At 41.1% G+C, this 62,755-nt stretch overlaps 1 protein-coding gene across 1 annotated transcript; it reads left to right on the top strand.

Annotated features, from left to right (window-relative positions):
* Positions 1-15,456: 15,456 nt before the first annotated feature.
* On the top strand, positions 15,457-60,661 carry SAMD3 (sterile alpha motif domain containing 3). The gene is given in 12 exon segments (XM_049695365.1): positions 15,457-15,714; positions 16,389-16,569; positions 19,459-19,566; positions 35,400-35,585; positions 35,840-35,924; positions 41,233-41,400; positions 52,752-52,952; positions 59,310-59,481; positions 59,995-60,077; positions 60,309-60,339; positions 60,342-60,440; positions 60,443-60,661. Coding segments are annotated over 12 exon segments (1,542 nt in total). The 5' UTR covers positions 15,457-15,635; the 3' UTR covers positions 60,592-60,661.
* Positions 60,662-62,755: the final 2,094 nt, after the last annotated feature.

Genomic DNA, 62,755 nt, shown 5'->3' on the forward strand with positions numbered 1-62,755 from the left:
CTCTCTCTCACACACACACCTCACACACAATTCAAGCACACACACTCAGACTAGCCAGTCAACTATAGACTACCAATTGGTACCATTTTGTCTTTTTCGGCCAATTTTTTAGGAAGAGTAGCTTGGTATCGGCAAAATGTTTGAACATTCCAGCCTGTCTTCGGAGAAACCCAGGGGTGACATAAGCATGAGTGTTGGTCTCTCAACCTGTATAAATCTTGTAGGAGAGCTACAGAGTCCTGTGCCTTTTTCATCCCCACACCTCCCACCTGTGGTTGCAGTGACAACGCATTAAGAAGACCCTCCACCTTGTGTCCTCTTCCTCCAGAAGGGACCTAAAAAGTCAGACCAATGCTTGGTGTGACAGATCAAGAGAGCCCAGCTTGGCTCTACCAGCTAAACCTTCTAGGAGGCTGCAGAAATCAACTGTCACGTGCTCTAACAGATGAGTGGCTCCGAAGAAACAGTTTAATAACTGTAATGTTTTAATAGCATCAGTTCTTGCTACCATACAGAGTTATAAGGTAAGCAGTTCTCACCTATACTATTGCATACACATTGAGCTACGTAAGAAGAATTACAGTAAGCCAGGGTCTATGATCAATAAAGTGCCTTTTACTTCAAGAGTATAGTTACCAGGAAACAAAAGCCCCAACATACCAGGGCTTCCTGAAGCACAAAGCTTTGAGTCCTTGTCTTTGATTCAAGGCCTAAATTCTAATATATGTATTATCATCTCCGCCTTAAGTTTGCTGTGACACATGTTTTTCTGATAGGTATTATTTCTTCTAGGACTTAACAAAAAGTTAATTAAGAACTAAGTGTATTCAAAGATAACTATTGTGCACATATATGTATACACATACATATATATATACATGTATATATAGGTATTTATCACTCTTCTCAAAACCTTTGTCCTTCAAGAGCTGACAGTCATTAGCTTTCCGAGATCCAGCCTGTTTCAAACTTGCTATATGCTTCCTATACCCTACACCTCCTCAGAGAGTGTCTTACTCTTCTTTCAAGGGAGCAGCCTCTACCCAAATTCTTGCCGTTCAGAAATATGAACTCAGTGTTGCAAGAACATCTGATTTTTCAAAAGAAACTAAGATTCTAGATTTATAGGTGAAATCTTCCATTTTTAAAGTGGAATAAAGGAACCAAAACCACTTCGATGGGCTGCATCTGATCCAGTGCTCTCTCTTTTAATTTTCTGGTGTAGAACAGATGGACTGAGGCCTCTCCAGCAATGATCTATAAATATCACTTTTTACCTTTTATCTTTAAAACCCTAACTTTCCTGAAAATAACAGTAACATTCTTTAATGGGAACGATTTTTTTTTTTTTTTTTTTTTTGAATATTCATTTATTTTTAATGACTTATTGGAACAAATACCTATAGATATCATTATATATATGATATATAAATTAATTATACAATATATCATGTATTAATTATTAAAACATACTCTGGTAAATATTATATATTCAATATGAAACAGGAGGAAAGGGGGCAGGGCACAACCTTTAAAAGAATTACATAGCCCGAGGACACAACATAAACTGATTAGAACAAAATAGGTCCAAGATGGCGGACGAGTCTACTTCCACTAGACCTTGAGCCTCAGTATACACTCATTGTAACACATCAGCAAGCTAAGCGACACACCCACAGGTGCCACGACAGTTCCAAGGATGACCATAAAGGTCAAAAAGTGGGCGGTGGCTCAATTCCTAGAAATCCCCACCCCTTCCCCAAAATAGCTGGAATACTCCTCCCACTCATCAGCGTATGAAATTACTCACCCCTATAAAACTAACAACCCCATACCCTGGTGCTGCCCTCGCCTTCTTTTTTTTTTTTTTTATTTTTTTTTTTTTTTATTTTTTTTTTTTTTATAGGTATACCTGGATTTAATTCTCACTTCTACCGCTTGGTAGCTGGATAGCCTTAGGCAAGTTTCATACCTCCCTGAAATTTACTTAATTCAGTCTGTAAAATGGCATAATAACTTATTATAGCATCCTTTTAGGAATTTTAAATCAGTTCTTGAAATAAAAGTACACAATATATAGACAAGTATGGATTCCTCAATAGATGTTTGACCTTTCATTTCTCCAGTATCCCACCCGCATCAAATAAAGAAAAAGACTTTTTAAAATTCACGAATATTTCATTGTTGTAAAGTTAAAGCCATAAAAATAATCAAATGGCCTACTATCATACCGTTAGAAGAAAAAAAAAAAAAAGGTGTTCATGAGAGTTCCATATTAGAATACAAGTTTTCCTTAGGCACCTGTTTATGTATGCTATTCTGCTCTTTACAATAAATAATTAAATTTAAAAGACTTAATTCCTCACTTTTAAGACCTTATTAGTTTACAAATTACATATTGACCTATGCTAAATTTTATACCGACCCATGCTAATGAATTCAGTACAGAAAACAAAAAACACTGCACTCAAGCAAACTACATATATATATATATATATATATATATATAACTTATATGAGAATTGCTACTCCAGCTTTCTTTTGGTTTCCATTTGCATGAAATACCTTTTTCCATCCCCTTACTTTCAGTCTGTATGTGTCTCTAGGTCTGAAGTGGGTCTCTTGTAGACAGCAAATATATGGGTCTTGTTTTTGTATCCATTCAGCCAATCTGTGTCTTTTGGTGGGAGCATTTAGTCCATTTACATTTAAGGTAATTATCGATATGTGTGTTCCCATTCCCATTTTCTTAATTGTTTGGGGTTTGTTATTGTAGGTCTTTTCCTTCTTTTGTGTTTCTTGCCTAGAGAAGTTCCTTTAGCAGTTGTTGTAGAGCTGGTTTGGTGGTGCTGAACTCTCTCAGCTTTTGCTTGTCTGTAAAGGTTTTAATTTCTCCATCAAATCTGAATGAGATCCTTGCTGGGTAGAGTAATCTTGGTTGCAGGTTTTTCTCCTTCAACACTTTCAATATGTCCTGCCACTCCCTTCTGGCTTGCAGAGTTTCTGCTGAAAGATCAGCTGTTAACCTTATGGGGATTCCCTTGTGTGTTATTTGTTGTTTTTCCCTTGCTGCTTTTAATATGCTTTCTTTGTATTTAATTTTTGACAGTTTGATTAATATGTGTCTTGGCATATTTCTCCTTGGATTTATCCTGTATGGGACTCTCTGTGCTTCCTGGACTTGATTAACTATTTCCTTTCCCATATTAGGGAAGTTTTCAACTATAATCTCTTCAAATATTTTCTCAGTCCCTTTCTTTTTCTCTTCTTCTTCTGGAACCCCTATAATTCAAATGTTAGTGCGTTTAATGTTGTCCCAGAGGTCTCTGAGACTGTCCTCAGTTCTTTTCATTCTTTTTTCTTTATTCTGCTCTGCAGTAGTTATTTCCACTATTTTATCTTCCAGGTCACTTATCCGTTCTTCTGCCTCAGTTATTCTGCTATTGATCCCATCTAGAGTACTTTTAATTTCATTTATTGTGTTGTTCATCGTTGCTTGTTTCATCTTTAGTTCTTCTAGGTCCTTGTTAACTGATTCTTGCATTTTGTCCATTCTATTGTCCATTCTATCTCCAAGATTTCGGATCAACCTTACTATCATTATTCTGAATTCTTTTTCCGGTAGACTGCCTATTTCCTCTTCATTTGTTAGGTCTGGTGGGTTTTTATCTTGCTCCTTCATCTGCTGTGTGTTTTTCTGTCTTTTCATTTTGCTTATCTTACTGTGTTTGTGGTCTCCTTTTTTGCAGGCTGAAGGTTCGTAGTTCCTGTTGTTTTTTGTGTCTGTCCCCAGTGGCTAAGGTTGGTTCAGTGGGTTGTGTCGGCTTCCTGGTGGAGGGTACTAGTGCCTGTGTTCTGGTGGATGAGGCTGGATCTTGTCTTTCTGGTGGGCAGGTCCACGTCTGGTGGTGTGTTTTGGGGTGTCTGTAGACTTATTATGATTTTGGGCAGCCTCTCTGCTAATGGGTGGGGTTGTGTTCCTGTCTTGCTAGTTGTTTGGCATAGGATGTCCAGCACTGTAGCTTGCTGGTCGTTGAGTGAAGCTGGGTGCTGGCATTGAGATGGAGATCTCTCGGAGATTTTTGCTGTTTGATATTATGTGCAGCTGGGAGGCCTCTTGTGGACCAGTGTCCTGAAGTTGGCTCTCCCACCTCAGAGGCACAGCACTGACTCCTGGCTGCAGCACCAAGAGCCTTTCATCCACAGGGCTCCTTAATTTGGGATGATTCGTTGACTATTCAGGTATTCCACAGATGCAGGGTATATCAAGTTGATTGTGGAGCTTTAATCCGCTGCTTCTGAGGCTGCTGGGAGAGATTTCCCTTTCTCTTCTTTGTTCTCACAGCTCCCAGGGGCTCAGCTTTGGATTTGGCCCCGCCTGTGCGTGTAGGTCGCCGGAGGGCGTCTGTTCTTTGCTCAGACAGGACGGGGTTAAAGGAGCCGCTGATTCGGAGGCTCTGGCTCACTCAGGCCGGGGGGTAGGGAGGGTCACGGAGTGTGGAGCGGGCCTGCAGCGGCAGAGGCCGGCGTGACGTTGCAGCCTGAGGCGCGCCGTGCGATCTCCCGGGCGAGTTGTCCCTGGATCCCGGGACCCTGGCAGTGGCGGGCTGCACAGGCTCCCCGGAAGGGCGTGTGGCTAGTGACCTGTGTTCGCACACAGGCCTCCTGGTGGCGGCAGCAGCGGCCTTAGCGTCTCATGTCTGTCTCTGGGCTCCGCACTTTTAGCCGCGGCTCGCGCCCGTCCCTGGAGCTCTCTCAAGCAGCGTTCTTAATCCCCTCTCCTCGTGCACCAGGAAACAAAGAGGGACGTAAAAGTCTCTTGCCTCTTCGGCAGGTCCAGACTTTTCCCCGGACTCTCTCCCGGCTAGCCGCGGTGCACTAACGCCCTGCAGGCTGTGTTCACGCCGCCAACCTCAGTCCTCTCCCGGCGCTCCGACAAAAGCCGGAGCCTCAGCTCCCAGTCCCGCCCGCTCCGGCGGGCGAGCAGACAAGCCTCTCGGCTGGTGAGTGCCGGTCGGCCCGATCCTCTGCGCTGGAATCTCTCCGCTTTGCCCTCCGCACCCCTGTTGCTGTGCTCTCCTCCGCGGCTCCCAAGCTCCCCCACTCCGCCTCCCGAAGTCTCCGCCCGCGAAGGGGCTTCCTAGTGTGTGGACACTTTTCCTCCTTCACAGCTCTCTCCCGCTGGTGCAGGACCCGTCCCTATCCTTTTGTGTCTGTTTAGTTTTTTCTTTTGCCCTAACCAGGTACGTGGGGGGTTCCTTGCCTTTTGGGAGGTCTGAGGTCTTCTGCCAGCGTTCAGTAGGTGCTCCGTAGGAGTTGTTCCACGCGTAGATGTATTTCTGGTGTATCTGTCAATGGGAACGATTTTGAGAGTAGCAAATCAAAAAATAAAATACATTGATTCCACCAAAATGGAAGAATCACTTCTACCCATGGGTATGTTTTCCCAGTCTTTGTGGTACCTTTGTGTGTTATTCTATTTTTATTTTATTTTTTGTACAAGTTGAATCATACTATTTTAAACCTATTTTCACTTATATATATTTCACAACTATTTCTCTAAAACACAGTCTTTAATCACTACATATTCCGTCTTAAATATAAATGACCACAATTTATTGGTCAGTTCCTATTGCTGAAACTTTGTCTGATTTCTTTGCAAATCTAACTATTGCTTTGGCAAACATCTTTGTGCTCATTCTGTTAATATCCTCAGGGTAAATTCTTAGAAATGTTATTTTGGGGTCAAAGCGTTAGAGTATTTTGAAGATTTTTGATGTATATTAGTGGCCTTTAAAGTTGGATATTTTGGGGTTCAAATCTACTCTTCCCCTCACCATCTATGAGGTCTTAGGTGAATTACTTCTGTAAACTTCAAGGTTTTCATCTATAAAATGAGAATAATACGTCAGAATAAATTGTACCAGTTTATACTTCCCTTAGCAATGTGTAAGAGAATGTTAGACCTCTTGCTAATCTTTTTTTTTTCTTCTTCTTCTTTTTTTCTTTTTTTTGCGGTACTCGGGCCTCTCACTGTTGCGGCCTCTCCCATTGCGGAGCACAGGCTCCGGACGCGCAGGCTCAGCGGCCATGGCTCACGGGCCCAGCCGCTCTGCGGCATGTGGGATCTTCCTGGACCGGGGCACGAACCCGTATACCCTGCATCGGCAGGCGAACTCTCAACCACTGCGCCACCAGGGAAGCCCTTGCTAATCTTTTTTTCCACCTTTTCCAGTAGAATAAATAAGAATGATATTTAATTTAATTATTTCATTTCAAACAACGTGGCACATTTTTAGATATTTAATTACTTAAAATTTTGTTCATGAATTGCCTGTTCCTATTTTTCTATTGGTATATTTATCTTTTTGTTGGTTTTAAGGAATTATTATAGCCTCTACAATTTTATATGACATATGTATATATACACTTTTTCATTTTTTGTGGTCAAATATATCAATCTTTTATTTTTATTTTATAAACTTATTTCAGATTCATTTAATTTTTAAATTTAATTTTTCATATTTAATTATTTAACTCATCCAAGTAATTTATTTTATAGGTGATATAAGGTAGTGTCCCAACAAAATTTGTTGAATGATCCCTTCTTTCACCACCAACTTGAGAAAACATCTTAATACTTCCATATATTTCTGTTTTCAGGTTTCTATTCTGTTTCAATAATCTGTCCTCTTTTGCTCCAATAGCATGCTTTTATATTTATTATAATTTTATACTTTTGAACATCTGGGAGTGCAAGTCCTTTTGCCAGGCATTTCTAGCTCTTTCTATTTATCCAGTACCACTACTATAGTAAGTAACAGGATATAAACACATTTAAATATTAATTGGAATTTATAGATTAATTCTAGAAGACTTTTCTCAGTTACAGATTCAGGTTTTGATAAAATTGACAGCACAGCTCACAGTTACCCTCTCTGGCAAGAACCCAGAGGATGTAGTTCATGTTGCTGATCCATGAGCTTTGACAGTCAACTAGGAAGAAGCAAGGATGCCAGAGAAGTCTGACTCAAAAGCCAAAAGACCTGGGTGTTTGTGACTCAAAAGTCCCAAAAGACCTGAAACTCTGATTCATTGTTATTTTTGTTCATTAATTTAATTAAACCTCTCAGATAGATTGCTGTTTATTTTCTTTATAAGTGTAAAAACAAAAAAATATAAATGACTATTATTGTGCTCCCCACTTCTCCTCTCCCTCAAATTTTGGAGGTGGTGTGAATTACAGAGACCTCTGATAAGATTTGCTGAACAAAAGGAACCAACCAAGATTAGTAGTTTTCAGAAAATCAAGATTCAATCAATAAGTTCAACTATAAGAAATTACTGATCTTAGACTCTTGTATGTACAAAAATGTCAATTTCATGTGGCTTAGCTTAATGTATACTGACAGTTCCTTTTGGTGTGTTTCACTTGCTTGGTATCAGCTAGCTTTGTACATCTCACTCTTTTTGCCCACGATGTATGAAAAAAATTAAAACTTTTACTTCCAAATTTTTTGGAAAGACTAATATAAATATCTATCTTTCTAAAATGAAGAAAAATTGGTCCATATGGGAATGTTTAGTAAAAGTTAAACTGTTCCTTCTCATATGCAATTTACTTCAAGAAAGAACACCCTTTCCTGTAATTTATCTGGCTCAGCTGCATAAATAATCTTTCTAAAACATGGTGTATATGATCAGCTCAATGACTTTTTTCTCAAAGCTTAAGTATATCTATAAACTCTGAACTCAGTATTCCAAGCTCTCCAGCAATCTTTCTGACCCTCTCTGCTGTCACTCCCTACTCACCATTCTCTGCCATGTGCTCACCATTCTCTGCAGTGTGGTCCATTTTCAGGTCCCAAAACATAACTTGCTTATTTCTGATCTTTTACCTGTAGTTCATTCTATTGATCCCATTTCTTCTGGCTCTTTCACTACCTAAACTGTATCTTTTGTTCAGATTCCAAATCAAGATGCATTCCTTTCCAGGAGAGTGGGAAAATTCAGCCCCTAGAGTTATTTACAGCACCCATTATAATTGACTCTATGTTTATATTCTGCTTATGTACATGTCTTATCTTCTTGGTAAGGCTTCTAACTTCTTTGGTGTATCACCATTCACCTAGCTCTGAGCTATCTAGGCAGTAAACCTTTTGATGACTAAGGTATGCAAGGTATTCTAGTTGACTATTCCAGTTTTCATTCCTCCTGGTCTGGTGATAGTTGGAATGAACAACTGCCCAAAGCAGATGAGATGTTATGCTCCAGTGGAGTTCAATGATATTGCTTCATGTCAAAGCAAGGCTGCTACCCAACAGAACTGTCTGGACATCGTTCCATGCGACAGCCACATCCCTATTTTTGTCCCTCGATTTTCCTTCTTTTTCACCAACGGTACCTGATTTTTGCTAGGTGTCTGGTTCCTTCAAGTACAGCCATGGCAGGAGATGTCCTTTCCCAGAGCAGGACGATGAATTGATCCAAGAGAGTTAGCGCTTTTAAAGATCTTTTTGTTTTGTCTCAGCTTTTGAACTCTGGGAAAATAAAAGTGCAAACAAAAAGGAAAGAGACAAAATATTTTTACATTTTCTTAAAAAGTGTTTATTTGTGGCTGATGTTGTTTTATGTTACATTGCTCTTGAAGATTATAAACCACATCCACAACAGTTTGCATTATCATCTTCCTTTGGAGTTTTAACAAACTTATTAAATAAGACTTGCCCACATTCAGGTTGCTTTAGGTAAAGTCTTGCCTCTCCTGGCTTTAATTAGATGAGATCCTTTAATATTTAATACCAATTTATTTAATTGAAATATAATTTAATCAAATAATAATACTGGGGCTTCCCTGGTGGCACAGTGGTTGAGAGTCCGCCTGCTGATGCAGGGTACACGGGTTTGTGCCCCGGTCCGGGAAGATCCCACATGCCGCGGAGCGGCTGGGCCTGTGAGCCAAGGCCGCTGAGCCTGCGAGTCCGGAGCCTGTGCTCCGCAACGGGAGAGGCCACAACAGTGAGAGGCCCGCATACCGCAAAAAAATAAAAATAAAAAAATAAAAATAATAATAAGACTGGTTTGGCTGGAGTATCCCAACAGAATACTATTATTAATTATCTTTATTCTTTTTTTATTATTGTGTCTTAAAATATTTAGTGATCATACTTGCCCTCACATTTCAAAATCTTCAGATGTTTCTGAAACTGCTTGATACGCAGTAAAGCTGCTGGATACAATTTTCCACATTTGCATCTTTTATTCCTTTATGATGTATAAGATCATAAATAATACATCCATTATTTATGTGAGAGGAAGTTTTAATGTTGGTACTTAAAGATGTTACATTGCCTAGGCCGTGATATTTTATTTTATGCAATATTCAGAAAAACAAATGGGTTATACTATACTTATTTTTATTATTTTGTATGAGGTTATAATTTGATAACTGTTTTGTTTTACCCAGAAGTAGATTTTGTAGAAATCTGGGAATTAAAAAATCCAAAAGGTTTCCAAGGATTCATTTTCAAATTTCCTTTCATCCATCGATGGCTGTAGGGTAGTATCTTCTGCTCTGCATACCTTTTAATCTTGAAGTTTAGAAAATTGTTGTTTTTTTGTTCTCCCTCTTCTATTTTTTTTCTAAGTCCCACTCTTTGCAAGGAAGCCAGAAGTGTGACAGGAAAGTGTGATTTTTAATTTACACCAGAGTCTCGCAAATAATGACTTTTCACACCCTGCTCTTGCTGCTTAGCCTAGGGGAGGAGTGTTGAGGCTACTGTCGTAGCAAATTAAACCACTGCTGTAATTTGGGGTGACGTTTGTCTACATTTAACCCTGTTCTCAATTTTGCAACTTAGTGTTTGTGAATACTTATGAGAATGTGTCTTATTACTTTGAAGTGTCCTTGTTTTTTAGGAAATTTTTTTTTTTTAGGAAATGATTTTTGAAGTCTGTTTTTTCAGATTGTCAAGAATGAAAGGTAAACAGGTTCTCCCTTTCCACCATTCTAACTGTTGGAAATTGTGACATTCAAACACACAAAAGTGAAAAATACAATATTTGAGAACTTCTAGCAATAAAATTTAAATATATGATTTAATAAGTGTTTTTAGCTTTCCTTATGATTCCATTTCTCTAAGAGTAGCTTTTCCCTCTGTCTTTATGGGAGAGTTAGTATCTTACTGTACAAGTAAATCTATATCATTTAGTTTGAAAGATGAAATTGAAAGTAATGTTAAAAAGATTTAAATGTTTTAAGTTTTTTCAGTTTCTCCCCAGTCCACTGAAAGTCATTTGGATTGAACTGTAAAACACAGGGATGAGCTACCTAAGGGAAATTAGAAAAATTATTGTAATTGGCATATTGTTTTAAGCTTTCTAAGTGGTAGAGACGAATAGGGGCATACAAACATAAGTGCATAGTTAAAGAATATATCTTGCAAATATATACTGTAAGGAACGGCACCAAGGAACTGAGGAGAGCTTAAACAAGCTTTATTTGGGAACGCTCCCGGGCGAGCTTCACTGGTCCGAGAGAAAGGGGCCAGAGAAGTCGCGCCCGGGCGAGGGTTTGGGCAGAATTTATAGGGGAAGAAGGGAAAGGGGTGTGGTGAATCCGGGAGGTCGCAGGTTATTCATTATTTGGTGGTCTCTTCGGGTATCATGGCAATATCTGGTGCCGGTTGCATCAGTCTTGGGACCGTTAGTCCCGCCCCTCGAAAGGCGGGAAGGCTGGGCCGGGTGGAAAGTCCCCAGGTCAGTTCCTGGACCTGGGTGATCCGGAAAGTCTCCAGGTCAGTTTCTGGAACGGGGTGGTCCGGAAAGTTTCGGTCTGATGCAACCTGTGAGTCTGATTGCGTTCCCCTGCCTCGGGCCAGTTGGCCTTACATCCCGACATCTTTGGTGTAATGGGGCGGCGTTCTGATTTCTGGCTACTTCTTGCTGAATGGGGGTGTCGAAAGGGGAGTCGGGCGACCAGAGGTCCGAGGCTTAAGGGAGACCAGTGGGGGGTTCTGTAGGAAGCAAGGTGTAAGGGCCGAGGAGCATTTGGTTTGTGGCCACCCAAGACTTCCTCCATGCGCCTGCGAAGGAACCTAAGAAAACAGGGAGCAAGCATGCTACGAAGAGGGTGCGGTCCGGGTTTGAGAGATGTCAAAGAGTCCCTCTCTCGGCGGGCGGAGGGCCTCTACGACTTGTGGGCAGGAGTGGGAAGGGGAGGTCCCGATATCGGAGATAGGCAAGAGGGAGGCCGGGTTTAGGCGGGGGAAGAGGTCGAGGGAGATAGCAGGGTTTTCAGTGAACAGTAGGTGGAACTCCTGGATGCGGGAGGGGCCCAAGAGGGAGAGAGACTTGTGGCCTGGAAGGTCGACCAGCTGGTGGAGGGAGAGAGACTTGTGGCCTTTCCACCGGAGGAAAACACGGTCAGTGCGTGGGCCAGAGTCAGTTGAGTGTTGGTCAGTTCGGCTGCCGCTGCTAGGGCCCAAAGGCATGGTTGCCATCCCCGAATGGCTGGGTCTAGCTGTTTGGAGAGGTAAGCCACGGGGCGGTAGGAAGGCCCTACAGGCTGGGCAAGGAGTCCAGTGGCTATTCCGGCCCGTCCATCCACGAAAAGGTGAAAAGGTCGGTTTGGGTTGGGCAGAGAAGGGGAGGAGAAGATATCAGTGTTACGGAGGGTGAGAAAGGCCTGTCAAACGGCGGAAGGAGAGGTGAGGGGTCCTTTAGGTGGATGAGGACGGGGGAATGGTGTGTTGCTATTATGGGCTTAGAAGTATCCCAGACTTGGGGATTGATTGGGTTCGGTGTGATTGGAAGAGGGGGATAGGAGGGGGAGGGTTCTAGAGACAGGCCGAGAAGAGGAAGCAGGAGTTGGGAGGAGGGGACCTTAGGGTCAAGTCTATCCAGCTGGAGAGAGGCCCCTAAGTGGAAAAGGACATCTTGGCCTAGCAAGGGAACTGGGCAGGATGGTATGACTAAGAAGGAATGAGTAAAAGGGAGTCCTTTGATATGACATGGGAGTGGACCGGTCTGGAGTGGGAAGGATGGTTTGCCATCAATACCCATGACCGAGATCTGGGAAGGAGAAACTGGCCCGGAATAGGTAGGCAGGACCGAATAGGCAGCCCCCGTGTCCACCAGAAATGAGATGGACTTACCGGCTACCCGTAGCGTTACCCTGGGCTCGGCGAGGGCGATGGCGGTCTTCGAGTCCGGGCACCGTCAGTCGTCAGCCAATCCCAGCAGTTCGAGTGGTAATGCCGTTGGGTCGGCCTGCCCCCAGCGTGGAGACGCTGAGGGAGGGCCAGTCGTAGGGCAGTCACTCTTCCAGTGGCCCGTTAGCCCGCAGCTGGGACAGGCCTTAGAAGGAGGTTGGGGACTGGGACATTGGCTAGCCCAGTGGCCTTCTTTTCCGCATTTGAAGCAGGGCCCTGGCGGGGTTGCCTTTTGCGGATCCCGCGGATGCTGTGATCCATGGGAGATGTACGGCCTTAGGGCGGCTACAAGAGCTTGGGTCTGGAGGGCCACCTTTTGGTGCATCCGAGCCTGTCGGCTGGATTCTGCCAAATCCTCACGGCCATTATAGACTTTAAAGGCCATCTTTACCAGATCTCGAATAGGGGTTTGAGGGCCGTCTTCTGCCCCTTTTAATTTCTTTCGGATGTCCGGGGCTGATTGGGTGATAAAATGGGTGGCTAGGACTGCTGCCCCCGCCGGGGTGTCGGGATCCAGCCGGGTGTAAAGAGTTAAGGCCTCTGTAAGGCGATTGAGAAAGATAGCTGGATTTTCGTTAGGTTCTTGGGTTATCTCTTTTAGTTTTTCAAAACTGACTACCTTATGAGCGGCAGCCTGCATGCCAGCCAGGAGGCATTGGATCATGAGGTCGCGTTTACGACGGCCATCTTGGTAAGTCCAGCCTGGATCGGTGCCAGGTACGGCAGTCGCTCCGACAGACATGGAGTTGTCAGTAAGGTGAACCTGATCTGCATGGTTTCGGGCAGCAGTTTGAATTCTTTCCCTCTCGTCAGGGGTCAGAGTAGAAGATAGGATCACAAAGATATCGTGCCAGGTTAGATCGTAAGTTTGAGAGAGAGAGCGAAATTCTTTGATGTAGCGGGAAGAGTCGGCAGAAAAGGAGCCTAATCGCTTTTCTATATCAGAGAGATCTTGGAGGGAAAAGGGAACATGAACTCTAACTAATCCTTCCGCTCCTGCTACCTCCCTCGGAGGGCAGAGGAGATTTGGATCTTGGGAGTCGTGAGAGCGTGTATGTGCACTAATTGGAGAAGCAAGGGGTGTGGGAGGAGAAACCGTTGAGGGAGGCGGGGGAGCGGTGGGAGGGGCTGGAGCGGGTTCGGGAGGAGGAGTGACCGCTTCAGTGTAGGGTGGAGGTTGGAGAGGAGCTCTGGAGGGGGGAGAGGCGAGAGATTCGGGTGGGTCGGCTAGTGGAGAGGGGTCATCGTCAAAGGAAACTAGGAGCTTGGATGTAGGAGATGTCTGTTTGGCAAGAAGGATCTGGGAAGTGGAACAATGGACGCAGAGGGAAGGGCGGGAGCGTAAATGCCAGAAGGCCTGGACATAGGGGACCTCGAACCATTTGCCCGTCCTGCGGCAGTAATTATCTAGATCACGGAGGATGTTAAAATCGAAAGTCCCTTCAGGAGGCCATTTGGATTGATTGTCTAGAGGATACCGTGGCCAGGCCTCAGTGGAATAGAATATGAGCCGTCGGCGACGGAGATCTTGGGAGAAACCGAGGGCTGTAAAATTGGCTAGGAGACACCCCAGGGGCGTCTTAGGATTTGGTTTCGATTGTGAGGTTCCCATGACTCCCAGTCTGTCTCTGAGTGAATGGAGAGCGAGAGAGGCGTCCCTGGTCTCAGTCTCCAATTCACGGCGGGTCGGAGGGCGGTCAGGCGATTGGAACGTCTCCACAATCACCCGAGGCCCGGCGGGTCGGAGAGCGGTTAGGCGATTGGGACGTCTCCACAGTTGCCCGAGGCCCGGAGAGAGGACGGAGAAGTCCCTGACGCTGCCGCGATTAGGGACAGGGAGTCCGGTGGGCAGGGATTCTGGGGGTCGGAGGAAACAAGGGAGGGGGACTTACCCCGTTTTCTGCCGGATCGGGTGGATGAGTAGAGGTTCCTGGGTTGTCTCCTGGGGGAGGGGAGGAGCGGCCCACGCGGTAACCCGCGGGGCTTGGTACCCTTCCCGGGTTTCGGCACCAAATGTAAGGAACGGCACCAAGAAACGGAGGAGAGCTTAAACAAGCTTTGTTTGGGAATGCTCCCGGGCGAGGTTCACTGGTCCGAGAGAAAGGGGCCAGAGAAGTCGCGCCCGGGCGAGGGCTTGGGCAGAATTTATAGGGGAAGAAGGGAAAGGGGTGTGGTGAATCTGGGAGGGCGCAGGGTATTCCTTATTTGGTGGTCTCTTCGGGTATCGTGGCAATATCCGGTGCCGGTTGCATCAGTCTTGGGACCGTTAGTCCCGCCCCTCGAAAGGCGGGAAGGCTGGGCGGAAAGGCGGGAAGGCTAGGCGGGGTGGAAAGTCTCCAGGTCAGTTTCTGGACCTGGGTGGTCCGGAAAGTCTCCAGGTCAGTTTCTGGAACTGGGTGGTCCGGAAAGTTTCGGTCTGATGCAACCTGTGAGTCTGATTGCGTTCCCCTGCCTCGGGCCAGTTGGCCTTACATATACTAGTTGCTTTGTATACTTCTAGTATCTTTGTATACTATTTTCACAGGCTCCGGACGCGCAGGCTCTGGACGCGCAGGCTCAGCGGCCCAGCCGCTCCACATGTGGGATCCTCCCGGACCGGGGCACGAACCCGTGTCCCCTGCATCGGCAGGCGGACTGTCAACCACTGCGCCACCAGGGAAGCCCTGTCTTCACATTTTGAATCTACGGACTAATGGTTTTAATCAACTTGTTAGGTTGTACTAGTTATTTTACCAATCATAATGGTGTTCAATAAAGTTCTAGAACTGAATAGAATATGTAAGAATATTATTGAAAGGAAGGAGAGAAACAGATTCTCCTGAGAATTTGGCTCCTACTTCCTAAGCTTGTTAAAGCAAAGCAATCAGAAGCAGCTGCGAGCTGTCTCTCCTCCATGGGGAGCAGCAAGGGGTTAAACCAGTCTTGGTTTACTAAGTATCTGTCAGGCTTTTATCTGATCCTTCCTCCCTTCCTCCCCTGCCCACCCCTTTTGTAAATGTCAACAACTTCCTGATGAGCCTGGTAGAGGTGAATTTCACACCTTCCTTTTCTTTGTGAAGAAACTTGGGTGTTAATGGTACAGGATTGGGTACCATTGTATGACTCTGTGGCTGTCTGTGAGTAAAGCTGAGGGATGCCTGTGGAAAAAAAGTAGGAGAAGGTGAAGACATTTGAGAAATGAGACGAGGAAATAGGTTCAAATTGGTCTCATCTTTAAAAAGAGTGTTTGTTTTATTAGCAACTTTTAAATGTGTATTGGGAAAAGAATAATTTTAAAGAAGCTTAGTATTGAGAGTCTGGCAAAGAAAGGGCTGAGATTAGAGAGCTGATTGGTAAAAATAAAGAAATAAATAGAACAACAGTCAGAAAGAAAAACTGAAGACTCCTGTTTTTATTCTACAGGTGTGTTTACAGGCTACAGCAATGGAAACTTGGTCAGTTGGTCAGGTCTGCAGTTGGTTGGTGGAGAAAAACTTAGGAGAGCTAGTTCATAGGTTTCAAGGTGAGTTGTTTACTTTCAAAAATGTTAATTGAGCAGCCTAGATATTGAGTGTCCTGTGTTATTGATTTTTTTTTTTCCTAATGCATATGAACATTGATGTGGAGTTGCTGCAGTGGGAAACTCATTTCTCTACTGACTGTAGCAGAGTTTGCATTTGACCTGGTATCCACGAGAGAATCTAGTATTTCAAAAAGATCTCAAATAAGATAAATCTTGAGTAACTTAAAATCATATTTGATATATGCATTTGATACTGCTTTTGTCTTTAAATATGCAGCTTGTGCATTTTTTTGTGCAGTTTTGCGTAGTGTTGGATTTACAAGTACGGAATGTTACCTGGTAGGTACCATGAAGAATACTTTTCCGAAAATATTTTTTCCTTATCAAAACAGTGTCTGTTAGAAAGAATCGGGAGAGGGGAGGCATTAATGTGGAAGTAAAAAGTTTTTATTGTGACTCTAGGTTGTGGTACTTTCTTAGGAGCAAACATGTATTTGGAATTATGCAATATTAGTGTTCTATTTTTGTCAAAAACACAGATAATTTTATAACTGCAAAGCACAAGTTTAGATGCATCTTTTAATACCGGAGATAATTCTGCCTGCGCAGAGTGCTGTGTTTTACAGTGCTTTACCCAGCAGACAGGTAGAGACATTTTTTTTTCTTTTTCCCAGAGGAAGAAGTAAGTGGGGCCGCTCTTCTAGCGCTTAATGATCGGATGGTTCAGCAACTAGTAAAGAAAATTGGGCACCAGGCTGTTCTAATGGATTTAATTAAAAAATATAAGCAGAAGAGTCAAGAACTGAAGTCCCCTGGAGAAACAGCCCCGGTCACGCAAGCAGAAGCACCGCCAGAGTAAGTGTTCAGGAATGGCTTTATTTTTGCTGTGCTTTCCTGTTGATGGCTGTAGCGTGACATCTGGGGTTTAAACCTCTTTGAAAATTGTGGCCATTTGCAGATTGTGTGTGCAGTGTAACTTTTTGCAAAGTTTTATGAGTCAAGATACTTTTATTTTTAAATGCACCAGTTTTTTAAACACTTACTCCGTTTGTTAAGGAAGACCTGTAAGCCCAGAGTTCCTACATAGAAAGCTCTATAACAAGCAGTTAAACTGTACATATAACACCAGCAGAAATGAACTCCTGCAGCTTAGGTCTTAAAATTAGTGTTTGAGAAAGGCATCTTTTTCTGCTCCTTTGCTTTTCCCAAAGCTATTTGTGTATTTATTTATTTGCCAAGGATTCCTTATAGTAACTAATTTATATTCTCCTCTAGAGGCCTTCATAATATAATTTGCTAAAGACTCTTGCTGCAATGGATTTTTAAATTTCTCAAGAGTATTCTTGGAGTACTGAATGCTATGATAGCATCCCACAAAAGTCATGTAGAAAAATTTGTGATGGCTTTGAGGCTTAGTGATGTTTCTGTTTGTTTTTTATCACTGACTTCTGAAATAAAAAGGAATAATAACAGGAATTATAAAATTAAAAATTGGACTTTGCAATTCTATGCCCCAGGATCATCTCCGGCATTCTGTTTTGGTTTTTCCGTATTTGAGACTTTTTGCAAGGTTTCTAAGTTTAAATAATTACTGCAGACCAATTATTAACTTTTAAAGTAAGATTATGATGTTTGGTGAAATTCATTTTAAGTTTTTACTTTAAGTTTTTCAGGTTCTATCTGTCAAACTATATATTTCTGTCTTGCTCTTTTATAAGCAATACAATGTTAGAGTGACCCGGCTTAAGTAATTTGACTTCTAGAATATTTGGATATTTGGGACAAGGAGGGGGATGGGTAGACTTGAAGGAATGGTCCACAGTTGGTCTGGAGGTTCTACCACTTGATTTATTTGAAGGATTTCTTCTAAACATTGTTTTGACATATCTATGTAAAAGATACGTGACTTTTGTTGAAGTGCACATTGTATGCTTTTACTCCTTTCCAGCAAAGGGAGGGTGTAAACCTCAAATAGAGCTCAAAGTAATTTCCCAGCATTCTTGGATGAGTTGGACTTTTGAGCTGGAAGTTCTCCTCAGTTGACTGGAATCTTGATATTGCCTTAGGCAGAGCTTGGAAGAAAACAGACACCCTTGTTTCCACTGCGAATCAGTTTATAATGTTCTCTAGTAAATGAGAACTAACTGGTCTGCCAGGAAACCCGGGCATCATTCCTGGTTCCACCACTGACTTGGATTGATTATGTTAAATGTTGACACTCCTGTTGCTTCATCTGTAGGTTGTGAAAAGTAATACAGTACTTAACTCCCTGTTAATTCACACTGATTTTAGGAGTATCACAGTCTTTGAGAAAACCTCTCCTCCTTCTCCCAGACCAAAATAGTCTTTTGCTAAATATTAAGCTTTGTTAACCTGGTTAAGAAAGCCATTTTCAAATGTAACCAAGACTTGGAACACTGGTTTTCCAGGGACCGAGTGGGGGCTTTTCACCCAGTAAATAGTTGACTCTAAGGTTTGTGTTGTCTTGCATTCAAATTAAATTCTTCTGGTGCAAAATCACAATTGCAGGTGGGTTTATAGGTTATAGTTTGTTAAAATGTTTATTGGCTATATTTGCTTATTGTCAAATATATAGTCACTTGACAAATGTATTGTCCTATGGGAATCATGATAATAGAAAAAGGTATGAGAATATGCTATTTATTTAATATGCTACTTAATTAAACCCTTTTAGGAAGTGCTTAATAAAGGTAGGAAACTTGGCGTAGTAAAAAGAACCCTGAAGCTAGGTATTAAAACACTTGATTTTAAATCCCTGTTCTGATATTAGCTACTCATCTAAACTTGGAGATTTGCTTGACTTTTCTTAGTTTTAACTGTAAAATGAAGTGAGTAGAATAAATGATGCTTAAGACTCCTCCTTCTAAATGGTTTATAGAATGGCATTCTAGATCAGAGACTGCAGACGGGTTTCAACTTGCATGTAAATTTCATTTAATGGCTAATGGCCGCCTGGTATGTTATTTCGAAAAAAACTTTACAGGGCACATCTGGACAGGCTATTTGGCGTCCTGTTCAGACTTAGGCAAACGATAGGGATACGTAATAGGTAGGAGTATCTGCAGTTGCTTTTCGGTGTCATTCTTGTTGAAGCTGGTAGAAAAATCACTGGACAGGAAGTTGGAAAGTTGGAAGTTGGAAAACTGAGCTCAACTGGTGCTGCTACTGCGTAGCTTGCAGTGGTGAGCAAGTTGTTTTCCTTTCAGGGCTTTAGTCGTATCACTTAGAAAATGAGGGTGTTCGTGAAGTGTGGTTCAAAGATCATGAAATTTTACAGATAATAAAATGTCCCCCAAAATGACAGGGAATAGAGAAAGGATCTGACATAGAGTTCAGTTTTTTCTCTTTTTTTTTTTTGCGAGATAAGAATATTAACCAATAAAAGTACATTCTGTCATCACTATTATTTCATAAAGGAAAGGATTATCGTAACACCATTTATAAATGTGATGGATTGGTGAAAACAGCACTGTGAACTGGCATTGTCTCTCTCCTGGCATGTATGAACTGAGTGAGATGACCTCAGGGGATTTCTCTTTCAGTTCTCTTAGTCAGGACTCTAAAGTGGAGCTTAAAAGTGGACACACACACACACACACACACAAAAAGAAAAGTGGACACAGATCATAGTGTTTCTACAGGCTGACTCCTGCTCTCTGTGAGAGCAGTAGTTGTGACTCCTGTTGAATAGCCCCTGACCCACCTTTTCTTTCTTGGTGACAGGGATGAACAGTCCTCCAGTCCAGCCAGTCGTGGGGAGCAGATGCCATCTTTCTATCCAGTTGAAAACCATAATAATGATCTGATTGACCAAAGAGTACTGAAACAGAGGTGGGATTGACAACTTCTAAACATTTGAAATCCAAATGATAATATTTGCCTATATTTTTACGAGGTTTCGTGTGTTTAAATGTATTTCTGAGTGGAAGCTATTTGTTTTTCTGGAAGGGATTTTTGTAAATCAAGTGATGAAGATATTTGGTAAGAGATGAAAGTTAAACTTTTTGATCTTCACATTGAAAAAGTAAAGTTTTGAGATGATATCATGCATCTTTCAATTACACGTTGTTAAGGAAAAAGATGATTTCTCTGCCCTACACTGTCCAGGGTGATTGGCAGTAGCCACAAAGATGGAATTTATTCAGTAACTAGTGTCCTATAGAATATGCCTTTTGTGGAGTCTGTTTCGGATTTGAGTTTTGTAGTTGGTGTCTTAACTCGACGGCTCCTGATGGAAGCACTGCTTTGGTAAACATTTCCTCATATTCCTACACTGGGATTTTGGGCTGTAGTATTTCAATATACGGGCTATGCTGGAACAGAGGAAAACTATAGACCTAGACAACCAGACCCAGAAATGTAGCGCTCAGACAAAGTTCTGAGGGGGACTGTAGGTAAGATACGGTCCGAGAGTCATGGTGGCCTATACAGCATTTTCCAGCCACCTGGCCTGTGCAGTTCATGCATCACTCGTGATACCTATTGTTTGCAGCAGCTGATGAGCAAATGCTTTTTGCTAAATGTACTGTCACTGAAAGGAGAGATGTCAGCTGCCGTAGAAGAATAGTCAGGCAACAGTCAAGCCAGGGTGTGGTCCTTTATAGTTTATCATTTTGTTTAGCCCACGCAGAAGTCCTGCAAGGTGGGCAATATTCTCTTTTATGTGAATGAGTTAAACTGAGATTTAGAGAAGTCAAGGGGCCTCTAGCTAGGTTTCCCAAATGGGCTGTTCTCACCTCAGCACAGAATCTACCGCCATCAGTGTGGGAGCTCAGGGGACCAAAGGCGGCAGCAGCCTCAGCCCCTGGCTGCCTGCCCCCAGAGGCCCCGTGAGTGCAGGAAACACCGCACCTTTGATCAGGAGCTCTTGCAAATGGGCTTCAGCTCTGGGCGTCCTCTCTGTTCTCTTTCTCTCTCCACCACCTTCAACCTCGCACTCTCACCCCCGGGCTCAAAGTCTCCAGCTGCCCAAGATGTCCCAGTGTTAGGGTCCATCTTCCTCCGTGCCGTTGGTTCCATTTGGGGTGGTGAGCAAGGAGGTAGAGGGCGATGTCCTACGTGGTCTTCCTGGTCTGAACTATGGTTCAGAAGATGTAAATACATTTCAGTGGTGGCTTCATTCACCTCCTTTCTACTCATGGCTGCTTGCTGGTCCCAAGTGCTGTCTTTGACGTGGATCCAGGTGTGCAGAGTCAGCCACGTGTCCTCAGCGACCCCTTCAGGAAGCTGTCCAAAGCAGCCGGGCCTTCTCTGACTGTCCTGCAGAGACGGGAGGAGTGATGATTCGTCCCAGTGGTCCAGCCCTAACACCGCTGTGAATCAGCATCCAAACAGCAAAACAGGAATCGTGAACACAGTGCATGCCTCATGGTGCTTCTGTGAGGACCATTACCTAAAAACAGATAATACCTGCTCGGTGCTAAGCACAGTGGGAGCACCTGGAAAGCACTGTGTACCGCCATCTACACAGCACTCCTCCAGGCAGTAATCCCACTTGCCTGAGGACTTATTTCCTCTCCCTGCTGCTGCCTGTGGGAAATGAGGATGCCACCTTCTACAAGTTCTCTAGGTCGTTTCTCTTCCTCAGCCCTCTGATGGTGTTCCATTCTCATACGGTCCTGCGATGCTGGCCAGGCAGGGTTATTATTCCCCTTTTTTTCACGAGGCTGATCAAAGACACAGTCTGTGCTTCAGGGTATTTCTCATTCTTTATAGTGTCTGGCATGGAAAAAAACAGAATTGGGTTAGAAATGGAGAGAAGTAAGAGGGTTTGGAAACCAGAGCCAATACTCTGGGATCTTTCTTCTAATCATAAAGTCTCTCCTAATCTATATGACCACCTTCTACCCATCACTATCCACAAGCACCGCAGAGTTAAACATGCCCAGAAATGAGCTCATGTCCCTTGCCTTAGCATATATATATAGGCGTAAGAAATACAAATGTACGCAAACCCAGTGCCCTGGGTACAGAAGCACTGGGGCGAGAAAGCTGGGGGTGAAGCTGTCCCGCCTCTCATGGATCCACACGATGGCTGTCTCCGTCTCTCTTCTGCCTTCCTCATCTGCTTCAGTCCCTTGCTTCTTCCTGTGAGGATGGGTTATCCTACTACTCATGGCTGCTCTGCCCCGTTCAGACTGGCTGGCCATAACACTGCCTCCAGAGGAAGTTCTCCCTGAAAACAGCGCAGGTCGTTCCAGCCAACAGACTCAGCCTTTCAGTGTTGCTTAGTTCAGCATCTGGGGAAGAGGACCTGAGGGGTCTGTTGTGGATCAGATGTCCCCTCCTGGGCAATCAGCTATGTGTGGACAGATGAGGACAAGGCAGGGGAACCTGTTTTAAATATTTTCACTGCGGTCCTGCCCTTTGTCCAGGGCTATGGAATGGAGCGGGACAGAAGATTCTCTCCCTTCCCAAGTCCTATCTCACACAGTGGCTCCATCATCCAGCCGTGTGAGTTAAAAATCACTGGAGTCGAGCTTCCCTGGTGGCGCAGTGGTTGAGAGTCCGCCTGCCGATGCAGGGGACACGGGTTCGTGCCCCGGTCCGGGAAGATCCCACGTGTCGCAGAGCGGCTGGGCCCGTGCGCCATGTGGCCGCTGAGCCTGCGCGTCCGGAGCCTGTGCTCCGCAACGGGAGAGGCCACAACAGTGAGAGGCCCGCGTACCACAAAAAAAAAAAAAAAAAAAAAATCACTGGAGCCTCCCTTGATCCCCTCGTCCTGCCCTTCTGCCTAGGGTGCTATTCATTCAACAGGTGTTGATTAAGAGCCTATTGCATGGCTCCTGGGTCAGGCTGTGTTGTTCCCTTCCCTACCCTACCTGCTCATTTTTGAAGACTCTGCACAAAATCCCTCTTTTGGAAGGAAGCCCCTCCATTGATATTCCAGGTCAGGCAAGGAGCCCTTCTATCCTCTACGTTTCTCTTGCTTCCCTTGTAAAACTAGATAATGGAACTGATCACTTTAAAGTTTGTATTCCTTCCTTAGAAGCACCTCCTGGGCAAAGACCATACCCTTTTGTCCTTGTAAACACAGCATTTGGCATAGTTCCTGACACACAGGGGCTAAATAGGAGTTTTTAATTGAAATGAGGATGCATGTTCCAGTGAAAGACTGAATGTATCTTCATGGGACAGGATAAATATTTGAATAGCATCAATTTCTTTTTAGACCTTTCTGATACAATTCCTGCTGAATATGCTAATTTTTTTAACAGAATTAAACTCCAGAAGTTTATGCGCCACTCACACATAACAGGCTAGAAAGCTGATGGTTGGCTACTGCTTGCGCGAGGTAGGGAGGGATGGTGGACCAAGTGCCAGCTTTGGGGTCTCACACAGCTGGGTGGGAATTCCGACTCTTCACTCTTCTCCAGGTGGTCTCTGAATAGTGTGTGATGGGGACACCCACCTGCTCGTGAGATGACAATTAAGGTACCTGGCAGCTGTTATCACACCTTACAAGGTGGCCGTCATCATTCTTGTGATATTTTTTCCCAAGTTCCCTAAAATGAACATGTGTTTTCCATCCAGATTATTTGCAGACAAGAAGTCAAAGAAGGCTCTAGAGGCAGGACATTCACGTGACTTTGGCCCTTGAAAAGGTGTGTGTGTCCCAGTGGATGAATTCCAAGTCCCAAGGAAACACTAGGGTGCTGGGACATAGTGCCGTTTTCTTTGGTGATAGGTGATCCCGTGCTCTTTACTGAATTGCTTAAATGCCCTTTCTTGATGGAAGGCTTATAAGGTCCCATCCTCAGCATGTGTTGGCAGTCCTTTAGAAGGACTTTCTTTCCATGCTATGCTTCATTTTTCCTCTACACTATTTGAAACTGTTTGCTCCCCTTTTAGTACCTAGTAAGGCATGAAATCAGATAAATGTAGAGGTAGAGGTTTCCTAAATGTCACTTTAAAAACACTTGGCTTGAACTTTAAATACATGCATGCAGAGATTTTGCTTCAGCCTTTGGGTGTAATTACAAATAAGTCACAGTTTCACTCATATTTAAACATTATTTTAACGATGATTTTTTTCTGGGTCTGGCTACTGCTGTAAGATGCTGTAGAGTGATTTTACCCGTCCGCCTATGCTCGGGAGGGAAAATGTCAGTGGGTCCGCATTTAATGTATTGTTTGCAGTCACTGCCACACACACAGCTCAGATAAGGGGCAGCATGTCTTCTCCAGCACGTGGTAACAAAGGGAGGTTCAGTGAATTGCACCAAAGACAACATAGGTGATAAATTGTCACATTTAGATGCTGAATCCCAGGTCAGTGAAACAACAAGGATCCCTCAGAGTGAAGTGCAGGATCCCACATCCCCTACCCCACAGGTGTATAGAACACCCCACACCTAAGGGTTGTGTGTTTGGAAGTGTTATATTGTAACTCTAGTCCTTGATTGGAGATTCCCAGTGTACATTAACATAGTAAATGCTATGAGGAGTCCTACAGTAAGAAAACCCCTTTCACTGTGTCTGGTCCAGAATTCTTTATTTGTGTAACAACTATTAGCATTACAGGAAACACCTTAGGAAATACCGACTTAAAGCTGTCTTACTTAAGTCAGGATTCATTCATTCATTCCATAGTAGATACTTACTGAGTGCTTACTCTGTGCCAGGCAGTGGTAGACACAGAGGGTACAGGGGTGAGCGGAGCAGACCAAGCCTCCCAGCTCACAGAGTTCACGTTCACGTTCTAATGGTGGGGGGAATAACAAATACATATGATATTGCATTGTAAATATGTTTAAGTGCTATGAAGGCCGATAATGCCAAGAAAAAAGGGGGGGGGGATAGAGAGTGATCAGTGTGTGTTTGTGCATATGTGTGTGTTAGCTACAGGAGGGTTCTATTTCAGATGGGGTTTTCAGTTAAGTCCTTCAACTTTGACTAAGTAATGCTTGAGCAGAGACTCAAATGAAATGAGCTAGAACCGAAATTTCCTTCAGTGGAAGATATCTGTGGACCCAGCCAAACAGGAATTACAAAATCAGGGACAGTTGGGCTGACATGACTGTTAAATAACTCTCTGACTGCTGCCCATTCCCATTAAATCTAATGGGACGTCTTCGGAGAGATCAAAATAAGCTGGATTTCTAGTCTCTTTTTCCCTTTCGTTCAGTCCAAAAGTTACTAAATATATCCCATGAGCTAGGTATTACATAGACAGTGGGTGAAGCGGGGGCAATTTTATCCTTGCCTAGGGGAACTCAGAGTCTGACAAGAAAGATACATAAGTTAATAACTGCGATATTGAGAAAGAGATGCAGAAATAGATATGCACAGGGTACAGAAAAAGCACAGAAGAAGGATAAATAAGACTTTCAGGGAAGTGAGTATGGAGAAGGCCCCTGGGGGAAGTCTGCACAAAAACTGAGGGAGGATTTTGAAACATGATTAGAATTGCATCTGAAGGAAGATGGAGCAAGATAAGCAAAGGACATTCACAGCAAAGCAAACAGGATGTGCAAAGGTACAGGCACCTGAAACGGAATAGGGCATTCTATTTGGAATAAGTATTTTTGGAATGTGAGAGACAGAGGCAGAGGAAATGGACTTTCTGGGAATGATGAGAGGTGCTGTTAGGGAGGTAAGGATCCTCTGTGCTGTGTCAATGGACAAGACAGTGCTTTTTAACCGTGACTGTACATTAGATTCTCCTGGAGGACTTAAACAAAATATAGCAGGGCCCTAGACCAGTGTTCCTCAAACTCAAAGGTAATTAAAGGCCACCCAGGAATCTTATTAAAATGCAGATTCTAATTTAGTAGGTCGGGGTGGGCCTCAAGATTCAGCATTTCTAACAGACCCCCTAAGAAATGCCAAGCTGTCCTAGGACTACCCTGTGTAGTAGTAGCAAGTCATTTCTGGAGGTGTACAATAGACTGGATGCTTGTGTCCCTCCAAAATTCTTATGTTGAAACCCTAATCCCAATATGATGATATTTGGAGGGAGAGGACTTCTGGGAGGTAATTAGGTCATGAAAGTGGACCCCTCTTGGATGGGATTAGTGTCATTATAAGAAGAGTCCAGAAAACTAGCTAGCTCTCTTTCTGGCACATGAGGACACAGCAAGAAGACAGCCTTCTGTAAACCTGGAAGAGGGCATTTATCAAGAACCCAACTTTGCTGTCACCCTCATCTGGAGCATCCAGCCTCCATAACTGTGGGAAATAAATGGTTTAAGCCGCCCAGTTTAATGGTAATCTGGTATAAATCAAGTTACTTGAATCCTTACAAATAGGAAACTTTTATTTTTATGATGCTACATAGTGGAGGAACTGGCAAGCCACAGCCTAGGTGACACACAGTTGGGAGAAGACTGTCAGTCTTTTTTTTTTTTTTTTTTCCATGAGGCACATAAAACTCTGGGCCAGATTTGAGAAGTGAATTTTACACCTCCATCTCCGTTTAGAAGATGCTCTGAGGATATATGCTGTTCACTGTGAGGTCAGGATTCAAAATCTAGTAGTATACAGGTGGATTAATAAAAAGCTGCCCTAGATCCATTCAACCCTGAACTACCAGATTTTGATAAATCCGAACTACAAAATAGTAGTACTCAACCATTTTGCAACAACTGTGTAGGTAGTGTCTCATTAATTTTTCTTTTGTATGAATGAGGAATTAAAAAGAAAGAGGGACTCAGACATGATAGCTCCATGAGATCTGTTTTTGTGACTCTGATGCTAATAAGTGTAAATATTGAGGGTAAAGGCCAGAAGTTTCTGGGTCTTTGTCCATCTCTCAATACCAAGAAGAATTGGGGAATAGGAAGAAATAAAAGATTTATGTATTTTATGCTTCTTTGCTTGATTAGTCAGGGCCCCAAAAGTTCCTGGGGTCTTGAATCTCGCACTGGCAAGCAGGGACCGGGAGGATTTGAGAGGTGCCTGTTTGTGCCACAGCAGAGTGCCTGATGCCATCCACATCTTTACCTCTACTTTGTGCCTGATTATGTGTTCACACATGCCTTTCAGAAACTAAATTCTTCTGGAAGTCTCATAGATTAAATAGCAGCTGTGATAGCCCAGAGCTGTAAAACATAAATTAAAAGCAATCATCAAAATGCTGGGAATGTGGAACATTGTTTGAAGTAGTGGTCGTTACCATCAGTTGCAGCAAGAAAGCAGCATTTCCTTCATGGTCCTTGCATGTCTTGCAGTGACATTGTTCACTATTTTCAGAGATGGCGTCTCACCCTGCTCATTGGCATGTATCTCTTTATTGGGCTTTTCAGAACTTCTTGTTTACTTTGTTTCCTTAGCAGTGGAAAGTCTTGCCTAGGTAAAGCAAAGCAGGTAATTCTCAGAGTACTGGCATCAGAACACAGAAGCAATATTTCTGTTTAACTTTGTAGTTTGGTGAAATTTGGTCCCTCTTTTGAAGATATGTATGATGAGGTCCTTTTCCGTCCTATGGTAAGATGATAGCAAGTTCTTTAAACAAATGTCTAAGCCTCCTGTAGCTTCCTTTCTCTTCTTCTATGTTCCAAAAACACTGAAACTTTTAGATGTTGCTGTGGTTACATGCCATTTAGTTCCAGAGTTGATAATATAAAAACTGGGCATCCCAATATATACCATTTTCAGTGTATAAAGTCTGCAAGCTTGGGTGTGGAAAAGAATAAAATGAATGTAGGCTTGTGGAACACGGTCTTTCAGTTAGGTCCCTGGAGAGCATGGTATTTGTCACTGCTTTCTCTTCCGGGGGTGGGAATACTACTGCTGATGGTAGTGGTACTTTAGATGTGAAGACTCAGACCAGTAGCAAGAAAGGCTGTTCTTCACAGCAAAGTCCTCACTTGTCTCTTGCCCTTCTTCCTTGAGGACCAGAAAGCAATGCCATTTTACAAGACTAGAAAAGCATCACAATCCCTCAAGATAGCAGATTATCTCCAAGCTGGGGCCGCTAGAAAAAGGTGTCATTTGTTATCTAAATTCTAGGAAAGCAGGCATGATTCATAACGACTCCAAAAGTCAACCAGAAGTCAGTTGAGTGTGATGTGAACTCTGCCCTTTGTTCTGTAAAGAATCCACATGCGATGCAGCTGAAGCCTGGTGAGAAACTGAGAAAACATCTTTGGGACGTTTTCTTCGGTGGTGTTTGATCATTTTGTAATTCTCAACAGCCACAGTCTAATTCCTAGGTACGCTTTGTATGTACAGAGGACTCTACTCCAACCCCCAGATCTGCCTCTCTTGCATTTGGGTCCCACTGTTTTTCACATCTCAAACTTCTGGACTTGGTGATGTTAAATGTTACATTTAATGTTTTATATCTCTCTCAAATGTTCCTAAAACTTTCTACAGCATTTTTGTTACAAACTGTTCCACTCAACAATGACACAGGGAAATCAAAACAGATAAGGAGCCGAGACATAAGATGACTACTCACAGGGCCAGTGTTGGACCAGGCCCTGTGGGAGATTCAGACAAGAAAGACCACCCAAGAGGCAGGAGAGTGGGGAAGAGAATCCACCTGGGGACGGGGCTAAGACGAGCCTAGAAGATCGAGGGAAACTTAGGGCATTGGGGTGAGAGAAACAGCTGCTAACACATGCATAGTGTGGCCTGGAGACTTAGTAGGCTTGAACCTTGGCTGGATCTGAGAATTCACATTGGATACTAGCTGATAATAAAATGGCACACAAAATTGGACCATATTATGAATTGTCCTAATTATTAAGTAAGTTATGAAACTGGAGATAAAACAAGTAATCCCTACCCTCATGTATGTCTCTTCTGCTCCCTGCCATGGCTCAACATCTGCCTTCCGTACATTGAGATTTTTTCTTAGGAGAGCTGGAGTTCCATTGGCCCTGTTCTGCATAGGGCCATCTTCTTTATCCTAGGCGAGCCCCATATTGTCTGTTCCTTGCGAGTAAAATAATTAGGTGAATTTTCTTGCTTATTAAGGTTAAAGAAAGTTTTTCTAGTCAATGACTTTTTTTTTTTTTAACATCTATATTGGAGTATAATTGCTTTACAGTGTTGTGTTAGTTTCTGCTGTACAACAAATTGATTCAGCTAAATGAATGCGTATATCCCCATATCCCCACCCTACTGCATCTCCCTCCCACCCTCCCCATCCCACCCCTCCAGGTGTTCGCAAAGCACCGAGCTGATCTCCCTATGCTATATGGCTGCTTCCCACTAACCATCTATTTTACATTTGGTAGTGTATATAAGTCCATGCCACTCCCTCACTTCGTCCCAGCTTACCCTTCCCCCTCCCCGTGTCCTCAAGTCCATTCTCTATGTCTGCATCTTTATTTCTGTCCTGCCCCTAGGTTCTTCAGAACCAATTTTTTTTTTTGAGATTCCATATGTAGGTTACCATAAAGTATTTGTTTTTCTCTTTCTGACTTACTTCACTTTGTATGACAGACTCTAAGTCCATCTATCTCACTACAAACAACTCAATTTCATTTCCTTTTATGGCTGAGTAATATTCCATTGTATATATGTGCCACATCTTCTTTATCCATTCATCTGTCGATGGACACTTAGGTTGCTTCCATGTCCTGGCTATTGTAAATGGAGCTGCAGTGAACATTGTGGTACATGACTCTTTTTGAATTATGGTTTTCTCAGGGTATATGCCCAGTAGTGGGATTGCTGCATCGTATGGTAGTTCTATTTTTTATTTTTGTTTGTTTTTTTTTTGCGGTAGGCGGGCCTCTCACTGTTGTGGCCTCTCCTGTTGCAGAGCACAGGCTCCGGAGGCGCAGGCTCAGTGGCCATGGCTCACGGGCCCAGCCGCTCCGCGGCATGTGGGATCTTCCCGGACCGGGGCACGAACCCGTGTCCCCTGCATCGGCAGGCAGATTCTCAACCACTGCGCCACCAGGGGAGCCCTATTTTTAGTTTTTTAAGGAACCTCCATACTGTTCTCCATAGTGGCTATGTCAATTTACATTCCCACAAACAGTGCAAGAGGGTTCCCTTTTCTCACACCCTCTACAGCATTTATTGTTTGTAGAGTTTTTGATGATGGCCATTCTGACTGGTGTGAGGTGACACCTCATTGTAGATTTGATTTGCATTTCTCTAATGATTAGTGATGTTGAGCGTCCTTTCATGTGTTTGTTGGCAATCTGTATATCTTCTATGGAGAAATGTCTATTTAGGTCTTCTGCCCATTTTAGGATTGGGTTGTTTGTTTTTTTGATATTGAGATGCATGAGCTGCTTGTAAATTTTGGAGATTAATCCTTTGTCAGTTGCTTCATTTGAAAATATTTTCTCCCATTCTGAGAGTTGTCTTTTCGTCTTGTTTATGGTTTCCTTTGCTGTGCAAAAGCTTTTAAGTTTCATTAGGTCCCATTTGTTTATTTTTGTTTTTATTTCCATTTCTCTAGGAGGTGAGTCAAAAAGGATCTTGCTGTGATTTATGTCATAGTGTGTTCTGCCTATGTTTTCCTCTAAGAGTTTTATGGTATCTGGCCTTACATTTAAGTCTTTAGTCCATTTTGAGTTTATTTTTGTGTATGATGTTAGGGAGTGATCTATTTCCATTCTTTTACATGTAGCTGTCCAGTTTTCCCAGCACCACTTATTGAAGAGGCTGTCTTTTCTCCATTGTATATTCTTACCTCTATATCAAATATAAGGTGACCATATGTGCATGGGTTTATCTCTGGGCTTTCTCTCCTGTTCCATTGATCTATATTTCTGTTTTTGTGCCAGTACCATACTGTCTTGATTACTGTAGCTTTGCAGTATAGTCTGAAGTCAGGGAGCCTAATTCCTCAGGCTCTGTTTTTCTTTCTCAAGATTGCTTTGGCTATTCGGGGTCTTTTGTGTTTCCATACAAATTGTGAATTTTTTTGTTCTAGTTCTGTGAAAAATGCCATTGGTAATTTGATAGGGATTGCGTTGAAGGTGTAGATTGCTTTGGGTAGTATAGTCATTTTCACAATGTTGATTCTTCCAATCCAAGAACATGGTATATCTCTTCATGTGTTTGTATCATCTTTAATTTCTTTCATCCGTGTCTTATAGTTTTCTGCATACAGGTCTTTTGTCTCACTAGGTAGGTTTATTCCTAGGTATTTTATTCTTTTTGTTGCAGTGGTAAATTGGAGTGTTTCCTTAATTTCTCTTTCACATTTTTCATTAGTAGCGTATAGGAATGCAAGAGATTTCTGTGCAATTAATTTTGTATCCTGCTACTTTACCAATTTCATTGATTAGCTCTAGTAGTTTTCTGGTAGAGTCTTTAGGATTCTCTATGTGTAGTATCATGTCATCTACAGTGACAGTTTTACTTCTTTTCCGATTTGGATTCCTTTTATTTCTTTTACTTCTCTGATCGCTGTGGGTAAAACTTCCAAAACTATGTTGAATAATAGTGGTGAGAGTGGGCAACCTTGTCATGTTCCTGGTCTAGTGGAAATGGTTTCAGTTTTTCACCATTGAGAATGATGTTGGCTGTGGGTTTGTCACATATGGCCTTTATTATTTTGAGGTAAGTTCCCTCTATGCCTACTTTCTGGAGGGTTTTTATCATAAATGGGTGTTAAATTTTGTCAAAAGCTTTTTCTGCATCTATTGAGATGATCGTATGGTTTTTATCCTTCAATTTGTTAATATGGTGTATCACATTGATTGATTTACATATATTGAAGAATCCTTACATTCCTGAGATAACCCCACTTGCTCATGGTGTATGATCCTTTTAATGTGCTGTTGGATTCTGTTTGCTAGTATTTTGTTGAGGATTTTTGCATCTATGTTCATCAGTGACATAGGCCTGTAGTTTTCTTTCTTTGTGACATCTTTGTCTGGTTTTGGTATCAGGGTGATGGTGGCCTCGTAGAATGAGCTTGGGAGTGTTCCTCCCTCTGCCATATTTTGGGAAGAGTTTGAGAAGGATAGGTGTTAGCTCTTCTCTAAATGTTGGATAGAATTCTTCTGTGAAGCCATCTGGTCCTGAGCTTTTGTTTGTTGGAAGATTTTTAATCACAGTTTCAATTTCACTGCTTGTGATTGGTCTGTTTATATTTTCTATTTCTTCCTGGTTCAGTCTCAGAAGGTTGTGCTTTTCTAATAATTTGTCCATTTTTTCCAGGTTGTCCATTTGATTGGCATATAGCTGCTTGTAGTTATCTCTCATGATCCTTGTATTTCTGCAGTGTCAGTTGTACTTCTTTTTCATTTCTAATTCTGTTGATTTGAGTCTTCTCCCTTTTTTTCTTGATAAGTCTGGCTAATGGTTTATCAATTTTGTTTATTGTCTCAAAGAACGAGTTTTCAGTTTGTTTCTTTCATTTCTTTTTCATTTATTTCTGATCTGATCTTTATGATATCTTTCCTTCTGCTAACTTTGGGGTTTTTTTGTTCTTCTTTCTGTAATTGCTTTAGGTGTAAGGTTAGGTTGTTTATTTGAGGTGTTTCTTGTTTCTTGAGGTAGGATTGTATTGTTATAAAGTTCCCTCTTAGAACTGCTTTTGCTGCATCCCATAGGTTTTGGGTCATCGTGTTTTCACTGTCCTTTGTTTCTAGGTATTTTTTGATTTCCTCTTTGATTTCTTCGGTGATCTCTTGGTTATTTAGTAGTGCATTGTTTAGCCTCCATGTATTTGTATTTTTTACAGTTTTTTTCCTTTAATTGATATCTAGTCTCATAGCGTTGTGGTCGGAAAGGATGATTGATATGATTTCAATTTTCTTAAATTTACCAAGGCTTGATTTGTGACCCAAGATATGATCTATCCTGGAAAATGTTCCATGAACACTTGAGAAGAAAGTGTATTCTGTTGTTTTTGGATGGAATGTCCTATAAATATCAATTAAGTCCATCTTCTTTAATGTGTCATTTAAAGCTTGTGTTTCCTTATTTATTTTCATTTTGGATGATGTGTCCATTGGTGAAAGTGGGGTGTTAAAGTCCCCTACTATTATTGTGTTACTGTCAGTTTCCCCTTTTATGGCTGTTAGTATTTGCCTTATGTACTGAGGTGCTCCTATGTTGGGTGCATAAATATTGACAATTGTTATATCTTCCTCTTGATCCCTTGATCATCATGTAGTGTCCTTCTTTGTCTCTTGTAATAGTCTTTACTTTAAAGTCTATTTTGTCTGATATGAGAATTGCTACTCCAGCTTTCTTTTGATTTCCATTTGCATGGAATATCTTTTTCCATCGCCTCCCTTTCAGTCTGTATGTGTCCCTAGGTGTGAAGTGGGTCTCTTGTAGACAGCATATGTACGGGTCTTGTTTTTGTATCCATTCAGCCAGTCTATGTCTTTTGATTGGAACATTTAATCCATTTACGTTTAAGTTAATTCTCGATATATATGTTCCTATTACCATTTTCTTGTTTTGGGTTTGTTATTGCAGGTCTTTTCCTTCTCTTGTGTTTCTGGCCTGGAGAAATTCCTTTAGCATTTGTTGTAAAGCTGGTTTGGTGGTGCTGAATTCTCTTAACTTTTGCTTGTCTGTAAAGCTTTTGATTTCTCTGTCAAATCTGAATGAGATCCTTGCTGGGTAGAGTAATCTTGGTTGTAGGTTTTTATGTTTCATCACTTTAAATAGGTCCTGCCACTCCCTTCTGGCTTGCAGAGCTTCTGCTGAAAGATCAGCTGTTAACCTTATGGGGATTCCCTTGTATGGTATTTGTTGTTTTTCCCTTGCTGCTTTCAATATTTTTCTTTGTATTTAATTTTTGATAGTTTGATTAATATGTGTCTTGTCTTGTTTCTCTTTGGGTTTATCCTGTATGGTACTCTCTGTGCTTCCTGGACTTGGTTGACAATTTCCTTTCCCATGTTAGGGAGGTTTTCGACTATAATCTCTTCAAATATTTTCTCAGACCCTTTCTTTTACTCTTCTTCTGGGACCCCATAATTCGAATGTTAGTGCGTTTAATGTTGTCCCAGAGTCTCTGAGACTGTCCTCCATTCTTTTTATTCTTTTCTCTTTATTCTTCACCCTGGCAGTTATTTCCACCATTTTATCTTCCAGCTCACTTATGCATTCTTCTGTCTCAGTTATTGTATTATTGATACCTTCTAGAGTATTTTTAATTTCAGTAATTGTGTTGTTCCTCACTGTTTGCTCTTCAGTTGTTCTAGATCCTTGTTAAATGTTTCCTGTATTTTCTCCATTCTGTTTCCATGATTTTGGATCATCTTTATTATCATTACTCTGAATTCTTTTGCAGGTAGGTTGCCTATTTTGTCTTCATTTATTTGGTCTTGTAGGTTTTTACCTTGCTCCTTCATCTGTTACAAATTTTTTTGTCATTTCATTTTTTTTTTTTTTGATGGGTGGTACTGTATTCCTTTCTTACTGCTTGTTTGGCCTGAGACATCCAGCACTGGAGTTTGCAGGCAGTTGGATAGAGCCGGGTCTTGGTGCTGAGATGAGGACCTCCATGAGGCCTCACTCTGATATTACCTGGGGTCTGAGTTTCTCTGTTAGTCCAGCAGTTTGGACTCGGAGCTCCCACCACAGGAGCTCGGGCCCAACCTCTGGCCTGGGAACCAAGATCCTGCAAGCTTCCTGGCATGGTTAAAAAAAAAAAAAAAAAGGAAGAATGAAAGAAAAAAAGGACCAGTGCAATATCAAAGAATAAAAATAAAATAAAATTAGAAAGATAAAAGATATATCAGGAAAAATAAAACTATAATTGAAACAACTACAACAAGGTAAAATAAAACCACAACAGAAAAAAGGAAAAAAAAAATAAAAAAAGGTGTGTGTGGGGGGGTGGGGAACAAGCCAAAAGGAGAGAGCACTAACAAAGTAAAAAGAATAAAATAAAATTAGAAAAATAAGAGATTTATTAGGAAAAATAAAAACATAAAAGTATCAACAACAATGAATCAACAAGGTAAAACAGAACCTTATTGAGGTATAATTTTCATAACATAAAATTCACCCATTAAAGTATACAGCTCAGTTAATTTTAGCAGATTTATGCGGGTGTGCAGCCATTGTCACAATCCATTTTGGAATGCTTTCATCACCCTAAAAATTCCCTGGTGTCCTTTTTTCAGTCAATCTTCACTCCATTCCCAGCCCCAGGCAACCATGGATTGCAAAATGATCTGCTTTCTGGAGCTATCATTTTCTATAGCCTTTTGTAGCAACTTATTCTGAATGGATCAGAATATCTGATACTTATTTTAAATTTAGAGACCAAGTTTACCTTATTAAAATAGCCAAGAACAACTAAATTAAGTGACTCTTGTATTTCACTACAAACAGAAGCCAAATAAGTTAATTGGAAGAATTTTCTGAATCAGGTGCTAAGACTTTATCGTATGCCTCATTTGCTTTGCTGAATTGCAATTTACTCTTTTAGTTAGATACCTTGTTTAGTTTTGAGCTATGCATTGCATATTAACTCTTTAAGATATATGGATCAATATTCTTTCCAACTTCAGACTTTATTCTATAGTCTATACTGTTATGACATTTTTCTCCAGGATGACAAGTATTCGTGTGTGTGCAAAGGGAAAGAAAACAGAGCTACCCGATGAGGCCTCAAACATTTGCAGGTAGATGATTGGATGGAAGATGGATTGATGACTTCCATATATTTAGGTCTCAAGAAAGTGGTTTCTATCATAAGTTCTCAGGGTGTAGAGAATAAGTTGCATATATTTGAAGCAGAATTTCACTCTTTGTGTGTTTTTATTTAACAGAAGGAATGTGAAACAGGTTCTAACAGGGAATAAAGCCTTACAATGGACTAAGTCCTATGTTTTACCAGAGTTTCCTTATGATGTCAAATGCATGTTAGCAGAACAGAAGTGTCCTGATCACAGCATGAGGATACGGATCATTGAGTTTCTCCAGGCTGACATGACGAAGTATCTGGAAGGCTCGCTGTGAGTAATAACAGGGCAGACTTGCTGCTTCGGTAGAGGGTGTGTTTTCAGAGTAGACTTGAATTCCTTTGGAACCAATTCTCTTCAGATTTTGCATGACATATTGGTAGTAAGTCCAACATTGCCCAATATTTGAATGTCTACATTGTCATATAGAACGATTTGAAGAAAAGTGAATGTAATTTAGACTCATCTTATGAGGAGGAACGTGGGCTTCTTGAACTGAAAAATATCCTCCCTGTCGCACGGAACAGGTACCCCACCACCCAGCAGTATAACGACGTGGTCAGTGCCCTGCTGCAGGCCCACCCTTTCCTGGATGAGGACGGCTGTGGCTTTGTAAGTGACAACGTGGGGCCCTTCTGTTTCTCTCAACCTTTCTTAGAATAAGAACCTTGTATTGTCCAGTAATCTCACGCCTCTTTCCCCTTTGCTCAGTCTCTTTCTGTCTGTTTATCTGGGTCTGTCTGTTTCTCTTTCTCTGTCAATTTCTCTGACTGTGTCTGGTCTCTCTCTGATTCTGTTCCTTTGGCCGTCTCTTCTGTCTCTTGCTGTCAGTCCCTGTTTTCTTCTAAGTTTTGGTCTTTCTTTCTATCTCTCTCTATCCCCTCTAGCTCTGTTCTTTTTGATGACTTCTCTGTGTCTCTCTGTGTTCCTTTGTCTTCTTTAAAAAAAAAAAAAAAAACACTTTATTTTTTAGAGCAGTTTTAGGTACACAGCAAAATTGAGTGAAAGGTACAGAGATTTCTCATCTCCCTCCTGACCCACACATGCCAGCCTCTCCCATTATCAACATCCCCAACCAGAGGGGTACATTTGTTACAGTAGATGAACCTATACTGACACATCGTTATTACCCAAAGTCTATAGGTTACGTTAAGTTTCACTCTTGGTGTAGTACATTCTCTGCCATTAGACAAATGTATCCATCATTATTGTATCCTGTATATCTATACTATTTTCACTGCTCTAAAAATCCGCTGTGTGCCACCTGTTCATCCCTCCTCATCCTTCTTCATCTTCTTTCTCTCTCTCTGTCATCATCGTTCTGTCTCTCTCTGAAAGCTGTTTGGAATCTCATGTGTAAAGATGAGTCTCTAGGAAGGGTCTTTAAGAGATGCGATGCGTGGAAGGAGAAGGCTGTGACTGCACCTACATCAGTGCTTTCATCAATAAAGTGGTTCTTGCCTTTGTTTAGACCCAGTGGAGAAGTGGTCTGCTTTTGAGGTCTTGACTTGCAGCCTCACCTGGCCCTCTCACATCTCTGCTGTTCTGACAAAAACAGATCCTGGAGGTGTTCTGGGGCAGCAGTTCTCAACTTGGGCTGCACATCAGGATCCCCAGAGATTCTGGTTTAGTTGGTCTGGAGAAGAGACCCTGGCACCTTAAAGTTCCCCAGATGATTCCGATGTGCAGTCAGGGCTGGGAAACACTGCTTTAGAGGTTTCAATACAAGCTTTGTTCTCTGGGTCTGCAAGTCTCTTGGCTTTAAAAGCCTGGGATATCCATTGCCCAACAATGTGAGTATGCTTAACTCTACTGAACTGTACACTTAAAAATAGTTAAGATGGTTAAAACAATTGAGTGTATTGTGACACTGGAACGATATGATTTAAGGGACAATTGTGGGGAATTATAGCTTTGTGTACATAAGATTTGCTGTCTGTTAGTCCTTATATCTCTATATGCTGTATGCGCATACATTGGTAGTCTTATCTAAATAAGATAGATGTCTTTTGCACCTTATTATAGCAGATATCTCTGAGAAGAATTTTTTGCTGTACTTTCTTGAAGACACAGTGTGTGTCTTCAAGATACACACTATGTGTGTGTGTGTGTGTGTGTATGTGTGTGTGTGTGTGTGAGAGAGAGAGAGAGAGAGAGAGAGCATGCACACAGCAAGGAAGCATTTGGTCATTTTTAGGACTAACTTTATTCTCAACTTTTTTTAATTGAAGTATAGTTGATTTATAATATTGTGTTAGTTTCAGATGTATAGCAAAGTGATTCAGTTATATTTATATGTATATATATTTTTTACAGATTATTTTCCACCATAGGTTATTACAAGATACTGATATTCTCAACTTTTTATTTCAAAAGTTTTCAAATCCACACAGGAGTTGAAAGCCTGCTGCAGTGAACAGCCATATACCCCTTTATGTAGCTCAGGGTTTCTTAGTCTGGGCAGTATTGCGTTTTGGGTGGATACTTCTTTGTGGTGTGGGCTGTCCTCTGCCCTGTAGGGTCCTTGGCAGCATCCCTGGCACTCACTAAGTGTCAATAGCACCCCTTCACCCACACTGATGTAACAACCAGCCGTGTCTCCAAACATTGCCAAATGTATCCTGGGCGGGGGGCAAAATCTCCGATGATTGAAAATCACTGATCTAGATTCACTAGGTATTACCATTTTGCCACATTTACTTTTCCTTTCTCATATCTATTTGTTTGTTTTGACTGAGCATCTGAAAAAAAGCAAGTCACAGTTGCCACTCCTAAATACCCCAGCATATATCTTATAAGGATAAGGACAATCTCCTACCTAACCACAATACCATTTTTATACCAAAAGAATTAACAATAATTGCATAATATCATATACAATCCATATCCCTGTTTCTTCAATTATTGAAGCAAAGTTTTAAAATGGATTTTTGGCTGTAACATCTAATCAAAGATTATGCATTCCATGTAGTTACTATGTCTCTTTAATTTCTTTTTGTCTCTAGGATAGTTTCCCTACCTTTTTTTTTTTTTTTTTCCCATGATATTTTCTTTTTTGGACAAGCCTAGTCCAGTTGCCTTGTACGATGATTCACATTTTGGGTTTGTCTAAATATTTCCTAATGATTATATTTGGGTTTACAATGTTAGGGGAAGATCTGCTGGTGATATGTGGACTTTTCACATATCCGTTCAGGAGGTCATAACTTCAGGGTTGTGTTTTATTTCAGAGTGATTGGAGGAGAGCTGTGTCTATGTAGCTCTTTCCACACCCCCTCTAGCTGGAAAAGCATGGAGAAGAAGGATGACTGTTCAATGACAAAAAGATTTTCTATTGTGGCATCTGTGTCAGGATTTCCCTGTGCCACGCAGGTAGCAGATGCTCAGGGCGCACCCCTTGATCGAGTGCTCATGTAGACCACTGCATTGACTGGCCCTTTTTTTGTTCCTGTCCGATACTTGCTAAGGAGAGAAGGGAGAGGCTGGAAAGAAGACATTGGCAATTTAAAACTGTCCTAGCAGTTGATTGCTGTGATACCTCCCAACAAATCCGCAGGTGTAGAAGCCCTTAAGAGCTGTGGGAAACATGAGGGGGAAAAATGTATTTGTACTAGTTGAGATTTCAGGGCTAAGAAAAACACAAGCCATCCATTATTTCTGTGCTGTTGTGAAACAGCAGCGGCAGTGTCCAGACCCACAAGCCTGTGGGAGGTGAGGAAGCATCTCTGACTCATACATACCCAGGCGCTTAATTGGGGCCGAAGCTGCCTTCCCAACCCCCAAGCCCCAACTCCTCACCAGGGCTGCCAAGGGTTTTACATTCTAGTTTACAAATGTCTTCCATGAAGTAGCTCTTCATTTGAGTCTCCCCCTAACCCAGTGCAGTTGACAGGACTAATCTTCTTATTCCATTACAGTTAAAGAAACTAAGGCTGAGGGATTACTTGTTGAAGATTTCTTAGCTAATACGTACTGGAGCTAGTCCAGGATCCTGGGTCTTTCCAACTTAGGTCCCAGTGCTTTCTCAGGGGCAGGGAATAGCTCTTATTGAGACTTAAACCGAGGAACCGGGAATGACAAAATCTAAGTGCCAGACACTGGACTAACGTGATCTCAGTGGCATTCCCATTTGCCTGAGCTCATAAGATATGCCCAAAGTCACCCAGTGACTTAACCCATCTAGTGGCCAAGACTAGGAGGCAAATATGGGCCTGTGTAGCTACAAATGGCCGTTTCTTTCCCTGCACCCACTCTTGGGCCTATTCAAGTGCTGCATGGCATTGCAGGGAAGATGGGCTGAAAAGAAGCCTTGAGGCTAGATTTGGCCACTCCTCACACAGTGAAATACTTACCAAGCAAGACCAAGACTCAGTCTTGCTTCTGGTCTGTTGCTCAACACCTGGGCCCATGTACTTCACAGAGGACAGACACAAGGCATCTAGTGTTTATAGTTTCCAAGATGCCCCAAGCACTGTGCTGGGTTTGGTGAGCAAAGTAGACTGAAGACCTTCTTCATGTGCTCACAGCCTACGGGAAGGAAAGAATGGAAGGAAGGAAGAAGGGAAGGTGAAATTTGAATAGAGGAAGAATGAAAAGAACAAAAAAGAAAAGAAACAAAAACATCACATAGATGAGGGTAAACTACCAGTGTGATAAGTGTTGACAAGGAAAGGTGAGCCTGAAAACCAAGGGAAGTGAACTGTTAGGGAGGCTGTAAGGGAGTGATGGCTGAGCTGAGATCTGGAAACAGAGCAAGCTTTACCTAGATACCAGCAGGGTAGGCGAGGAGAGGGACAGAGCTTTTCAGGCCAAAACCAAAGGCCCAGCAGAGGGAAAGAATGTTAGCAGTGTTGGTGTGTTGAGGAAGAAGCCCAGGTGTGTCCCCAAGTTGTTAAACATGTCTCTGGTCTTCCAAGCTGTCCACATGCCAGACAGATTCTCCCAGAGCACAGTCTGACCATCCACACTTCCCACTCAATGTGGCCTAAGAGGACTTCCTAACCCAGCTCTGCAGCCATTTTCTACAAAGCTTTAAAGGCTACAGACATCTGGGCTCCTCTCAGACCTGCGGAAGCAGAATCTCTAGAGTCTGGGTAAGCAGCGTCAGCATCGCCCCTCGGGAACTTGGAAGAAATGCAGATCCTCAGCCCTGCCCCTGACCTACTGAATTAGAGGCTCTGAGGGTAGGACCCAGCAACCTGTGTTTTAACAGATCCTCCAAGAATTGTGATTCAGGCGGAAGTTTGAGAACCATTGCTCTAGAAGAGAACTTCTCTGTCCGCAGAGAGGGGTTTGAAAGGATCTGGTTCCAGATTACTTGAAGCTCTTTTTGGGGTAACCATGCCCTTCAGGATGGGGCTGACTTCTCTATTTTCTGCATCTTCTACCCTTCCGCATCTTGAGCTCTCTGTTCCTGCCATGCACAACTCTTGGCGGTTCCCCAAATGGCACCGTCTCTTCCTCTCCTCTGTTGCACAGGCTGCTTCATCTGATGATGCATTTAAAGAAAACGTGTCAGTCCATATATGCATGAGCCAGTATCAGTTCTTTTCTAGAATCCAACAGGAAAGTGGAGTGCATTGTGGAGACACTAGAGTAAAGTGGAAGGTATCCAATTTTAGGAATTAGGAAATCTAGACTCAAGAGCTAGTATATTTAGCTATATGACATTGTATATAACTACACACATACACACACACACATATATAGCTACGTACTATACAAAATATCAATACATGTATATATTTATAGTGTTATCACAAGATTATTGTGAGGATAAATAGAAGAATAGATATATTATTTCTATTACTGTGATGGGAAAATAATTTCAAGCCCAAAGGTGGTAGACAAAGATTTTGTTTATATAGGATTATTCCAATCTCTTTGAAGATTAACTGCCCTGTTTTATAATTTTACACAGTTTTTATGGAAACGAGCCCTCAAAGATCGTTTTAAATATGTTCGAAGACCCATAGAAGATGATGAACAAGTGATGAGAAATAAGTGTAAATTTGGACACCGAAGAGGCCAGACAAGGAAATCTCTTGCTGATACAAGATTTGATGAAATTAAAATTGTCCAGATAAAAGTAAGATTGAATCTTTAATTGTTCTGACAATGTATTGGTTGGTTGATTGATTAAGGGATAATAAACACTAGCATTTAAAAGAATTAAAACAAAATAAAATATCCTTTTGAAAATTTGAGGTGTGGGTCAGAAACCAAAAAAAAAAAAATCTGTTTTGTTTTTGTGAATGAGAATATTTCCAAAAGAGGACTTCCAAAAACGGAGCAGAGAGTGTTATTGAACATCGCAAGTTTATTCTTTCACAATCTTCAAAAAACCTGGAGAAACCCTAAAGTTCTGGATCTTTGAATAATTTCTTTTCCTCTCATCCTAAAATGTATCCTGTATTCTTGCTGTCCTTATTGCTACAGAAAGTGTTTTTGATACTCATATTGTAGGGGTCAAGTTGCTTCTGGTTTCAAGGTTTCAGGGTGGAAGCTACTCCACATGCATGGGTCCAAAACCCCACACTGTTCTCGCTGTGTACAGAGGCGGCCATGAGGAGCTACAGGCAAAGGGCCCCAGGCAGGGCCTGGAGATTCCTCCCTCTGCAGTGGGTTTGCTGTACATACTGTTCACATGGGTCCTAATTATCTGAAATTCTATAAATATTCCTTATCTACCTCACAGCCCCCAAGTGTTCTCAGAAACAAAAATGTCCCCTGCTAATAAAGTAGATTGAGCTCCTTAGGAAGGATGTCCAAACTATCAAGTTATAGAAGCTAAATCTCATGTCCTCCCCAAAATCTATTTTCACATCAATCGAACATGAATATGTAAATATAATTTTTCACTACAGACACATTTATGTTACTGAATGTACTTGGTGTAAATATTCTATTTTCTTCTTCAGCTGGTATAGTTATTTGATATTAATAGAGCAACCTGTCAGATCATCTCAATTTTATTATCACTACTTATAAGCACCAGGGGACAGGAATATTTTTTAACATATTTTGTAAACCGTTCATCCCAACATTAGAAGTAAGAAAAATTTTAGATGAAGGAGTATTTTGATATACCTTATTGGGACATCCCTGGTGGTCCAGTGGCTAAGACTCCACACTCCAATGCAGGGGGCCCGGGTTCAATCCCTGGTCAAGGAACTAGATCCCACATGCCGCAGCTAAGAGTTCACATGCTGCAACTAAAAGATCCAAATAAATAAATAAAAAGAAATACCTTATTATAGTTTTTTATATAATTTTATATATAATTATAAAATCAAAGAGATTTTCAAATGACAGCCAGTTAAGATAATATAATTTTATGTCTGCTCTTTGATGAAAAGACAAGACAGATGAAAGTTACCTAAATTTAGTGTAATTTTATAGAAACTTTAACTGCAATATTGCAATTATAAACTAAAATCATGATAAGATAGATTACGTTCATTTTAAAATATCTTTTATATTCTTAAAATAAAAAGCCACTTTGTAAAGGAACATAATTATATTGTGCATATTTTCAAAATATGTGATTTTCCATATACTACAAATGGAGTTCCTTTATAAATGAATTAAAATTTTACAAATTCAGTTTTCTTTCTTTCCCACCACATCCCACCAAAATTGATGCACGTCCCACCAAAATTCATTGGAATGGATGAATGGTAAAATCGGAAAAGTAGCACGTATCCCCAGCAAGGGTGAGCCCAGGGGGTCACAGGCCACCCTGAGGGACACAGGCTAAATGGCAGCTCCTCTCCTATGTTGACACATCATCACTGACCCAGTTTGTACAATCATCTTTCCGTTCTTTCTCAAAACCACCTCAATTCTTCATGTAACTACACCTTTTGTTGTTCCTATCTTGGAGTCTCGCAGACGTGCCAGAATTCTAAATTGAATCCTACTAAGGCCCATGCAGGGGTCTTTGCTACAAAAAGAACAGGGATTGAATGTACCAGGGCCCAAGATGAGTTAAGTTGCAACAGAATTTAGTTTTGACCTTCCTGCCAACTGGGGCAAAAAGAGGTCCTTGTTCACGTCTGAAGAGGCAACATTTTTCCTGCCAAGCAAATCTAATTCGTAAGGATTTACTTTTCTCCCTCTTACAAATGGAGCTACAAATTGCTGATTCTTTTAAACACTGTAGCATCCCTGTTTATGACCTCATGTTCTGTAAAGCCAAAAGCTTTACAGGATGGAGAAGACTTTACACTAGAATATTACATTACAGTGTGTTTCTGTGTTTTGTACCCTCCATGGTGATTAAGCAAATGGAAAAACACTAAGAAGAGCAGAGGGACAAATCCATTGAATATACCACTTATCTCATGGGATTTTAGACTTCAGATGAATTGCCTAAATTATTTTGGGCTTCATTTTGAATTTCTGATAGCTCCTTTTTAATGTCTTTATGATTTCTGAAAATTAAAGATAGTTGGATTAAGATACACTGTGACAACTTTCACATCTTTTAAAATTTCTTGACTGGGCACAGCATTTCCATAATGTAGAAAAAAGTTATCTCCTGTGCTGTAGAGATGGAAAATATTGATGTAGGCAAGAAGCCAGGAGGCAGGCCGTTCCTTCAAAGGCAGGGAAGTGGGTTTGGCTAAACTGGAGGAAGGTTTTGGGAAGGAGTAAGGGAGAGGAAGAGATTTTTCATTTGTTTTGTTTCTGTTGTTTGTCCTTTGGTGGTTGGAAGGAATTTACCAAAGAACTGATGGTAGATGCCTCAGCGAAGGACAGTGTGTTTCTTAGTCCTGTCACGTGGGCTTCTGCAGATAACCAAGCAGCTGCAGAAGTTGTGTGAGTTTGAGCCTAGGTCACAGATATTTTGTCCCCAACCCTCCTCCTCCCTCAGTCTTCAAGGTCAGCGTGGCACTGCTTAAACTGTGCTACAAAACCCAAAGCTTCAGCAGCATCAAAGCATCCACCCGTGAGTCTTAAAAATGCCTGGGTTCCTCATATTCTGCTCTTAAAAAAACTTATAACCATGGTATGCAGATGGCTATACTTGTCAGAATACCAGACTGTTTCCAGATCAGTCCTACAAAATACTGGTTTTAAATGCAATGTTTAAAAATCCTTTGCCAACCTCACGGCCTCATGTCACTGCTGCTTGTAAATCATGCTGTCAAATGCAACATAAGTGACATTGCTTCTTATGCATCTGACTTTTAGCTTTAGGTCCAAGCAACTTGTAGCCCTGTGAATTGATAAATCTGTTTCCTTTGCTTAATTGCCTTTTATTATACTTCTTCTAGTATTTATAAATGGAGACATAATTAGATTCTCAAAACAGAATTAACTGAGTAATTTCTTTTTTTATTGAAGTATAGTTGATTTACAGTGTTTCAGGTGTACAGCAAAATGATTTATATATATATATATATACACACATATGTATATGTTCTTTTTCAGTTTCTTTTCCATTATAGTTTATTACAAGCTATTGAATATAGTTCCCTGTGCTATACAGTAGGTCCTTGTTTACCTATTTTATATATAGTAGTGTGTATTTGTTAAACTCCTAATTTATCCCTCCCCCACCCCCTTTCCCCTTTGGTAACCATAAGTTTGTTTTCTATATCTGTGAATCTATTTCTGTCTTGTTAATAAGTTCATTTGTATCTTAACTGAGTAATTTCTTAAGTTGCTGAAAACACTGTCCTGTTTAAATGATGAAGACACACTGGTTTTAAATAAAAGCTTACAGGAATTGTGTGGAGCTGCATGCAGAGTAGTGGAATTAACTTTGTACTGTATTATTTTTTGTGCAAAACCTCAGGTGTTAAAGTTGAGTGAATCAAACTCCTCACCTCATGGCACATTATTGTCATTGTTCTGTGCCAGGCCTTTCTCTTGTTCTATTCACTTTTTTTTTTGCGATACGCGGGCCTCTCACTGTTGTGGCCTCTCCCATTGCGGAGCACAGGCTCTGGACGCGCAGGCTTAGCGGCCATGGCTCACGGGCCCAGCCACTCCGTGGCATGTGGGATCCTCCCAGACCGGGGCACGAACCCGCGTCCCCTGCATCGTCAGGCGGACTCTCAACCACTGCGCCACCAGGGAAGCCCTATTCACTTCTTTTTGTGCTCGTTCTTCTCTGCCCTCTTCCCCACCTCTGCTCTTGGGCAATCCTCCTATTGTGTTTCATCTGTATCTTTTTGTTTGTAAGGTGTTCTAAAATGTGTACTATGATTTTGGGTTTATACATATTTGACCCAGTGAAAATGGTACTCTATACCTCATTCGTGTTTCACTTTTTCACCGACACTCTTTAAGACTCATTCACGTTACTATGTATATTTCTAGCCCATGATTGTAACGATTATTACAAGCCCTTGCCTCCCTCAACGGATTGTACTGCAGAGAACGCCATTATACCTGTCTGGTTATGGACTCACCTGTGTGTTATTCCTCTGGCTTGTCCACCAAGAAGTGGAACTGATGGGGCAGAGGGCATGCATGTAGTTAATCTGACCAATTACTTTCTAGAATGATTTTGTTAGTCTCACTCCCATAATACTGCATATCCTTGTCTTCCTGCCATTGCTTGGCACTAGCCAGCCTTGTGAGTTTTGCCAAGTCTAATAGGTATAAAGTGCAATCTGATTCTTGTGATTTGCATTTCCCTTGATAACTAATGAGTCTGAGCATCTCTTCATGTGTTTGTTAGACTTTTGAGTTTCTTCTTTTAGAAAATTACCTCTTTAGATCCATTGCCCAGTTTTTAATGGGTTGGCATCTTTTTCTTGTTAATTTGTAGGAAGCAGTCCTTCCCATGCCCTAAGTCACAGAGATATTCTCCTACTCTTTCTCTTATTAAGTTTATAGTTTGCATTTTCATGTTTGGATCTTTAAGTCATCTGGAGTCTGTCTTTGTATATGCTATTAAGTAAGGATATCCATAGGGTGAGTTGCTCTTACAACACCAATTACTAAACAATCCATCCTTTTTTTATTTGTTTATGGTGGTACTTTTATTGTATGTTAAGTTCCCCCAAAAGACTTAGGTGTGTTCTGGGCACTGTCCCTTATTCCACTGGTCTCTCAGTCTACTCTTATGCCATTGTCACATTACATTTGATTACTTAGTGTTTATTACTTAGTATCACTTAGCACTTAGTGTACAGACATTTCTGGGGTGGTTCACCCTCAGTTTCTGGAATAAGGGGAAGGACAGGGGGTCCTTGTCTCAAGAACCAACCCTGGGACTCCTTTGTAGCACCTGCCTTCTCATAGGAGAACTAGAGCCTGGCCTAGGGGTGCTGAGCTCAGGTGGGAGGGTAGGACCAAAGGAAGGTTCCGAGCCTCTGCCAGTGCAAGGAGCACCAGGATAAGCTCTGTCTTGCCCTTGTGGAGAACCTGCTGTGGCAGGATGGAGAGGGCCTGTGGAGGCATCCTGCTCCTGTCATCCTGACCCTGGGGTGGGGTGGGGATGGCAGCCGGTTGACGTAGGGCCCTGGACCCCGATCTTCACACTCACCCAGCCTGATGCACATCATTTCTCAGAAATCTCTCCATCCAGAGGATTCCTTGGTGGCCCCTTTGGGCCTCTGCTAACTCCTAATTTATCCCTCCCCCCTCCATGCCCCATTTGAAACATCAGGATGCAAACATACTTTGAAATGCTTAAACTCGTCTTTAATGCTTTTTGACTAATGCACGCATTTTCTTTTCTTAAGTTATTGAGGTTTCTTTCAGCCAGTAGAGGCTTCGACTTACTACCATAAACTTTTCACTCTTGGGATATAAGCTGACTTTAATAATAGTCATTGCTTCTTTCAAATTTTTCTGATAAAAACCTGGCTTGAATCTTTCATGTGTCCAGTCCTTCACATTTATGCCTGATCTTTTCATCCACTTTGAAAAGATTCTCCTCTGTCTTTATGGAGTAGATTAACTCTGACATGGATATGTGGTGAACATTTATTTTGGTTTCTTGAAGCAGTACAGGAAGGACTTTGAATTTTCCACAGGGGCTTTTGCTTTTCTCTCTTTCTTTCTTTTTTTTTTTTTTTCCTAATTGCAATGAAGTTCTCTCAGTTTGGAGGCTATTAATGTGATCTTTAAGTGCACAGATTATGTTATCTTTATCGGTTAATGTAGTCTATATTTTGGTTTTTGTAAAGAGTTTTAAGTAAATAATTTAATCCTATCAATCAGTTTCTTCAAAATTCCTTTTGATACCATCTTCCTGGAGGTTTTCATTTCATGCATGATTTATTACATCCAGCTTCAAGTTCTTACCATCCATGTCTTCTCCAGGAATAGCAGTCACTCTAGTCTTCCAGTTCCTTGTTTACCATCTGTTTAGTGGCTCTATTCATTATTGAAAGTGACATATTAAAATCTCCAGCTACTGTTATTACTGAATTGTCTCTTTCTCCCTTCCATTTTATCAGTTTTTGCCACGTGACTTTGGAGATGCCATTGCTAGGTGTATATAAGTTTATAATTGTTATATCTTCCTAATGGATTGGCCCTCTTCCCATTATAAAATATCTTCCTTTGTCTCTAGGAACAATTTTTGTCTTAAAATTTATTTTGTTGCATATTAGTATAGCTATTCTGTCTCTCGGTTACTGCTTACTGGTATATCTTTTCCCATCTTTTTACTTTCAGTCTACTTATGTCTTCGAATCTAAAGTGTGTCTCTAGTAGACAGTATATATTTAGATCATTTTTTTAAAATCCATTTTGTCAGTTACCTAATGTGATTACTGGTAAGTTAGGATTTATGTCTGCTATTTGTTTTCTATATGTCCTCTTTTTCTTGTTACTTTATTCCTTAATTCCTGCCTTATTTTGTGTTAAGTAAATATATTCTAGTGTATTAATTTAATTTCCCTATTGTTTCTTTTAGTAAATAAACATTCATAGTTATTTCCTTAGTGGTTGCCCTGGGGATTACAACTAACATCTTGATTTATAATAATCTAGTTTGGATTAATATCCATTTAATTATAACAGCATGTAAAAACTTTGCCCCTGTATAACTACACTTGTCTTCCTTTTATACCCTGTATGCCCATCAACACAGAATTTATAACTCTTGCTTCATGCAATTGTTTTTAAAACAAGATGGGAGAAAGAAGGAGTTACAACCTGAAAATACATTGATACTGTCTTTTGTACTTACCTATGTAGTGACCTTTACCACTGCTCTTTTTCTTGTTGATTTGAGTTACAGTCAATGTTCTTCCATTTTAGCTTGAAAGACCATCTTTAGCATTTCTGGTAGGGCAGATCTGCTAGTGATCAATCCTCTCACTTTGTATTTATCTGCGAATGTCTTAAATCTCTCCTTGGTATTTGAAGGATTTATTGCTAGACATAGAATTCATCTAGGGAACTGATTTCTGGTTTGAGAATTGGGTGTTCCAGTGTTCAATTATTATGGTTTTGGCTATAGCTACCAGAAAACCCTGTCTGAAATTGGCTAAAGCTACAAGGAGAGCTGTGCTCTCACATAGTAAGAAGCGCAGAGGTGGATGAGTGTGGATGTGATTGCTGCTCACCAATTTAATCAGCTCATCTCCTCCAGACAATCAGCATGTTGGTACATCTCCCCTCCCTTGAAGTGAGATGCGGCCATGAGACCGACTGATCAATGGAACGTGAGAAGAAATGTCAAGCGCATTGAAGATCCAGTATGCAGTGCCCCATCTTTCCCCTTGCTTTTGCAATGATGACTGATATTCTAGCTGGTGGAGCCAGTTTCTTGGGTGAAGAGGATGAGAAGCTGGGCCCCGAGAGGGACGTTCACATGAGTGATAAACGTCTGTTGCTCTGACATTTGGGGGTTATTAGATAGAGCAGCAGCATCTTGCCTATCCTGAGTAAAACCAGCGGCTCCAAGTACAGCACGTCAGGCTTTGGATCCACATCTCAGTGATTCTCCTGTTCCAGGGCAGGCTTCATCAAGTGATGGAGTATTATGGACTTTTCTCAGAGTCTGAAACATGAAGAAAACACAATATTTTGCCCGATTCTGATGTGAGATATCTTATCAAACATATACTGGGAATGTTGCAGCAGTTTCTGTAGAGGGGTTAATTTATGCTTTTTTTTTTTAAACTTACGCTATATCTAGGACAGGAACACAGGGATTTAATAAATGATTGTGGGGTGTCCTTGCATCCAAAGTCCTCCAGACTTTTGTTAAATAAATAAATAGATAAATAAACAAACAAACTGCCGGGTGTTAAATTACTAACACTATACTTATACAGTAGCCCCCCCCACCCAACATCCACAGTTTCACTTTCTGGGGTTTCAGTTACCTTCAGTCGACTGTTCTGAAAATATTAAATGGAAAGTTCTAGAAATAAAGAATTTATAAGTTTTAAGTTGAGAGAGAGTTCACATAACTTTTATTACAGTGTATTGTTATAATTGTTCTATTTTATTATTATTGTTGTTACTCTCTTACTGTGCCTAATTTATAAATTAAACTTTATCATAGGTACGTAGTAAGGGAAAAACATAGTGTATATATAAGGTTCAGTGCCATCTGTGGTTTCAGGCTTCCACTGGGGCTCTTGGAACGTATCCCCCGCAGATAAGTAGGGGGCTACTGTAATTCATTTCTCTCTTAAAACATTTCTTTTCCTACTTATTGGGTATATATGTACCAGTGACTTTGAAAGTCATGAAACAGTTTTGTGTGTTACCTTTCTTTGGCTTACAAATACAATGGAATTGAAAGTCATGCAAAAACTGCTTAGTCAATGCTAAGGACATAACACTAGGTTTCTTTTAGGGCATTTACTGTTTGTTTCTTACTGCACCTGACATAATGATTTATTGTATAAATACTAATCATTTTTGCAGCCTTTTCCACAGATGTTTCTCTCATGGTGCAAAACTGAACAAGAAGCAAAAGTTGAAGAAAAACGTTGACAGTTAATTGCATTCTGGATATAATGCAATTACTGCCATCAGCAGGTGGCACATTTGCTAATACTGTGAAGTTTTACAAGTCAGCCGTGCACTTGGAAACACGGGGCAAAGTCAAAGCAGTTTCCCTGCTGATTGACTAAGACACGTGACTGAATGTTAAGGAAAGGGACTGTTCAAGTTACACAGGGAAACATCGTTTCCGATGACAATAGAAGTGGAAACAGGGATGACTGGAATTTGGTATGAAGAAAACTCTAGCATCTAACACAGCACTGTTCAATAAAAATATAATACAAACCACAGATATAATTTAAGATTTCCTAGCAGCCACATTAAAAAACGTAAAAAGAAGCAGGCGGAATTATAACATTAAGAGTATAGTTTACTTAACCCAATATTATCATTTCAACATGTAATCATTATGAAAAATTGTTAATGAGATGTTTTACATTCTTGTTTTTCATCCTAAGTCTTTGAAATTCAGTGTTGCCAGCACACATCTTAATTTGGTCTAGCCACAGTTCAAATGCTCCATAGCCATATGTGGCTAGTGGCTTTTAGACCGGATAACTCAGATAAATACCCCCTTAGAGGAGTTAGAGGGTTAAAGACACTCTCTGGGGAACACCATAGTTAGCAGGGAGCATGACCAGTTACTAACGTCAAACCCTTGTTGCATTTCTGGGATAGATCCAAGTTAGTTGTTCCTTGTTCCTAATATTTGCAACTTTGTTCATGAATGAGATTGACCTGTAATTATCCTCTCTCATACAGTTCTTTCAGGTTTGGGAATCAATGTCGTAGACATAGAGGCTTCATAGAATGGGTTGGAATTCTTCATAGAATTTCTTTTTTTTTTTGACTCCTTGAAAAAATTTGCGTAAATTTGGTATGCCCTCTGTTTTGAAAGTTTAGTAGAATTTGTCTATGAAAACTTCAGGTCTTGGTATTTTCTTTGTGGAAAGACTTTTGTCTTCTAATTAAATTTATGTAAGGTTCTAGGAATTTCTTTTTAGTCTGTATATTTTTCTAGGAATCTGTTCACTTGGTCTATGTCTTGCTAATCATCCTATGTTCACAGATAGTGGATCTACCTGACGCTTTCCTAAAATGCTTGTAAAAGTCTTGATATAGGGGCCTTTTAGGCTGTTTACCATTTTTCCATCTTTTACAGGTAACATCTGCTCACATGTCAGCTAGACAGTTTGTCAACTTGTTGATTCAAGTATAGTTCAGCCAAATGTCCGCTCAACTAACTTTTCTAGAAAGATTTTTTTTCTTGTCTTCTCAAAGCCTGTTGATCATCTTAGATTTTTTAAAAAAATACATTTATTTATTTATTTATTTTTGGCTGCATTGGGTCTTGCTGCACGTGGGCTTTCTCTAGCCGCGGTGAGCTGGGGCTACTCTTCATTGCGTGCATGGGCTTCTCATTGCGGTGGCTTCTCTTGTTGTGGAGCACGGGCTCTAGGTGCACGGGCTTCAGTAGTTGCGGCTCGCGGGCAGTAGGTGCGACTGTGCCACCAGGGGAGTCCCTACCTTAGATTTTTAATGAGAATATGTGAGGTACTTTTAGCCACCCCACCCCATCCAGTGTACCCAAATGCATAGCGAATATAATTGACAGCTTAATGATTCAGCATCACAAAATACCCACCATAATTATTTTGAATTTGGATTATATGGCATGGTACTGCAGCCCTAAAAAAGCATTTAAGAAGGAAAAGTACAAGCAATAACAATAACAAAAGCTTAATTTAAAACCTTTTATCTCTTCTTAATATTTTGTCTTCTAAAATTTAAATGCATAGGAATAAATGACATTTCTATTCAGTGTGAACATTCTGGGTAATCTAGGTTTCCACATAAAAAGATATGTAGGAAATGAAATAACTCTTAGATCTGTCAAGAGAACAGATTATGGGACTTCCCTGGTGGTGCAGTGGTTAAGAATCCACCTGCCAATGCAGGGGACACGGGTTCAAGCCCTGGTCTGGGAAGATCCCACATGCCGCGGAGCAACTAAGCCCGTGCACCACAACTACTGAGCCTGAGCTCTAGAACTCGCGAGCCACAACTACTGAAGCCCATGTGCCACAACTACTGAAGCCCGTGAACCTAGAAGCCAGTGCTCCGCAGCAAGAGAAGCCACCGCAATGAGAAGCCCACCCACCGCAACAAAGAGTAGCCCCTGCTCTCAGCAACTAGAGAAAACCCGTGTGCAGCAGCAAAGACCCAATGCAGCCAAAAATTAAATAAATGAATAAATAAATAAAATTTTTAAAAAAGAGAACAGATTATAATTCCAGAGTCAGTAATTAACTCTTTGATTTGTTCACAGCATCAAAGACATTTGTTAACCACATTCAAAGCCAAGCGTAATGCTACATAGTAGTGCTCACCACATGAGTGAATCGTTGAGTGTGTCATACAGCCCATAATTCAGGTTCTCATGAAGCATTATACTGCCACTTGAAACATGGAACATATTAATATTGTGAAAATATTTTGTAGGAGGAAGCTGTTTGTTTAGATTATGAGGTAGATGAACATATTAACTGGTTCTAGCAAGAATATGTGAAAACAGAAAAGGACTGGAGTGAAATTGATAAGAGGATGAGCCAGACTTTGGAAATAAGAAGAAAGTTGATCGGCGGCAGAACACCTCTCAAGGACATCCTTAAAATGTTTCCTTTCCTGAAGTGCCCCTATCAGGTATTTTTATTTGCTTATCATAGTCTGATTATAATGTCCAAACTGATTTTTGTCTCTTTCCTCTTGGAGTGGTAACAAGACTGTGCAGCAAGATGGTGGTTATGAATCTCAGGAGAATGTGCGAGGTCCAAGGGGTACAAGTAGGACCATTTGGTAAAAATTTCTGGAATCATATTCTGATAACGCACACTGGCTGCCTTCAGCTTTGAAGAGTTCTCCATCACTGGACACATTGTGGAGGCAGGGGCACCACTACTTTGGGGTATTTTGACAGTGGGCAACATTCTCCCTTTGCATGCATTTAGACAATCAAGATAGTTTATGAGATAACTGTTAGCATGCAACATTACTCAAAATCTATTTCCTTTATGATCCTAAATCATTTCATAAAGTGGTCTTAAAATACACAAAGTTTATGGGTAGATCAGACACCCTGCCATTTAGTTTATTTAAGGTGGACATTAAAGGGTCCTGGTACAATTTTAGTGTAATTTTGGCTGTAGTGTATGATGAAAGACTCTTCAATGTTTTTATCTGAGAATACATTTCATGGAGGAATTCTGTAGGTGCAGTCAACCAAACTGGAAATGAAAAGTTTTACAGGCTTTTCTTCTTCCAAAAGAAACGGAAATAAGAATTTGCCTACATGCTTTATTTTAAACATAATGTCTATAGCAAACATCTGAGTGTTTGCTACATAGCAGCTATGTTCTCAGTGCTTTACATGGATTATTTTATTTAATTTTTTCTCAGCAACCCTACCTTATTTATTGCTTGCTTTCTCCTTAATCTTTGGGTTGCTAGGAACAGTAATATACGGTAGCCTCTAGCTGTTAGAAGAGTATGCCAGATTGACACACGTACAAAATATACTTTTAAAGCAAAAAACTGTTAAACTGATAGCCTGTAAACTCTTTAAATGTAAGGAGCATGTTCTGAACATTGTAGTAGTTCCCAAAGTACCTAGCAGAGTACTGTGTGTAAAATACAAATGAAGTATTGATTTTTTTGAATGCTGGATGAGTTAGTAGATGGTTGGTGTCTTAGTCCAATCTAGCTGCTGTAAACAAAAATACCATCGACTGAGTAGCTTATAAACAATTGAAATTTATTTCTCCCAGTTCTGGAGTCGGGGAAGTTCAAGATCAAGGTACCTTCAGATTTAGTGTCTGGTGAGAGTCTACTTTCTGGTTCATGGATGGTGTTTCTTAGCTGTAATTTCATACGGCTGAAGGGCAAGCTAGCTCTCTGGGGGCTTTTGTATAAGGGCACTAACCCCATTTATGAGGACTCTGCCCTCATGACCTAAGCACCTCCCAAAGACCTCATCTCCTAATACCATCACACTGCTAGGTTTCAACATATGAATTTGGTGGGGGACACAAACATTTGGTGGGGGACACAAACCAAGGGGACTCTTGGTCCCCTTCATGTATTTTCCCCATTCCCCACTTACAACAGTGGTTGGTAAGGCTACTCTGGTCACTGATGTTGCAACCTTTGAGGTTTTCACTGGACTGCAGCCTACAAAGTTTTAGTGATTAAAACAGATGAGCTATGGTTCAGTGGCCTTTCAAAGAACTATAGTTGATAGTAAATCTGGGGTTCATTATAGCTCTAATGAAGAGTAGAGACATTTCAGACCTAAGGCTGTATCTCTCCTGCTTTGTTTAAGTCTCCCATTGTGGCATCTGTAAGTCTTTTCTTCCTATTCCCTCAGGTCTTTCACCTTTATATTCAAAACGTGGATTGGGGTATAGTTTTGGTAATGGCTGTACTTACTGAATAAAGTTGCCCTATTTATTGTTGTAAAAAAAAGGATTAAACATTTTAGGCTTCTTCAGGAAGTACGTCCCTAACTCAGCCTTGGGTAGCTAGCTGGGATTAACAATTCATAAAATCCTTGTGGTGCTTCTGAAAATAAAAGCAAGTTCGACCTTGCTTACAAATACCCAGCTAACAAACAATCCCTGTAGTAGGACAGCTGCCTCTGCTTCAGACCTCCCCCATCACCTGTTTGTTTCTACTGCCAATGTGTAAACACTTGGCGCTTAGGGAGCTGGTGGACGCAGGTTGGTTGAAGAGAAGCAGCCAGTGTGGGAAGCTGGTCCCAGGACCCTCAATTACCACCTGTACTCATCAACGTCCTCCTCTCAAAAAACTTTCTCTCAACAGAAAATTTAAAAATTTAAACTTTTAAAATGTACTTCCTGAGAGTAGAATATTATCAACTAGGAATTTGTTACTGGGACCTAGTGGATGTGGCACAAAACAAGTAAGAAAAGTTGAAGAGGGGAAAATACCAAACACAAATTTAAATAATTCCTCAAGTTTCCAGTAAATCCTTTGAAATGCTATAGTTTTCACATTACTGAGAAACTATTTCAACAATCATTGTTTAAAACTTAAGTGAAGTGCCTAAGAATCACCAGCTAATATAAAGTTTCAAAGGAAAACAAGAGAATCTGAGTTTTGTTTTTGGCCATGATGGAGAAACTGGTCCTGGACCTACCTTCCCATCATTAACATGGATAAAACTGGGAAAAATATCTATGAGGCAACTGCTTCCAGGCACTGGAGAGTAGGCATCGCAGGACTCTGCTCTTTTTTTTGTTTGTTTTATGAAATTGATTATTTTTAATAAGTTAATTGAATTATAGTTGACTTACAACATTGTTAGTTTCAGGCGTACAACATAGTGATTCGATATTTTTATAGATTATGCATTATAGAAAGTTATTACAATTATATTGACTATATTTCCTGTGTTGTACCTTACATCCCTGTGACTTATTTATTTTATAACTAGTAATTTTTTACGTCTTGGTCCCCTTCATGTGTTTCACCCATTCCCCATCCCCTTCCCTCTGGCAACCACTAGTTTGTTCTCTGTATCCGTAGGACTCTGATCTTGATTAAAGGGGAACATACAGGATGTGCCTCAGTTTTCTTCCTTGGGGTTACTTTCTAGATCATGGCACAAAAAGGTGAAAGCCAAGCAGAATGGTGGTCTCACAGAGTTGAATAGTTAGAGGTGGGAGTTTGGGAATGATGAAGTAGCTGGTATTTGCGAGAGAAGGTCCTAGAGGAAAGATGGAGGGCAGAAGTCCATGGAGGGATCCCCCAGAGGTCTTCGGCTGAGAGCTGGACTGCACAGGACAAGACCCCACAAAGCTGCGAAGAGGGGCTGCCACAGGACGGCAACCTGAAAGCAGAGGCGACACGGTGTTGAAAAATAAGAATTCCGGCCCAGTCAGAGTGGGAAGACCTTGCTGAGAGTCTTAGGCGTCCATCTGAGACTCCAGGAAGTCCATACTTTATGTCCTAGATTTGAGTTGGGGCCATTGACTAGAACTAAGGACAAACCCCAAAATAAACCGAAACAAACTCATTCAAACAAACAATAAGATTAAGTCTGACAGAACCAGAAGGATCAACCAGAAATTTAATTGCCTGCCACAACAAAATTTAACACCCTTGAAAGGAACACAGTTTAATCCAGACTCCCTACTAGTGGTCACTAGGGGTAATAGTGAGTGGTGCCGCTCCATTTTTCATCCCTGGATTCCTGGACCTGTGAATTCAGGCTATGAGAGAAACAGCACCATATATTGGGCTCTGACTCAGCACATATACAGCTCCTGGAGAACCTTTCCCCAGCCCTACAAGGAACTGCTACCTAACTGGTGCTGTAACGAAGTCTTCAAAAGGCCATTTCACCGTTCTATCAAGCCAGCTGCTTCAGGGTGGTAGGAACACGGTAAAACCAGTGAATTCCATGCAGCAGCACTGCGGGGCATCTTAGCAGAGAATGGAATATATATTTTAAAAGAACCAAATTGAAATTCAGAACTGAAAAGAACATTTATCTGAAATGAAAACATCATTGGATAGGGAAATGCTTATTGGGAAATGCAAACTAAGGGTCTGTGAACTTGAAGATAGAAATGATCCAATCTGAATAGAAAAGGAAAACTGATTAAGGTTAATAACCTTTGGGACAAAACCTGGGGTTGTAGAAAGAGGGGCTGTTCTGTGACTGACCATTCACGACTGGGGGTTTGGCTACATGAGGTTTGGGGAAGATTTGAGCAAATAAGTAAATATCGGGTTGGCCATTCTGTGACTGACCATTCATGGCTGGGGGTTTGGCTACATGATGTTTGGGGAAGATTTGGGCAAATAAGTAAATATCAATACATCCGGGATAATGGGAGCCAGGTTTTCGCTGTTGAGAGAGGATGTATGGGAAGCAGGGAGGTTGGAATAAGGCCTGTGTTGCTGGGTTGGAATTGAAGGTATCAGTGTGAACTCATGGTTTTTAATACGTATATATAGATATTTAAACAGATAGATGTATGTCTGTATGTGTGCATGTATATACAAATATGTATTTCCTAGCTTTGTTCTGTAAGAAATCCTAGAACACCAGTGAAGCAATGAGCACATCAAGGGCTGAAATCTTAGTTTTTAAATATCATTCTCCATTAAAAGGAACCCGGGGCTTTTGGAGAAATAGCTGACTCCAAGGCTGAGGCAGAAAAAATATGAGATGAGCCTGAAATATTGTGTAGTGCCAGAAACTAAGGAAGTGCTCACAGACCAAGAGGCTATGTCAAGAGGATTCAGGGGTCAACTCCTACTGGCCGAATGTGGACAATCTGAGCATTAATATAAATAATGAAAGGATTAGAGTTATGATCATTTGAGTAAAGAGGGATTTATTATTCTGTAGTGATACAAATAAATGAATAAATTAATGTAGGAGAAGAGAAAGCTACACTGTAGAGTAGAAAGCCAATAAATTTCGAAAGAATTATGGAATTAGAAAATCACCATTTGGCAACTATCATATTCAATAGTAATACTTGATTCAGGCAAGAATCATTGGTGGATGTGAAATCTTATGGCTGAAAGACAGGAAAAACAATATATTTACATCAACTCAAGGGAAACCCCCCTTAAAACACTTACAACTATATGTTAATAACATATATTAATTAACCCGTCAGATTCCATCTCCACCGAGTGATAAGTTAGTGTCGTCAGTACTGGCACCAGTTACCACCTTCTGATGGAGGGGTGCCAGCATTCTTGCCATGATTCATAAATCATGAAGAAGCATCGTACAAACCTAGAATGAAGGGCGCTCTGCTAAGTAACCGGCCTCTACTTTTCAAAAATGTCAGGGAATTGAAGAAAACCAAGATGCTGCTTCAGATTGAAGGAGACTAAAGAAACATGATATCTAAATCTCACGTGTTCCTGGATTAGGTTCTGGATTTATAAAGAGCATGACTGCAACAACTGGCAAGTTTGAATGGATTCGATTTTCCTGATTTTGATGGTTATGCTGTAGTTATATAGGAAAGCATCCTTGTACTTCTAGCTAAGTACAAGGAATAATAATATGCAATGAAGAATTAAGGGGTAAGAGGGCGTCATATCTACAGCGTACTTTCAAATGGATCAGAAGGGTTAGCCTTGGGGGAAGTTGCGAGCTCTGTTTACTCTTTCTGCAACTTTAAGGTCGACCTGAGATTATTTTTTTTTGAAAAAGGTTAAAAAAATTCCTAAGCTGTGCGCCCAGGAAAGTGGACAATATTTACCTTCCTCATGCCTCACTTCACATCTCCCTGCTGAGAGAGGTTCTTTGTAGGGTATTAATCTAAATTAGTCGTCCACTGAGTGTTGCCTGATAGTAGAGCCGCTGTGTCTTTATGAGAATGTGAATGCCAGTTTTCCAATAACTTAACTTTTGGACCTAATCTTTGGGCAATTTAGGATCCACCAAGATACTCAGGAAATGATGAGACCCAGTGGGTAGCATATAACTGTTCCTTACAGTGTTTTAAGGAAAGTGATAATTACATAATTCCTACTAGTGTGGGTGACGAACAGTCTTCTTATAATGCCACTCTGTCAGAAAAGTTGGGAGGGGGACAGTGGTGGTGGACTTCTCCGCAGGGAAGAACTTAGGCAGTGGCAAGAAAAGGTGGTTTTGAGTAAAGGGGTTTCCACACAGGTAAACTGTTTTTGCTTTCACCTTGTAGTCAAATCTCCTAGACTCATTTTGGTTTTCACCCTTTATTTCTGTCTGATCTTACAGAGTTTCTAAAGCTCTTTTCCCTTTAGGATACCACGGTCAGGAATTTTTCAAGGTTTGCTTCCTGAAATCTGACAGTTCACTTCAGGCTTTCATTCTTTTCTCCTCCTCCGTCCTAAGTCTTTATACTTCTCCACTAAAGCTGATCAAATATCTAGTACATAAACTAACATTCAGAGCTTAATATAATTCTAAAGAGTAATTTACTTCCTTACATTCTATACATTAGCTTTTCTTGTGATCTTTTTCAGCTGTTCAGAGAATTCCAACTTCTTACAAGAACAGATATTTATAAGAAAACAAGGCACATTTTGGAATCCTATTCAGAAAATATACTGGCTTCTTTTTCTTTGGTGGACAATCCAATCAATATTGCATTGCAAGAAAAAATGAAACAGCACACGGATGAAGACATGTTGAAACGTTAGTAAACCTAAGGGATAGGGTGATCTGGTCTCAGTTATCTGTGTAATTCAGGGTAATTAGGAAAGCCATGCTTTGTAGAATTCAGTGAAACAACATGTGGGAAAGAAAAAAGAATTTCTCAACTAGGAGGAGTTGAGGTGTAGATTTTAAAAGTACACTTGATATTGTAAAATTATATTTAGGAAACTAGTAACCTGTTAATTTCATACACAAGGTAATTTACAAGCCACAAGGTAGAGTACAATGAAATCACCCTGGCTGAGGGACAGAGAGTACAGAACCCTTATCTTCTCCTGGCAGTGATCTGGAGGGTAGAACAGGAGATCTTGAATGTTTATTAGAAGGGGATGTTGGTTTAAAAAATGGTAGGGAAACACTGATCTAAGAAGTATAGTTTGTTCTCCGTAGAAGGTAACAAAAAATAATCCACATGTTTTGATACTGGCTTTACTTACAACAATTGGTAAGAGCTTATTTTTACTTGGACTGTGAGCCTGTTTGCTTTGACAGATATGAAGATGACAGCCACCTGTTTACTCCTACCAGATGTTTTCGGGGAGGATCCCAGCCTTTTTGTCATTGTGAATGAGAAGGTATGCGGTATTTCAATGATCACTGGTTTGAGATTTCATATCTTTATATGATTATTTATTTGAAGCAGGATGGTGGCCTATTTTGAAGTTATGTTTTGTCATATTTACAAATAATGCTAAATTGCAACAAGCTCATATATTGTAATATCACGGTTAGATTGAGGCATCTTGTATTATTTAGCTAGTTTACACATCATGGGGTGGTGACTACTGTAATCTTTTTTTTTTCAGGTGCAAGTGTCCACACCCGTGTTAGAAGTTAAGAACCTTTCAACATGGATGTCTGTGAATTTTCTTTGTATTTAGAAAAAGAGAGACTCACGAAGGTGGATGACTGTATTACAGCCTTGGCCACTCTCATAGCTGCTTCCATGTATTTGGGATCGAGTGTCCAAGAAGACTGTCCCAAACCCTCAACTTCCTAGAGACACTGATTTTTGATACGCACAGTCCATATTTTCCTTCTGTGAAAGGAAAGGAAAAGGAAGTAGGATTTCAACACCCAGTCACTTAATAGCATGCCAAATATTTTATCAGAATTGATCTCTGGGATGGCTGAAACTATTAAAGATTGTTTTGATTTAGTAGAGGTAGGTATTAGGAAATCATCTTGTCTCTAGGATTTGAATGAATATCAATGCCTTCTATCTTTACACTTCAATACTTTCTCTCTTGAAATTCTGTAATAAAATACTACTTAAAGAGATGTTTATTTTGAGTTCTAAGCAATTCCAGTCCAAGTTAACACTTTCAAGGGTGCATTAGTTTTTAAAAGACACTACGCTTCACATTTTCTTAAATCCTTGAGATTAGGATATGACCTTGCACTTAAGTCAACGTGCCCACTTTTGAAAGACTTAATGTCCAGGAGCTGCACACTTGTGGCCTGTGGTTCTGCCTCTGGTCTGAACATTGCTTGGAAACATTTTGAGCATTTTAAGAAGATGCTTACACTCCCCAGTTCCTCTTTCCCTCAGCTGACCTGCCCTGGGGGGTGTTTTGGTTTCCTTCATTCACACCTGTTGAGAACCCGGGCTGCTGCATTCCTGAGGTCTCATTTCTGGCCAATCTCGCTGGCACAGGTTTTGATCATCTGTGACCCGTCTTCATCTTTCTCTGCTTCCCTCCCTTGAGATACAGTGATGTGCCTGGTTCTTGTCTCCCCACACGGTTTCCGGTTTTCCTCCACCTTGACCTCATCTGCCCTGGTTGCCCCTTGGGCTTGTTTTGATCTGTGATAAGGATCTTGCTTTTCACTCCCAGCACCACTTGGGCCCCAGCTTCTAGCTTCCAGGTTAGGACCCTTCCTAGACTGGCTCTCCAGCCTCTCTCAGGAGCCCTAGTCCTGGTGCCTCACCCAGCCCAAAGCCCCATGTTGTAATTGATCCAACATTAGTTTTAAGGTGCCCCTTGTCATCATCACAATCTCAACATTAGTTTTGACAGAACTGGTGGGTTTAGAGACTGAAGAATTTAAGTGTGCTAATATTGCACCACAATGCGATGGACATTTCCTGGGTTACTTCATCAAATAAAGTGTTTTTTGAAGTTTAATAAGAAAAGGGCTCATATGAATTACTGAAGAAATATTTTTATAGCACGTCTCTAGAAATACTGCAAAATACTAATATCTTTCTAACTGTTCATTAAAATGCTTAGGTCAGTGAGATAAAAGAAAATGAAAGATCAGCTGCTCACCTCTGCAATGACTATTCGCTCCTTACATGAGAATGGACAGGCAATAACAATTTGGTACATTTCATTTTCGAATAACTAGTCCCAATTCTACAGTTTCCATTTCTTCCCTTTCACTACAATGTGCCTTTAGTTCCTTACAAAAAAAAGTTTCTTTTATTTCCTCCAATTATTCTCTCCCCACTCCCGTTTTTTGTGTTTTTTTTAAACCATCTTTATTGGAGTATAATTGCTTTACACTGGTGTGTTAGTTTCTGCTTTATAACAAAGTGAATCGGCTATACATATACATATATCCCCATATCTCCTCCCTCTTGCATCTCCCTCCCACTCTCCCTATCCCACCCCTCTAGGTGGTCACAAAGCACCGAGCTGATCTCCCTGTGCTATGCGGCTGCTTCCCACTAGCTATATCTGTTTTACGTTTGGTAGTGTATATATGCCCATGCCACTCTCACTTTGTCCCAGCTTACACTTCCCCCTCCTGTTTTTTTAAATTTCAAAATCTTACTCCTCCCAAATGAATTTACCAAGTTCTTAAAGAGTCCTTTCCCTTGGAGGTCCACAGTCTCTATGGCTGGCTTCTTCTTTTCTTGTAACAATGTTGTAACACAGTTGTAACAATGTTGTGTTAGTTTCAGGTGTACCTCAAAGTGATTCAGTTACACATATACATGCATCTATTCTTTTTCAAATTCTTTTCCCATTTAGGTTATTACAGAATATTGAGTAGAGTTCCCTGTGCTATACAGGAGGTCCTTGTTGATTATCTATTTTATATATGGTAGTGTGTATATGTCAATCCCAAACTCCCAATTTATCCCTCCCCCCACCTTTCTCCTTTGGTAACCATAAGTTTGTTTTCTAAGTCTGTGAGTCTGTTGTTTTGTAAATAAGTTCATTTGTATCATCTTTCTTTTTAGGGTTAGCCTTGAAAGAAAGCCTCTCTTTGTTCCTTTGGGCCGGGGGTGGGGGGTGGGTGG

This window comes from Orcinus orca, chromosome 12 (assembly GCF_937001465.1).
Source record: "Orcinus orca chromosome 12, mOrcOrc1.1, whole genome shotgun sequence".
Classification (NCBI taxonomy): domain Eukaryota; kingdom Metazoa; phylum Chordata; class Mammalia; order Artiodactyla; family Delphinidae; genus Orcinus; species Orcinus orca.